Genomic DNA, 72089 nt, shown 5'->3' with positions numbered 1-72089 from the left:
ACCTACTTCGCCTTCACTTTCTGCCATGATTATAAGTTTCCTGAGGCCTCCAAGCCATGCTTCCTGTACAGCCTGCAAAACTGTAAGTCAATTAAAACTCTTTTCTTTTTAAATTACCCAGTCGCAGGTAGTTCTTTATAACAATGCAAGAACAGACTAACACAGTGTCTATTGGCTCTTAACATTTTCTGAAATCCATATCTTGAAAACCTTCTCCTCTCACCTTTTATTTTGGGTGATGGACATATCCACAATCTCTTTTGTGATTTTCTTGATTGGCTCTCTTGTAAATCCTGTGAAGTCAGGCACAGCAACTGAACAGTTTTCTCTAGCAAGAATGTATTGCTTTGGCCTTAATGGCTTTCATGGATTTTCCTGTAACAACAAATGCCTCTTCAATGGTGTAGTCCTTCCAGACATTCATAATACTCTCTCCATCACAGTTTCTTGACAATCTTTTCCATGGGGTACTGTGTGTAATGAGCCTTAAAGGCCCCTATGCTCCCTAATCTAAAGGCAGCATTAGAGACATTGTGTTTGGGTGCAAGTAGACCACTTTAATGTTTTAGGTGTTGAATTCATGGGGTTCTGGGTGGCCAGGGGCATTGATTAATATCAAAAGAACTTCAAAACGCAGTCCCTTACCGGCAAGGTACTTCCTGACTTCAGGGACAAAGCATAGATGCAGCCAATCCAGAAAAAGCGTTCACATTGTCCAGGACTTCTTTTTGTACAACCAAAAGACTGACAGCTGGTGTTTAGCTTTTTCTTTCAAGGCTCAAGGGTTAGCAGCTTTATAGATAGAAGCAGTCTGGATCATAAACAGGACTGGAGGTGGGAGAAGGAGGGAAATGCCTCATTTAGTAGCCTATACCCTACTGGAGTTACTTTACACCCTTTACATTCCTTGTAAAAGCTGTATCTAGAAGACGGGATACATGACACAATGTTCAGATATGGGTACAAAACAGTACTAAAAGAAGTCAAATACTACATTTTCTACTTATAAGAAAGGAGTTGGCTCTGGGAAGCCAATAGGTAACAAGAAGGCATTTTGTTCCAAAGATAAGGCATAGACTACATGTTTGTGTCCTCACAAAATTTTTGGGTTCAAATGATTTTTGGAGATAGGGCCTTAGATCATGAGGGTGGAGCAGTCATGATGTGATTTGTGCTCTTATAAGAGGATCCATGAGAGTGCTTCCTTCATCCCCCCTTCTCTCTCTCTCCATCCCCTCTTCTCTCTCTCTCCTCTCTCACTGTCTCTCTCTCTCCTCTCTCTCTCTCTCTCTCTCCCTCTCTCTCTGCTATATCAGAATACAAGGAGAAGATGGCCTTCTGCAGATCAGGAAGAGAGCCCTCCTCAAACAGTAAATCTGCTGGCACTTTGATCTTGGACTTTTTACCTGGAGAACTGTGAGAAATAAATGTTGTTTAAGCCATTCAGCCTATGGTATTGTGTTATAGCAGCCTGAACTAAGACAGAAGGGGAAGGAGAAACGGAGGATACAGTGAATGGGGTACTCAAAGGAAGATAAAGCTGAAAAATAATATTTTTTAATTTTTTGCACAGGTTCCCTTTTTGAGTGCTTCGTTAACATCTTGGAATTCCATAGTAGCGCACGCATAATCTGCCTTTTATTCCCTTTTAAATTTAGTGCATTAAAAAGCATGAATTATCTGTAAGCCTTCATAGGAAAGAGAATATTTTTTTCACAACACATAAGTGTGAAGATATCTAGCATTTGTGGATGGGGTGTCATTTTTAACTGATAACATTCTGTTTTGTCATAGAGTTCCAACAGGAATGCACTAACTACATTACTTTGCTAATCTTAGCATTTGCTTCATATGGTTTTGTGTCAAAGTTATTACTTTAATGTTCGTTTAGAACATACGACAATATTTACAATAATACGCACTAAGAATAGTTTGTGTCCACAGACTACTGCAAGCCTTTGTGAGAGAGAGTGAGAATGGGGATAAGGGAGGTAAGAGATACCATGCTACATTACAATAGAAATTACCGTCACTTCAGAGATTATTACTAAGTAAAGGAATTACAACAATATTTATTCATGCTTCTTTTTTATATTAAGGAAAAGCAGAATGATTATGAGGAAAGCTTTTATTTATAAAATTTTCACACATTACTTATGAAAATCGCTCTACTTTTTAACGTTAGTTTCTCATATGAATATATGTTCTTTAGTCCATTTGAAATGTTTAATCAAATTAATCCTTCAATCTTTTACTGTTTTACTGAATCCAAATGCAAAAAAAAGCTAATCTTAACATATCTTCTCATGTTGTTTTTTCTATTCGTGATCATTTCCCTATATCACTAAAAACTGTTAAAAAAAGAAAACTTTTGGTAAGCAGCATACCATTTGCATACACAGATATTTGTGCAATTAAGCATTCCCTTTTGTACTATAATGTATGTTACAATTGGAATAGTTTCTGGATAGGGACTTAGTATACAAATGTTTAGGGATGTAGCCTTTAGGGCTACATGGCCACGTTCTCATCTCACCCTCAGTCAGTTCTTAGATACGTGAAGTTGGGCATATTACTTATTTCTTTGTATCTCAGTTTTTTCATCAGTAAAATGGGGATAATAATAGTATATACATTGGAGAATGTTTTGAGGATTATATGATGAGTATATGTAAAGAATTCAGAACATAACTATTTTATCAACATTTGTTCGTATTATTCCCCTAAATACAGGCTAGAGAAGGAAATGTCCTTTGATCTATAGAACCTTAATATCATCTACACTCATGAGTTAATTAATTGGTAAGGTCACATGTTTATACACTTTGAAAGAATTTTTATAGAATAAAAATCGTGGTTCCATGGAAGCTTAAATGGACATTCCAGAAAGACTGTTCTACAAATTACAACTTTCTAGGAAGAAAACCTATTTTTTTTCCAATTTGGTTCATAATCATTTGTCTATCTAGCTCTATTCTTCTTCTTTTTTTTAATCAACAAAAATTGTATATATTTAGAGCATACTTGTCCAATTCATGGCCCATGAGCTGCATGCGGCCCAGGACAGCTTTGAATGTGGCCCAAAACAAATTCCTACATTTCTTAAAACCTGATATTTTTTGGTAACTTTTTTTAAGCTCATCAGCTATCATTAGTGGTTAGTGTTAGTGTATTTTATGTGTGGCCCAAGACAATTCTTCTTCCAGTGTGGCGCAGGGAAGCCAAAAGATTGGAAACCCTTGATTTATGGTGTAAAACATGATGTTTTGATATATATATATACGTTGTGGAATGACTAAACCAAACCATTTAACATGTGGATTATTACCTCACATACTTACCATTTTTCTGTGGTGAGAACAAAAATTGTACTCTCTTAACAATGTTCCAGCATGCCATATATTGCTATTAACTACAGTCATTATGAAGTACAATACATCTCTTGAACTTATTCCTCCTGTCTAAGTAAAACTTTGTGTCCTTTGACCAACATTTCCCAAACCTCTCCACCCTCCAGCCTTTGAATACCACCATTTTACTCTCTGTTTCTATGAGTTCAACTTTTTTTACATTCCACATGTATGTAAGCAGTATTTGTCTTTCTGTGCCTGGCTTATTTCACTTACCATAATGTCTTTCAGTTTCATCCATGTTATCACAAATAACAGGATTTCATTCTGTTTGTGGCTGAGTAACATTCCATTGTGTATATGTACACTACATTTTTTGACTCATTCATCTGTTGATAGACACAGACTGACTCCATATCGTGGCTATTGTGAACAATGCTGCAATGAACATGTGAGTGCAGATAACTCTTTGACATACTGATTTCATATCCTTTGATATATGCCATAGTTAAATTGCTAGATCATAGAGTAATTCTATTTTTAATTTTTTGAGGAACATCCATACTGTTTTCCATAATGGCTGTACTAATTTGCATTCCTACCAACAGTGTGTAAGAGTCCCCTTTTCTCTACATCCTCACCAGAATTTATCTTTTATCTTTTTGATGATACCCACTTTAACAGGTGAGAGGTGATATCTCATCGTGGTTTTAATTTGCATTTTCCTGGTGATTAGTGATAAGCATTTTTTCATTAACTAGATCTATTATTCTTTCTCAGATAACTTTTGGCCATTTAATTTTTCTCCAGAAAATTGTGCACTTCATCAGTGTTTTGGTTTTATAGAAATACTATAATAAAGCATCACAAGCTGAGTGGCTTAAACAACAGAAATGTTTTGACTCCCTGTACTGGAGGCTAGAAGTCTAAAATCAGTATTTTGGCAGGGTTGGTTCTTTCTGAGTGCTGTGAGGGAAGAATTTCTTCAAATTTCTCTCCTCAGCTTATAGATGAGCAATCTTCTCCCTATTCTCTTAACATCATCTTCCCTGTCTGCTTCCCTGTCTTCACATGGTGTTTCATATATAAGGCCAATACCATTAGGGGCCCACCCTACTCTGTATGAACTCATCTTAACCAATTACATTTACAATGATCCTATTTCTAAATAAGATATCATTCTGAGGTTCTGGGAGTTTAGACTTTAACAAAATAATTTTGAGGTGACACAATTCAACCCATAGCAATCAGCACCTAAAAAGTAACAATAGCGGCCGGGCGCGGAGACTCATGCCTGTTAATTCCAGCACTTTTGGAGACAGAGGCGGGCGGATCACGAGATCAGGAGATAGAGACGATCCGGGCTAACACGGTGAAACCCCATCTCTACTAAAAATACAAAAAATTAGCCGGGCTCAGTGGCGGGCGCCTGTAGTCCCAGCTACTCGGGAAGCTGAGGCAGGAGAATGGCGTGAACCCGGGAGGCAGAGGTTGCAGTGAGCCAAGATCGCGCCACTGCACTCCAGCCTGGGCGACAGAGCGAGACTCCGTCTCAAAAAAAAAAAAAAAAGTAACAATAGCTTCTTGTGTCTGGGTATGTGTGTGTGTGTGTGTGTGTGTGGGTGTATACACATACATATGTGCATATATATACATACATTTTTTAATCTCTTCAAATTGACAAATAATTGTACATATTCATGGTGATGTTTCAACACATATAATGTATGTCATTCAGATCAGGTAATTAACATATTCATCATCTCAAACATTTATCATTTTTTGTGTTGGGAACATTCACTATCTTCCTTCTAGCTACTTGACACTATGTATTATTGTTAACTATAGTCATTCTACAGTGGTACAGAGTATTAGAACATATCTTTCTATCTAGCTATAATTTTGTATTCTTTAACAAATTGCTTGCTATCCCTCCTTCCCTCCTACACTTCTCAGCCTCTAGTATCCACTGTTCTACTTTTTGTTTCTATGAGAACAACTTTTTTTAGCTTCCATATATGAATGAGAACATCCAGTGTTTAACTTTTTGTTCCTGGCTTATTTAACTTAACATAATGTCTTCCAGTTCCATCTACGTTGGCGTGAATGACAGGATTTCATTCTCTTTTATGGATGAATAGTATTGCATTGTGTATATATACACCACATTTTCTTTATCTATTCATCTGTTGTTGAACGTCTAGGTTGATTCCATATCTTGGCTATTGTGAATAGTGCTGCAATAAAGGCAGAGGTACAGATGTCTCCCTGAAATACTGATTTCCTATCCCTTGGATATATTCCCAGTAGTGGGACTACTGGATCATATGGTAGTTCTATTTGTAGTCTATTGGGGAAATTCCATATTGTTGTTCTCCATAGTGACTATACTACTTTACATTCCCACCAACAGTGGATAAGAGTTCCCTTTTCTCCGTATTCTCACCAGCAGTTATTTTTTGTCTTTTTGAGAATAGCCATGAGATACAATGATATCTCATGATAGTTTTGATTTGCATTTATCTACTGACTAGTGATTTGGGGCATTTTTTCATATATTTGTTGGCCATTTGTATGTCTTTTTTTTGAGAAATTTCTGTTCAGATAATTGCCCATATTTTAGTTTGATTTTTGTTTGTTTGTTTGTTTGTTTTTTTGCTTATAAGATGTTTGAGTTCCTTATATATGCTGGATATTAGACCCAAGTCAGATGAGTAATTTGCACATATGTTCTCTTATTCTGTGGGCTGTCTTTTCACTCTGTTGATTGTTTCCTGTGCAGAAACTTTTTAGTTTAATATAACCGTATTTGTTGTTGTTGGGTTTTTATTTTTCACTTTTGTTACATGTGCTTTAGAAGTCATTCATAAAATCTTTTCCCATGTCAATGTGCTAAAGCATTTTCCATACATTTTCTTCTAGTAGTTTTATTGTTTCAGGTCTTACATTTACATCTTTGATTAATTTTGAGTTGATTTTTTGTATAGGGTGAGAGGTGGAGGTCTAGTGTCATTTTTCTGCATATAGATACCCAATTTTCACAACACCGTTTTTTAGAGAGACTGTCCTCTCCCCAATGAGTGTTATTGGCACCTTTGTCAAAATGAGTTGGCTGTAAGTGCATGGGTTTGTAGTTGTGTCCTCCATTCGGTTACATTTGTCTATGTGTCTGTTTTTATGCCAATACTATACTGTTTTGCTTACTACAACTGTGTAGTATATTTTGAGGGCTGGTAGTGTGAGGCCTCCAGCTTTATTAATAATTTCTAAAAATCATCAAATATTGAGTCCATTCAAATTTCTTCACATACCTGATAAATGCTTTTTTCCTCCTCCCTCCCTTCTAATTTTTCTTCCTTCCTTCTTTCTTTCCTTCCTTCTTTCTTCTCTTCCTTCCTTTCTTCTTTCCTGAAACTGATGATTACATGCAGAAATTCATTCAAGATTTATAGATATAATCACATTTTTATGAAGTTTACTTTATATGTGGAATACTGATATTAACATTCATTGATAATGTAGAAGATGCTTCTGATTCTGGGGCATCATAGTAGCTTAACCAAGCTCTAATTTTAACCATTGATGCAATGGACAGTTCCATGAGAAATCAAACTCATTGGACCTGACAGCATCTTATGGCAAGCACACTGCCTAAATTTTCACCTGCTGTGAGTCCCTTCCCTGAAGCTATAGGGCAAATGAGCCAGAGGTGCAGAGGGGTTAAACTCCAGAGCTTGGGGTATTGCTATACTTTAAATATACATACCTATACATATATACATATACATATATACACATATATACATGTATATATAAATATACATACATATACATATTTACATATATACATATACATATATATATAATTTTTTTTTTTAGATGGAGTTTCGCTCTTGTTACCCAGGCTGGAGTGCAATGGCGTGATCTCGGCTTACTGCAACCTCCCCCTCCCAGATTCTAGTGATTCTCCAGGCTCAGCCTGCCTACAAACCTCATGTTAAAATTTGATTCCTAGTGTTGGATGTGGGGCCTAAGGGGAGGTGTTTGGCTCAAATGATGGATCCCTCATGAATGGCTTAGTGTCATCCTCATGATAATGAGTGCATTCTTGATTTGTAGGTTCCCACAAGAGCTGGTAATTAAAAAGAGCCTGACATCTCCCTCCTTTCTCTTGCTTGCTCTCTCACCATGTGATCTCTGCACACACCGGCTCCCTTCCCTTTCTGCCGTGAGTGGAAGCAGTCTGAATTTCTCACCATAATCAGATGCTGTCACCATGTTTCTTGTACAGCCTGTAGAATCATGAGCCAAATATTTTTTCCTTATGAATTGCCCATGTTCAGGTTTTCCTTTGTAGCAACACAAAAACTAAGACAATGCCCCAGTTCTCCTGTCTTTTGCTAGTGGGGGCTCATTCAAATTGGTTTTGAGTCCTTTTATTAAACAATTTTATTGCACACAAAAGAATGCTCACACGTTACCTGTCCAGTTTAATGAGCCTGGACAAATGTAAAAATCCATGTAACTACTACCCAAGGCAGGATACGGCACATTCCTACCACCCCATAGACTCCCTCTGCCTCCTTAGAATTAGTCTGTTTTTACTTCAACCCCAAACAACAGTTAATCTAATTTATAACACTAAAAATTATTTTTTCAGTACTAGAAATTCACTTAAGTGGAATTTTGCAGTATGTATTATTTTGTGTCAGTCTTCTTTCATTCAGCATAAAGTTTTGAGATTCATTCATATTCTTTTGTGTAGGTAGTTCATTCTGTATTTATTGCTGAGTATTGTTGCACTGTATAAATATATCAAAGTTGGCTTCGCAGTCACATAGTCTTCCATGATTAGGCATGCTATCTCTACCAGGTCCTAGTTGTACACGAAGGGGTGTTCCCAAAAGGCCTATAATTCAATGCTTCATATCCCATGACCTTGCTACAGGACCCTTATGATCTGAGTTTTAGTTCTCTGATTGGGAAAAGTCATGAACTCCACATCATGTATTTTCCCACCAGTGATAACCTCTAATATCATGACATCTGCAGAGAGGCTTACATCACAGCCTGAAACCTTTTTTTAAATTAACTTTCTATTTTGAGGTAATTGTAAATTAACATGAAATTGTAATAAATAATAGACATAGATCCTGTATACCTTTTGTACAGTTTCCCTCATTGGTGAGCTATTGCAAAATTATGGTAAAATACAAAAATGAGGATATTAACATAGATTCACTCAAGATCAAGAATGTTTCCATCACCACAAGGATCCCTCATGTTGCCCTTTTAAACTCACATCCACTTTACTTCCACCTCCATCTCCTCCTTAACTCTTGTTTTCCTTTTCTGTAATTATGACATTTCAGTAATAATGTGTAAATGGAAACAGATATTATATGTTTGGAATTGGCTTTTTTCACTCCTTGTAATTCTCTGGAGATTTATCCAGGTTGTTGCATGTATTGATAGTCTTTCTTTTTATTGCTGGGTAGTATTCTATGATCTGATTATACCACAGCGTGCTTAATTATGTTGGAGGATATCTGGGTTGTTTCCAGATTTTGCCTATTACAAATAAAGGTGCAATGAGCATTCATATAAAGGTTTTCGTGTCAACATGAGTTTTAATTTCTCTGTGATAAATGCCCAAGAATTCAATTGATAAATCATATGGTAGTTGCATGTTCAGTTCTTTAAGAAACTGCCATACTGTTTTCCAGACTGGCTGTAAAACTTTATATCCCAGTCTCTCTACATAGTTGTCAGCATATGGTGTTGTCACTATTTTTTTATTTTAGCCATTCTGATTGATGTATAGTGATATTTAATTTTGATTTTAATTTGTATTTCCATAATGACTAATGATATTGTGCATCTTTTCCTGTGCTTGTTTGCCATCTGTTTATCCCACTCTGTGAAATATCTGCTCATATCATCTTTTAACATGTCTTGACTATTGTTCCAGTACTTTCTAAAATGTTTGAGTAGTTTCCTTTTCCTAACATGCAGTTACCAAATTAAATGACTGCAGGTCGTTTTAGGAAAAGACTGAGACTGGTGACCATTTATACTTGTCATTATGAGAATTTTCAGGGGTATCAGCCTAGATACACCCATGATGCCTCAAGGTCCCATTGTTTCCCCAAAATGGTCTGAACCTTGAAATAGCATATATTTGCCATAGTTGGGAGTTCAACCTTTGCAGCGAGGCTAATCTGATAATTAAATCTTGACTTTGTCCTGTGTTCACTTCTGGAAGATAAGAGCCTTCTTGTATACCACTAGGAGGCACTAAGGCTTTCACAGTTAGTTTTTTAATTGCTAATTAATCACACTTGCCTATATATTATCTTATTCAGAGTGAGCTTAGTAAAAACCATTCAATTCCACTATTCTTATAATTGCAGTTTCTCTCCGTATTTCTCCAGCAGCTTTACACTGTGCCAGCTAAGGCATTCACATCCTTTGGTATGCCACCCCAGTACTCCACGATTGTTTCAACAACTGTGCTGCCCAGTTGTGAAAGGGATTATCTGTACTGCACTTACAGATTGCCATGTGGTGGGGAGCAAAGCAGCTTCAAATTCCCATCCAAGTATGGCTTTCTTGAGTTACTCCTGGTACTACCTGTGCCAGGTTAGATTCTTAGGAAATCAGAATCTGTGATGGAGATTAGTATGCAGGTGGTTTATTTAGGTTTTGGGGGATCAACACCTCTGGAGCGGAAGGGAAAGAAGCAAGATTTTCCAGAAAGAGAACAAGAACTCGATCCAGTCTCAACAGAAGCCTCAGTTGATCTTCTGGGGAGATGTGAAGATGGATTGACCCTCCAGAGATACTCTGATTGAGGGAAGGGAGACAGGTCTTTCTATGCCACCTTTACCTGGGAAGGAGATATAACCATGGGTGACCTAGTTCTCTTCAGCCACCTGATGGAACAGACACTTGAGGATTATCTGCCAGACTTGCTCTTAGCATTTCATTTAACAAGGTATCTAGGATATTATTTCATAGTATTATATATAGATATTTCCAATTCCATTGCAAAGTTGCATAGTACCCTATAATGTGCATATACCTAAGTTTATACAGTTCTACTCATATATATATGAGTAAGACTAAATAAAGTATCTCTCTGTCTCTCTCTCGCTCTCTCAAGGGTCAAAGGTCATATATGTTTATATGTTTGTATGGGGTGTTGATGACCCTAACTCCTGTGTTAGGAGCATCAACTATGTATCACGGTGTGTGTGTGTGTGTGTGTATATATATACATATATATATATATACACACATATATATATATATATATATGCATCAACTACATATCTACATATACCTGTATTTGACCCTTGAATCACACAGGGGTTAAGGGCGTTGACACCCTATGCAGTTGAAAATTCACCTATAACTTTTGACTCCCCAAAAACATGACTACTAATAGCCTACTGTTGACTAGAAATTTTACAAATAACATAATCTGTCATTTCACACATATTTGTATATTATTTTTATTATACACTATATTCTTAAAGTAAGCTAAAGGAAATATTATTAAAATCATAAAGAAAAGAAAATATATTTACAATTCATTAAATAAAAGTAGACCATCATAAAGGTCTTCACCTTCATCATCTTCACATTGAGTAGACTGAGGAAGAGGAGAAGGGGGAGGAGGAGGAGGAGGGGTTGGTCTTTCTGTCTCAGGAGTGGCAGAGGCAGAAGAGGTGGAGGAAGTGGAAGGGAAAGCAGAAGAGGCAGGCATACTAGGTGTAACTTTTATTGAAAAAAAATTGAGTGTAAGTAGGCCCATGCAGTTTACACCTGTGTTCATAGAAGTGGAATTGCTTGCTCAAAGGGTAAATATATATTCAATTTTGCTGAATATTTCTAATATCTGGTTCAAGGCATTTTACTATTTTACAGTTTGAACAGTGAGTAATGACAGTACGTGTTTATTCATAGTCTCATCAACACACTATATCGTTAAGCTTCTGGTTTTCCAATCTTGTATGTGAGAAACATATCAATGTAGCATTAATTTGCATTTCTCTTATTATGAATGATACTAAGCATATTTTCATATGGGTAGGAGTCATTGGCATTTTCAACCATCTCTTCATTTTTCTAGCTCATTTTTCTATCACATTGTTGGCTCTTTTAATGTTTATTTTTATCATTTGGAAGTTCTTTATACATTGAGATAGTAACACTTTGTACCATTATAAATCTTTTTTTTTTTTTCAGTTTTTCATTGTCCTTTAACTTGGCTCATGGTATATTTTTCTATGTAAAGTTTTATCTTATTTTTGTGTAACCAAATGTGTCTGTCTTTTCTCATATTGCTTCTGGATTTGGGATTATGATTAGAAAATAATTCCTCACTTCTGGCTTATAGGATAATTCACACATGATTGTTTGTGAGTAGTCTGGCTCCATAGCAAAACCTGTGTGTAGGTCGGGTGCGGTGGCTCACACTGGTAATCTCAGCGACTCAGGAGGCTGAGGCAGGAGAATTGCTTGAACCCAGGATGGGGAGGCTGCAGTGAGCTGAGATTACTCCAATGCACTCCAGCCCGTGTGAGCAGAGCAAGATTCCGTCTCAAAAAAACAAAAAACAAAACAAAACAAAAACCTTATGTGTGATATTTTGGTGCAAACATAGACAGTTACATAGCCTTTACCTGGCAGGCCTCATGGGACAAAGCTGCCCCCCAGTCTGAGACTCTCTGCAGTCTGGAAGGAGTTGCAGTTAAGAACTCGGCACTCCTTCCCACCCCAAGGTTCTTAAGATTTCTGTATTTCTAACCCAAATGCCTCCATTTGGAGGTCTCCTTGTTGTGGGAGTGGGTGGGGGAACAGGCTTGGCTAAATGCTTTCTCAGAGGCCTTTGTCACCAACACCGCTTATCAGGAGGGCTTGAAGACACTTCTCTCCACTCTGACTCACCATTCAGTACTTTTCCACTTCTAGACCTTTCTTGTCTCCCTCTCCTGGCTCGCAGGGGTATACAAAGGCAGGAGACTTTTGTTTTGGGCTCCCCGGGCAGTGTGAAGTTTCCCCCCATCTGAACTGATACATCTGATCCTTGCCCTGGGCCACTGCCAGGGAAAAATAAAACACTGGGGAGCTAGTGCTTTTGGTGCTTTTTTCCTGTTTAGCTTCTTGCTTAAAATATCTCGGTGTGTGAATTTGGTTTGTTGTCCTAATTTACCACTCGACACCTGGCAGCTCAGTTCTTTCCAGCTCAGCTCTTGCCAATTTTAGATTAGTTTAATTTTTACATTCCTATCTCTGATCTGTTGGTAATTTAGCCTGGTGGTTGGTGCGAGGAGTGAATCTGATGTTACCTTTTCTTATACAGTTATCTTGTTCTTACACCATCAGTTATTTAAAAGAACGCTTTTTCCTACTGATTTGAAATATAATCTATAAACTAATCATGTTTTGGTGGTTAAATCTTCTGCCTAGGAATCAAGCACATCACTTCCAATCATGATTTATTGGCAAAGGCAAGATATGTAATGGAGCATGATGTCCTACCCTACTCCATATAACCCTAGTATAACCCTATTTATAAACAACAAATAAAATTGATCTCACATTCCTATCCCCTCCTGTCCTGATGCACTGCCCTCCACCCCACACCCCACTCCCCTGTAAGAAATAGCAAATCAGGAAATCATTGTAATTTCTGGTTGTTTTCATGCTTAATCAATGATAAATACTAGTGGTAATAATGGTAACCCTTATTTTGTTACTGAATTTAGAAAAGTTTCTTCTAGTGTTTTTCCAGTAAGCATGATGCTGGATTTGGTATTAAAATAGATACACCTTATTATTCTTTTTTTACTGATTATGTTCAATTTTGCCAATTTCCAAATTTTCAACATCAATGGAAACTAATATATAATTTTTCCTGAGATCTACTAAGAGGACGCATAACATTAAAACATTTCTTAATTATAAACCCTTCTTCTCTTCCTTATGTAATCTCTCACTAGGTGATGATTTATTATGACGTTAATGTGCTTTTCAATACTTGTGAGGAATGAAGAGTATATTTAAATGATTTGACACAGTGTCTGGCATAAAAGTACAAGCAATGCTATATATTAATATTTACCTACATGTTCTGTATTTTTGGATTTCCTTTGCTTTATATACAAATTTTAAATTATCTAGACTTTAATTTAGCTTAATATGTAAAAGATGTCCAATTTCCTGCCCTCCCTTCCTCCCTTTTTTCATTGCCTGTCAACCTGTTAACTGAAGATTTTAGTAAGTTGTACTGACTATTCACACATTTCTCCCTCAATTGGAAATGCTATATTTATCATATATGAATTATTTTGTTCTGTCTCATTGTAGCCTCTTGCCACAGTACCATATCAACTTAGTTTCTCCCAAGATGCTTCCTGTTTTTTCTCTTATTTCAATGCTTTTCCCAGTGCTACAATCCATCTCATTTTGAAGTATACCACCTCTCACCACTCTCTGTCTCTATTGTTGCTGGCATTTGCACAGTCAGTAAGAATATTTTTTAAAAACACTTAAAAAGTTTTGGCAGTCAGCAGGAATAGATAGGGAGTAGCGAAAATGATGAGTACATTCCTGTCTGTCCCTATGCTGTGGTTTGGAGGTTAGCTATTTGAGATTACATTTTCCACATTCCCTGGGCCCTCTGAAGCCAGGATCAGAGAGTCATGTAAGTCAAAGTTTTACTCTACCTTTCTTAAAGCTAAAATTAATCTAGGTGAAAGTGCAGAACACGTGCAATTCAGAAATGTATTTTAAAAATGTGACACAATTAGTGATGTACCTAGATATTTAGGATATGATCTTTTGATATTTTCTGTCCAATTATTGTGGCTCTCAGCGTCTCTCTTTTTATGATTTTTATGGGTATTTTAATTAAAAGTAAGAAGAGGTTGATTCAGGTCTAGCTAGGCTGTGATCATTATAATGTGAAAATTCCATTACTTGTTTATAATGATAGGAATCAGTAGGCTGTTAAGGTTTGCCTAAAGCCCTTTACCAAACTCTACGTTTTATTGGAATCTAAGTTTTTACTCACTTCTCTCAGATATCTATCCATCTAATATCATTTAGATAATACATACTTAAACCTTCAAAACGTGATTGAGTAAACCAGGAGTTACATTTCACTAAAATTTTTTTTTAATTTTTTTTATTTTTTTAAGATGCAGCAGCTAAAATACCGTGAGTTGCAAATATGTGGAATGCTTTGTACATGTTTGTTTTCTAAACAAAACTTTCAATAAAATCTCCCCCCTTTAATGGCATTTGCCAAGTCAACAGATCCCAGAGCAGGAATTCTCTCATTCTAAGGGATTAGTGTGTGGGGGACGAGATGAGCATACTTCACTGGCAATGGTATGCTGAGGAGTGCACCTAACAAAGTTAATATCAGAAGCCATGGCCCTGATCCCGTTTCATGAGTTTTCATTAATAAATAAAATGATCATATAGCAAGGAAATAATTTATACATCTATTAATAGTTGTCTGTTTCAGAAAGGTTTGTCAACTATTCCTTTAGTTTAGAAGTTTCCAGTATTGCTCTGTATAACAAATTCTGAGTGACACAAGGGGAGACTTAGGTGAGAAAGAGGAAATGCGCAGTTACACCTTAGACCCTTTTTTCCCTTTACTGTTTTGGTTTTGAAGCCAGGCCCAATGTCATCATCGCAATGGATTTGTGAGGCTGGTATGTTTCATGGTTCTTGATTCCTTTCATGAATCTTTGCATAAAATGTCATGTATGTTGGGAAGGATTTTATATAATTCATCCTGCTGATAATAACTTTTGCCTTTATATTTTAGTGTTTTTAATGTTGGAAATAATTTTCTATGTCTGAATTTATTTGGGGCTTTGCTATAATATTCAATAAGAAAAACTTTTAAATAAACTTTTGAAGTGATTAAGTTGTCCTCACTCTAGTGAAAGACCATTCAACTATTTTAATTTTCCCCTATATTCAAGGCTTTTTAATGTTTCAAGAAACAATCTTATTTAATGTTACAGAGAAATACTTGTAATAATGACTATGTATGTGAGTCCAACGTCAGTTTAGATATTTGAAGTTATATCCAATGCTTTCATAATATATGTATGTCAACTTAAAGATACAATAGCAGATTGAATTCAGAAAAATATTTACAGTTGCAAAAATGTGATACTGAGACTATAGTTACAAATTGACTTTGGCCATTTGCTCTAGGCTGATGAAAATTCTGACATCTATGGCAAGGTAGGTCTTCTTGAAAATGAGCACAGTTTTCCATTTTGTTTTCCCTATAAAGTCTGATCACGTTAGTCAGATAAATAGGCAGAGATAGAGATTGTCAATTTTGCAGGACTTGGTCTACTATGGTTAAAACTGCAAGCAGATTTATTTATTTTTTCTCATCTTACATATAGTTGTCTTCCTTTGTTTATCACTTTTTTGAAAAATCAACATTAGATCTTCCATGATTAAATTTATGACCAAATAGGGATCCAGAATAGTTTTATTGTAATGAATTGCGTTGAAATTCTTTCATTTCTAACAAGACATTTTAAATAACCAAGAGATCACAAGGTTTCACCCCTTATGCTTTATACTGGTGGTGATTCCATTGGATAGCTGCAAATATGGAGGAAAACTTGTTAAACTAAAATTTAAAATATCCAGTTTATCATACCAATAAGTTTATTCAAATAGAATAAAATCAAATTTTTTGTTTCTTAAATCCTTGTAGAGATTCTCTTTCTACAAATATGTTAAGCTCTCTCTCTTATCTGTCCTCTTGAGTAGCTTAAGTACTATTGATTCGCTATAGCCTTCTCCCTAAGTGGCTGCCAGGTATTAAAATGTAAAGCAAAACAAAAATTCAAATAAATCGGATTCTGAGTACATTCTTCCTTCTTTGGAAAGGGCTAGTGCCTCCTCATTAAATGATTAACACACTTGAAAAAATATATTTAAGTAAATGAGATAATAAACCTAAAGATATTTTTAGTTTCACATTTCCTAGAAATTTATTTCTGGAAATAAATTTATTCCTAGGGGCTCTCTTGGCAACTCAAATTAATTCTAAAATCTCACTTTTCATTTCATCGTACTTCATTTATTCCCCCAATAAACTTCAAGCTACCTAAGATAAGAGACTATGGCTTATTTATGTTTTAATCCATGATGTTTAGCTCAATGCCTGCTCTAAATTAAGGGTTCAATAAATATTTATTGAATTATTAAACCTGTCCCTCCTCCTGGGTTGCCAGCTTAGTCTCTCAGGCTTTGAAGTTCTGTATGATCTCTGTCTCCTAAATTCTATCAGTTCCCAAATTGTATAGACTCCCAAACAAATAACAGCTTTCAAATACAACTTTTTCTATATTCCCACTACTAGTTCACTGGTTTTTCATTGCTTCTGTCTTATACCAAAGCTAATCGTTCCTGTTTCCTCCATTTTCAATCTCTCTGTTTTCCCATCTCTGCTAAATACTGCTGACAGATAAAATATTCCAGAAGCATAGAACTTACAACATCGCTTCCTTAGACGGACATTTTTAAACCTCTTCCATATCTAAAGAATAAACTACAACCTTCTTTGCATTATAGGTACTCTGTAATGTAGTCTTAACCCCTTTTCTGTAAAGGACCTACAGATTGTCTATTATTCTTTCCATTTCTCTGCAATTGTATATAATTCACGTGGCTTGGGGAAGAGGAGAATCAATTTCCTAAGCTTAAGGCTGGCCTTGATATTTTTCTAATACGGCTCAGGTTAATTCCATCCTACCTGGTAACAATTCTTGGTGCATTAGTTCCCGTCTTCTGAGATAAATACATGAGAAGTCATTCATTTACCAAAAAATAAAAATAAAAAATAAAAATACAAAAAGGAGCCAAGTTTCAGGAAGATTGAAAATACGCTGTGTAATATAATCACCTTTGCCTTTGGGTGTCTGCAATTCACTGGATAAACTACTGTAGCTCCATTATGACTTGAAGTCTTTTTATCCAAGTTGTTATAACTTACAGATTTTCATAACTCAAACCATGCTTAACCTGATTTGAAACTCAGTGCCTTTATCAGATCCACTCACTCTCACCTTCTGCAGATCTTCAAAGATGTCCAAGACCTTCTCTGTAGCAATGCAACACTTCATGTTATCCTATGCTATTTATGATTATCAATCCACTGCACAACATCTTTCTCTAGCTTCTTAAATATATCATGTTGTGCTTGAGAAACATGGTGAATATTTATGGAAACAACAACTCTATCCCAATTTTTAAAATTTTCTCACACATAGCAAAATAACACAGACAGCAGATGTGTGTGCCAAGCTTATGTGCTTTATATATTGATTACTTTCAATATTTTTTATCACTTCAAAATTTTCCTCTAAATGTACAGGCTTTTTTAGGTCTTATACACTTATATACTTTCTTTGCAGAATTTGTTTTACTTTCTTGGAAGTCATTTTTACTCAACAATTTGAGGAAGATGATATGATAATGCACAATGTGAAAAGTAATCCTAGCTAGGAGATAATTTAATCACAACTGCTCTATTGTATATGCAAATGTATTATAGCAAGTTTTCTGTTCAATTTGAAAATTCTGAGTAAGATTTGTAAGTTATTGCAGTAAATATTTTCATAGTGATAATTTAGAATGTGCTGACTGAGATTATATTATATTATGTATATACTCTTTGGTCCAGTTATATCAAAGTACTTTTTTGCCATTTATTCACCACGCTTTTTTTTGTTGTTGGACTTTTTATTTTTATTTTTTTCTTCAAGTTTTAGGTTCAGGGGTACATGTGCAGGATGTGCAGGTTTATTACACAGGTAAATGTGTGCCATGGTGGTTTGCCACACAGATCATACCCTCACCTAGGTATTAAATCCAGCATGCATTAGCTATTCTTCTTGATGCTCTCTCTCTTCCCATCCCACCCTCCAATAGGCCCCAGTGTGTGTTGTTCTCCACCATGTGTTCATGTGTTCTCATCATTCAGCTCCCACTTATAAGTGAGAACATGTGGTATTTGGTTTTCTGTTCCCATGTCAGTTTGCTGAAGATAATGGCTTCCAGTTCCATCCATGGCCTTGCAAAGGCATGATCTTATTCCTTTTCAAGTCTGCATAGTATTCCATAGTGTATATGTACCACAGTTTCTTTATCCAGTCTATCATTGATGGGCATTTAGGTTGATTCCATGTCCTTGATATTGTGAATAGTGCTGCAATGAACATATGTGTGCATCTATCTTTATACTAGAATGATTTATATTCCTCTGGGTATATACCCAATAATGGGATTGCTGGGTTGAATGGTGTTTCTTTTTTCAGGTCTTTGAGAAATCATCACACTGATTTCTACATTGGCTGAGGTAATTTACCCTGCAACTAACAGTGTATAAGCTTTCCTTTCTCTCTGCATCCCTGCCAGAATCTGTTATTTTTTGACTTTTAATAATGGCCATTCTGACTGATGTTAGATGGTATCTGATTGCGGTTTTGATTTGCATTTCTCTAATGATTAGTGATACTGAGCTTTTTTTCATATGATTGTTGGCTGCATGTATGTTTTCTTTTGAAAAGGGCCTGCTCAATTCCTTTGTCCACTTTTTAATGGGGTTGTTTGTTTTTTTCTTGTAAATTTGTTTAAGTTCCCTATAGATGCTGGATATTAGACCTTTACTGGATGCATAGTTTGCAAAAATGTTTTCCCATTCTCTAGTTTGTATATTCACTCTATTCATGGTTTCCTTTGCTGTGCAGAATCTCTTTAGTGTAATTATGTCCCATTTGCCAATTTTTGCTTTTGTTGCAATTGCTTTTGGCATTTTCCTCATGAAATCTTTGCCTGTGCCTAAGTCCTGAATGGTATTGCCTAGATTTTCTTTCAAGGTTTTTATAGTTTTCGGTTTCACATTTAAGTCTTTACTCCATCTTGACTTAATTGTTGTATATGGTATTTACCATGTTCTTAACTGTATCCATCACTTGGAATCTCTCTTTCTGAAGTCTCCTCCCTGTTATGTTTCAGATGTTGAAAATGCACTGATTTTGATGATGTAGGTCATGCACCATTTGCAGTGTTGAATTTCGTTTCCTACCAATCAGAAGAGAACACATTTATCTGAATTCCCCTGGCTTCTTCATTCATTAATTCGACAAATATTATCAAGTTTCTATTATGTGCAAACACTAGTCTAGACACTGGCAATAGAATTGTGAAAAAAAATGGACTAAAACATTTTCCCTTATGCCGCTTATATTCTACTAAGAGACATAAGCAGTAGTGTACTGAAGTTAGCTCCCACTCGCTCCCAAGAGTTGATTGTGAGTGTGTCTTTTCAGCTCTGCATTCAGTGACATCATGTTGGTAGCTTGAAACTAGTCATAGCTCGAGTATCTACAACATGGAATTCAGCAAATGCTGTAAATCAACTTTGTCTTTTCCTCTAGAAAGCCAGTTTACAAGCACACCTAAGTCCAAATAAAAGATTATATCTATATCTATGTGTGTGTGTGTATGTATATATATTATATATATTATATATATAATATGTATTATATATAATATATATGATATATGATATATATATTATATATAATATATATATTATATATATTATATATATATTATATATATATATGATGAGAGTTGATATAGTATAATAGATAGTGATACCTACCTAGGAGAAAATTGAAACAGGGAAGAGGATGAGATGTAGGGCAGCAGTTTAAATTTTAGATGAGGTAGTCAGGGAAGGCCTTGCTGAGTAAGATAACAGTCTAATGATATGATGGAGCACGCTGTATGAAGCATTTTTGGGCAGGGGCCTTCATAAGTAGGAGGACTCTGAGATAATAACTTGTCTGCTGTTCTTGGAAGACAGTGAGAAGCACATTAAGATTGGAGCAGAGAGGGAGTAGTTGGAGGGTTAAAGAAAACGTTAGAGACATTAATGGGGCACAGAGGTTCATTCATGTAGGGTCTTGTAGGTCATAGTAGGATAGCAAGAAATTTTCTCTCTTCTCTGAGTGACTTGTGAAACTACTGCAATGATTTTCAGCAGAGAAATGGCATGCTCTGTCTACTGTGTGAAAAACAGATTGACATGAAGCAAAAACAGGAGCAAAAGGACCAGTAAGAAGGGCATTGCAAGTTTCAGGTGAGATACCATGGTTGCTTGGACCAAGCTGGCAGGAGTGCTGATGGAAGAATGGGTCTATTTTAAAATATATTTTGACTGTGAAGTGGAAAAAAAAGAAGAAAAATTATTTCAAAGGTTTGGGGCTGAGCAACTAGAGGGATGAGTTGGAAAAGATTTTAAGAACAACACATATTGCAGGGAGGGTGGAAGTCTCAGCAGTATTGGGAACTCAATTTTGGACATGTTAAGTGCGATATGCAAAAGCCTCATTGGAGTGAGTTCAAGAGAAAATTGGAGGAAAAAATATTGTTGCAGCAAGCACAGTTAATTCTTCTGAGAAATTTTGCTGGAAAGGGAGCAGAAAAGTACAGAGATAGCTACGGGGGATGTGAGTAAAAAAGAGGGCACTTTTCTAAGACAGGAGAAATAAGAACATACTTGGTGCTTATGGAAAAATCCAATAGAAAGGGAAACACTGATGTTACTGGAGAGTCAGGAGGGAATTGCTCAAGAGATATCCTCAGGCAGATAAGAAGGGATGGAAAACTGGGCAAAAATGAAGGGATTGACCATAAATAGGAGCCAAGAGAGTTCATTAATAGTAACAGGAGAAAGGTAGAGTACGGGAGCACTGATACTCGGTGGGTAGATACGAAGGTAATTACTTGAGGGAATTATCTTCCGATTGCTTCTTTTTTCTATCAGAAATAGAAATTATGGTCATGAGCTGAGAATAAAGAGGATGGAAATTGTTCAAGGACAGAGGTAAAAGTCTAAAATAGCCATCTAGGAACGTGAAAGCCCATGTGGTTTATGCACTGTAGTGTTTTCATGGGCAGCAGTGAGGCACCTCTTGGTTTAATGATCATAAATTTGAAGTGAGATCAGTTAGTGAGGCTCTGTTTATCACCATTCCTGTGCAACTGTGTGGATGCGGGCAGAAAGTAGGTGGGTATGGTAACACTGGGGAAAAATTTCCTGTGTGAAAGTTCCAGAATTCAGCATTTCATCTTAAAGCAATAATCAATTTCAGAAAGTCTTTTCAAGAGGGGATATGGTGCATTTAGAGATGGATATGATAAGTAGAGTCTTCTTAAAATAGGGACCAGGGTGAATGTTCTGATCACGCGGAAAAATAATTATGCTGATTACAGGATCTTTTTACAGCAGTTATTTTACCTCTGATGCATTCTAAGCAGTTACTTTGTCCTTCTGCTTTTGGATTTTCACAGATATTTTTTCTTTTTATTTGGCTTTATCTCAATTCATTACTTTTTGCTTATATTTCACAAAACCTGAGGGTGATTTAATATGGCGTAATGTATTTCAATGGTGCTATGATTCAGTGATAGTATTTTGTTCTTATAGCTCTATGTTACATTCCATTGAGATGGGCTTACCTCAAAATAGTGTTTGCACAAACAGAAGGTTGTGACTTTAGGTCTTATTCACCGCCACTCAATAAAAAATTCCATATTTTGTTTATAGAAACAGTACGTATTCAAATACAAAATAGGCATTCATTTAAATTACAAGTCATTTTGAATACAACAATTTTAGCTTTTCAGGGCCTTTTTATATTGTATTATTTAAAATTCAGAAATACCACTTCAAATTAGCACAAGTGACAGGGCATTTAGCTGAGCAACATTTTCAGACAGATCTCCACGTGCAATTATTTAAGACAAACCAACGATCCAATTATTCTTCCTTTAACTCATATGGATGTGCCAAAAATAGTTTGCTCTCAGAAATCAATTTACAATCATCTATTGTTTTTTAAATTAGAACAATTCCTCATTTAACAAATCATAGGTTTTCCTTTATGTAATGATTGCTTACTATCATTACTCAGAAGTAGTCTTCATTCTATGATCTGAATGTTTGTATCCCTCCAATATTCATATGTTGAAAAATCCCTCTTAAATGGAATTAGTATCTTTACAAAAGAGGCCCAAGAGAGCTTATTCATCCCTTCCACAGTGTGGAAGACATTCTCTATGAAGCAGAAAAACCTCTCACCAGACACCAAATCTGCTGGTACCTTGTTGGCTTTCCCAGCCTGCAGAACTGTGAGCAATAACTTTCTGTTACTGATAAATTACCTAGTGTAAGGTATTTTGTTACGGCAGCCTAAATGAACCAAAACACCCCTGAGACTTGAATCATCAAGAAAATCTTTAGAGGTTAAAAATGTTCTGCTTTGTTGTTTTCTATATATTTCTGCAATATTTAGAACCTAGTATGTTCAAATATCTGAAATATGGGACATAAAAATTAGACCGATGTCAAAATACATCAAAATTTTATGGGAGAGAGATGCACTCCCAGAAACAACCGAGGAGAATAAACCAAGAGACCAAGGGAGCGAAATGCAGACTGTAGATGAGTTTTAGAATTGGAATGTTGGTGTCCAGTGAGGGAGGATGTTTAAAATTCTGTCATGTAAGCAAAATTATCTCAGCACTTATTCCAAGCTCAATGGAAATCCTCTCTGTATCTAGTCTCAATGTTATATATTTTTGTTCCATTATTAATTAGAGTATTTTGGACCCTATGTAATTTAATTTCAACAAACCCTAAACAGACAAAATAGCCCTAGGAGAAAAAAATATAATAAAGTCTAAGGAACTCACCTAAGTCCACGTGTCTTTCAGTTGACAAATTTAAATTGGAATATTCTCAATACATTCGTATCATTGGAAATTGGAATCTTTTCTGGATGAAATTTATGTAAACATTACTCTCCATACTGATCCCAGTGCTCTTGGCCTTTCACTATTTCAGTCCAACACCCGATGCAAAAGTGATTTTCTTTAAGTGCAAATCTGATTTTGTCACTTTCGACTCAAAATTCTGTAACAAATTCCTTAGGAAACTTCCAAGTTTGTTAAAATAATATCAAAAGACCCTTAAATGAGGTGCCTTTTTAAACTTCCCAGCCTCATTTCTTGTATGCTTCTTGCATAATTCATGCGTAATTCATGCCGTCTTCCATCTGTGGCCTTTTGCATTTGGCACCACCTCTCCATCATTCCACAACAGAATATTTTTTGCCCAATCTTACCCCACCATCATTACTACTGCTACTACTACTACCACTACCACACACACACACACACACACACACACACACACACAGAGTCAGGATAACTTCTCATTTTATTAATGACTTAACATCTCTCAGAAACCTTTCCTGACCTCCTAATTTGGGTTTGACTCCACACTCCAAATGTGTTCTCATTGTGTCTATTCATCCGCTTTTTCACTATACGATACTAGTAATGCCATTTTATGCATCTTTTTTCTTTACTAGATTTCAACTTAATGATTATCATGGTCACGTAGTGTTGCTTGTCCATTGTTGTTTTCCCAGTGTTTATCACAGTACCTGAAAAAAAAACAGGCATTTTACTGATTGAATTAAAGAATGAGTATTTTCTGTACCACATTTCAGACACTATAATGATAAGTTTAAAAATAAATCAGACTCCAGATATTCATTCAAGAATCCTATTGTCCATTAAGAGAGATAAAACTTGTACATGAATATTAGTAACATAAGATAGAAGGAAGGGTCACAAGGGGAGACCTCTACTATACCGTTAGCAGTGGTCAAGGTCATGCCCATGTGCTTGGAAACGATTTTCCCTCAAGGAGCATACAGGGCTTTTTCAGCAGAAGTGCAGAGTGAACTGATATGCTTAGGGTAGAATCACCTCTTTTCAGACTTCGTTTGTGGATGTCTAGAGAATGCCTGATGGCAGGAGCAAGATTCCTCTTCTGCAGCCATGATTTCTCCATCTGCAAAAGTCATATGTGAGTCTCAGAGTTCTGTGTGGCCCTGGAAACACCCGAATCCCTTTACCTCAGTATTCACAGCCTTTCCAAAACTATCTTCCTTAGACCATTGTAATCATCTGTAATAGGATAATTTACCACTATCTCTAATGAGACAACTGTCTTCCTTAGACCATCTGTATTATTTCAAATACCCTCTGTTCCTCCATATTTTACACACCGCAAACAGCCAGAACTACTATTATCCTTCATTCCCAGGCTTTGATTCCCACTTAGCTCTATACTTTTTTTTTCTGACTTTATATTTTATACTCTCCATTCTCTGAAAACTTTCCATTGAGCCTTCTATAACTTTTGCAAGTCAGCAGCCAAATCTCCTATTTTGAGCACTTTTATCTGATTGATCCCTTCACCTTCTTGATACAAGGAAAACTTGACGCTTCTCAATGTTTTCTTTCCCTGAGTTCAATTGAAAGGATTTGATGAGCACCACATCCTCCTTTATACCATGACAGTTTCCTTCCTGCCAGAAAGCTAAACTTTAAGCTAAGATTACATACTTTACTTTTAAGACTAACAGTGCACATTTTAAAGTAACAATTTCTGCATTACTTAGGATAGGTTAGAATGTGCTGCAGCAACAGACAATTCCCAAACACTAGTGGCTTTATATAACAATGGTTTATTTCTCGCCTGTTCTTCGTATCTATTGAGAGTCAGCTGGAGGCTCTGCTCTGCTATCCTTACTCAGGAATGAAGGATGATGGAGAATCAACTATCTGAATGTTACTAATTGCTAAAGAAGTGGGAAGTGAACATAGTGGATCGCATGCTGGCACCTAAAATCTTCATCCTTGATAGTGACACAAAACAATTCCACACATAAATCATTGGCTACAGCAACTCACAAGGCTATATTTAACTTCACAAGGGCGGGTACATGAAATTCTGTCATGTCCCAGAAAGAGAGGAACAAAGAATAACCTCGAGAAGTCTGAGAAGCACCAATAGCCACCATAATACATATATTACAGTACACGGGTAACTAAATGGAAGTTAACTGTACTATATGTTTCATTTCAATTTCTACCTGAGATTCCTTTTGAAAAATATTATGATGATGAATTCTATCCCCAAAATTCTTTATAAAACCAAAACATAAATAAAAAGGAAGAACAGCCATTTGACCCTAGTGGTCTATAAAGCATTCAAGTTTGCCACCTAAGAGCATGGTTTTATGTTTAAGAATGATATTTGACCATTAACAAAGGTTAATTATCTGTTTCTTTGAAAGGAAATAACTTGAATTCATATGTCATTTCCAGAAAATGAATTTTCCAGTTTCTATTTTTTAAAAATTTTCATTTGGTCCTCTTTCCTCTCTCCTGAAGAAATTTTATTACTTTTATGCTTATATCCAGTATGTCATATGTACCTAAAAGGCAGCTTCCTGTGTTTCCATTTTCATATTTAGATAAAAATCTCAAGCTATTTATATGTTAACTTTATTTATACATGATACATGTTTGGAATATATATTAAGCAATTCGTTATAGTTCTCCTTTCTTATTTATGCATTTTGTTTTTTGGAATTAGTCAATTTAAGTAATTTTCTTCTAGTTATATATGAATGTTGCAAAAAAAGTCACCATGTTCTTGAATAAAAACCTTTCAAAGATGGCATGATAAAGATATAAACAGGCATTAGAGTTTGCATTTCCATCTAAATATAAGTAACTGCAATAAATTTTGACATGAATGTAAATTATTTCCTTTAACTTTGATTTAATGCATTTTCTTTCCAAAAATAAACTGGAGAAAATAGGTACTCTAAGTTTGTTGTTAAAGATTCCTTACATAATCATTATTCATATAATGTCTCTGGAAGAACAAAAATTTACTAAAAGCACACCAAGGCTTTTCATCAAATATGAGAATATTATTCAACATAATGAATATTATTCATCCCACACATCATACTTATTGACACATCAAGCACATATTGACTCTCAACTATTTGGGGCCTTGTGGCCTGTATTGGTCTATTTGGATACCATAACAAAATAGGTTTCAGTTTCTGGTGAGGGCTCTTCCCTGGCTTGCAGACAGCTACCTTGTATCCTCATAAGGCCTTTCCCCTGTGCCTGTTCATGGAGGGAGGGAGAGAGAGAGGAAGGGGGAAAAGAGTAGAAAGGAGGAGGGGGAGGGGGAGAAGAGCAGAGGAGAAGGGGAAGAAGGAGAGGGAAGAGGAAGTTCTTTAACCTCTTATAAATTCAATAATCCAATCATAAGGGCCCCACCCTCATGACCTAATCTAACCAGAATTTCCTCCCAAAAGCCGTCTCCAAATACCATCCATTGGGAATTAGGGCATATTAATTTTGGGGGGTTGCAAAGACTCAGTCCATAATATAGCCACAAAATTTAAAAAAGAGGGAAATGGGCTTGCTCAATTATATCTTTGTTTATCCACTCTATGAAAACATTCATTCATTCTACAAATATATCCCTCTGATACATTCTATAATTGGTGAGGGAGTCAACAGAATAAGAAATGCAAATGAGTAAATGTTATGGTATATTAGAAGGTGATACATGCTATAGAAATAAATAAGTCTAAGAGAGGGAGTTAGGCAAGGCAATAGGAGGGTCATCTTGAATGGAGGGTCTGCAATCCATAGGTAATTGACTCATCTCTAAGTTTGTTGTTAAAGATTCCTTACATAATCATTATTCACGTAATGTCTCTCACAGAACAAAAATTTACTAAGAGCTCACCAAGGCTTTTCATCAAATATGAGAATATTATTCAACATAATATTATTCATCCCACACATCACACATATTGTATTATTTTACTCCTAACCTGCATTATATCTATATTTAAAATAAATATTGTATTCTTCCACTCTCAACCTGCATTGTATCTATATTTAAGCCATCATGAGATTTTTCTTTTTGAAATGCCTTGGTTCACAGTAAAGTCTTACTTTAGAGGAAAACTATATCATAAAGGAAAAGGAAAACACTAGCATTAATTTTTCAGTAGTCAAAAAAAATTATTTATAACAAACTTACATAGTAAACTGCTGGTATTGTTTTAGTTGCTAAACGACTATGCTCAGGCTTGTAATCTACATAGCAAAATGGGAAATAATAACGTCAGGTTCTGTAGGGGAAGAACATAAAAAACTTTTACTTAAATCATGAAATGCCTAATATGGTGACAGAGGGTAGGACTTTGATAAATTATAAATGGGTAACATCTTATTGAAAACAGAATTTAAGCAGTTCTTATATCCTAACTACCAGACCCATATTCTCCTTTTACATCTGTGAGCCGCTCCTTTTTTTACTTCCCTTCTTGATAATTATATTGTGAATAGAGTTTAAGCAAATAGAGTTGAGGTACCACCATACTCCACAGGTCACAGATGAATTTCAAATTTGGTCTTCGGGAAAATACAACCAGAAGAGACCTGTTCCAAAATTATTTTGAATAAGAACTTTATCATATAATATACATATATGTATGTGTGTGTGTATATAATATACTAATCTGTCACTGCACATATTCTCTGTCACATCCTTTCACTCTCTTTCCCTTTTTCCATTCAAAAAATTTGAGCTTGGATCTGCTGACTTCATCAACAACCTTTTTTACAATTTCATTTTTTTTACGGTAAAGATTCTGTAAGCTTCAGAAATGACAGCTATTAAATTACAGCTCCTTAATTCAATCCACCCTTTGCTCTTTCCTTACAATGTATCTTCATTGATGAGTCACACTCTCCTATTCCTTTCAACCCATTAATCATTACATCATTTCTATTATGTCGTTGTGTGTGCTTCCTTCATTTAGTTGCTGGAAGAAGCATCATATAAAGTTAGTGAATTTCTGTTGGAAATAGTAACTTGGATTATATCTATTTTTAATATAATTTTGGGATATTTTATCTTATTATGCTATTACACCCAATGAGAATGCATAAACTATTTTAACCCATCACCCAAAATAACTATAATCTTGAAAACTTTTATTTACACAGCATCTCTTGGCTAAGCATTCACACAAACTTCAGAATTAGACTTTAAACACAATATACAGAAAAGATAACACTGCAATAGTAATGAGAAAAAATATATATTTTGTTGGGCTGAATTAATTTTTTTGTGAGATTGTTTTAAATAACATGTCAAGTTTTTCACTAAAGAGAAAATGGATTTTTTAAAGTTAGTGCTCAAGGAAGCTGGATAATAGACATTGGCATATGCTGTTGTTGGGAAAAAAAATCTGGTGTGTTTTCAGCTTCAGTTCAGATTAGATGGAAAAAGTAAACAATATCAATAAATCGTTTTCATTTCTTCCAAATAGATTATGTTCTTGATTGTGGCAATATCAAGAAATTGTTTTTATTTCTTCCAAATAGATGATATTCTTCATTGTAGGTCCACTAACTAATGTGTCTTCTTTGTGCCTGTATCTTGTCCCTATATTTTGTTGAAATATCCTCTAATTCAATTTGCTTTGTAAATTAATTCTTGGTTAACAGAAAATCAATTAAAGTAGAAGTATGTTGTCTTTGCTTTAAAGTAACATTCTTTTCATTTTTTATAAATACAAAGATAAGGGCATTCAATAAACTTGGCAATAAAAATTTTGATGGTATGGGAAACTTCAAGGTAAGATGTGGTGATTAGATAGGTTACTTTGTCTTCCTTGTTGATAAATATTTGGACAATGAGCCTGGCCTTCTGGATGAGGGGATTAAAACTAGATAGGGCTGAAGAAGAAAAAAACCTTAGCTTTAGTTATTTAATGTTTGCCTTGTGGTAAACTGGTTTGAAACGTAGGATTGGGAATCAAAGTTTTCATTGATTAAAATTATGGTTCTGGCCGGGCATGGTGGCTCACGTCTGTAATCCCAGCACTTTGGGAGGCCAAGGCAGGCAGATCACGAAGTCAGGAGATCGAGACCATCCTGGCTAACATGGTGAAACCCGTCTCTACTAAAAATACAAAAAATAAAATAAAATTAAATAAATAAATAAATTAGCTGGGCGTGGTGGCGGGTGCCTGTAGTCCCAGCTACTCAGAAGGCTGAGGCAGGAGAATGGTGTGAACTCGGGAAGCAGAGATTGCGGTGAGCCGAGATCACACCACTGCACTCCAGCCTGGGCGACAGAGCAAGACTCTGTCTCAAAAATAAATAAATAAGTAAATAAATAAATTAATTAATTAAATAAAATTATGGTTCAACCAGTAAAATGTAAGGTGGCTTGGGCAATGTATCTAACCTGCTGGTACTTCAATATCCTTATCTGTGAAGTGGTAATTCTAATGCATAACTTACACAGCTTAAATGGAGTATAGCATACTGTGGATATTTTAGGGAAAGATAGAACTGTAGCATGTAGGTAAGTTAAGTACAAGGCAGAGACTGGAGATGTATGTGAGATGGGAATAATAAAGTATCTCGTTTACCAAGGTGGAAATATGGGTTTTATCTGATTTTTTTTTTACCACCCATTGATATATATTATTAATAGGAGTATTATGATCATTTGACATTTTAGGAAATGTCCTTTAAAATTTGATGGCAGTGATCTAGAGGACCAATAATCTGGAATTGAATCTCATGGCAATGAAAATAGAGAAAAAGATGGAATTATAAAATATACAATACAAGAAGTGATTTGGGGTAGAACTTGCGCATGCAGCTTTTGTAATTAAATATGCTAGATTGTTTTCCAGTTTGGCCATCTAATACCTGTTGGTCATTGGGTGTCTCTCTTTTCAATCCCATTTTCCTTGTGTGTATAATATAGATATTAATAACATTTTCTTCATAGGAATAGGGTAACCATGAAATGAGATTATGCATTTGTAATGCTTTACACAATGTCTGGCACTTATAATTGTGCACTAAAGTGTGAATTAATTATTGCTATTGTTAGATAGAATTGCTAGCACTGTATCTTCTGTAGGAGGTAAGAGAGGGAGGAGGTTAGGAAAACATATTTATGACATCAACAGTTATGTTGAGGATGCCAAAACATAGCAACCATTTATCTTGTTTACTCATAATTTCCATATTTCTCTAACAGTTGTGTGTGACACTATGAATAACAAACATTTATTCCATATATTTTATTAGCATAATAGGCACTAGAAACCATGCTATGACTATGTACAGTGTACATTGGATACAAAACCAAGTAGACACTGCCTCTGTTCTGAAGGAGCAGATGCGCGAAAAGCAAATAGGTGTTATTCTTGTCATACCTGCAATATGAGAGGAGAAGACGCTTGGATTTTTTTTCCTATGAAAGTAGCCATAGTTAAATTTAAGTAGTGAAAGTTCTATTGTTTAATGAGTATATCCATTTTTCACTGGCTAGGATAAGGGATTAATATGACAGTATAAATTATCCCTATGATTGAAAATAAAAATGCCAATTCCTTCCACAAGAATTGACCATTAGGTTAAATCTTAATAACAAGCCATAAGCTCATACAGTACTGATTTTAAAAAAAATCTAGAGCAATGAACTCAGTACAGATGCAATAACCCTATCCATCTAAGTCCTTAAGAGAATTTCAGAATGAAGAGAAATTCACATTCCTTCTGCAACCACACTACCTAGGAAAACTGTTTCACAATAAATGATCTCACAAGAATTTCATAATGATGAACATATGATGGGTCTTTTAAAATTCTATAGGCTATTCAGTGTTTAACATTAGAACGAGAGAAAAATCCCAGGAGCAAACAAAAATGTAGAGAATGCCTATCCTTTCTGATCACAGAAAGAAGAAAATGGGAAATGTCCACCCTCTGAAAACACATGAAGAATAACTTTTTTGTGTATATTTCTAATTATTTCCATGGGACAAATGCTGCGAGTTGGATTTTAAAGGTACATTTATGACTTACAATCTTTAGAAATATTTTGCTAAATTATACCCCCCAGCAGTTTCTCTTCCCACACTCAAAAATTCTGGTCATCTTTCTTTTAATGTTTGCATACGAGGAAATAATGATGTTTCACCGGCATTTGATGAGGTGCACAGAGCTGAGGTCCAAAACACAGCACTAATGGTGAGCTCTTGGGTCCAGGCATGTGATGGCCCTAGTACCTAAGGTGCTGGCACCTGCTGCAGTGTTAGTCATATGATGGAAGGCACAGATCCTTAGGAAGGCCTGGCTCTCTACAGGGCTGAGGTGGTACCCAGGGCACGGGCCACACAGTGAGTACTTGGCTCTGGGGCCCCACGTGCAATGGTTCTGATGTCTAAGACGGCAGCAGGCCCAGTGCTACCACACAGCCTGGGTCTGTACTGTGGTTACTTAGAGCAGCTGGGACTCCTGACACGTAAGAGGTTGGGAGAGGTGGTAGCTCCTTTCTCAAAGCAGGTCAACAGCAGCTGGTCCTGGAGCATGAGGGGTGTGCAGTCAAGTTTTCCTCTCAGGTTCCCTGGTGGGAATGGCTGTTGGTTACCTCAGTGGCAAGAGATGCCACTCTACTGAGCAGACTGCTGGGAACATGGTGGCTGCTGCCATGTGGCTGGTACTGATAGCCTCGCCTTTCTCCATTGCTCCTGGTGTCTCAGTTATGTCAATCTTATCAGCAATCCTTTCCATGTGGAAATTCTCTTTTTAAAAAAAAAATTTTTTCACTGTGTTGTTGTAGATTCTTTAATCAGCCCTTGAGCCCACTCCACGCTATTTTGGTTTGTGAATAGCTGTCTATGTGTATGTGTATACATACATATGCATGTGTCTATGTATATGTATATGTGTGGGGGGGAGGATAAAGGGATAAAGACTGGTATCTCCTACTCTGCTATCTTGCATTCATATTTCTAAATACAGTCATGTACTGGGGATATGTTCCGAAGAAATGAGTCATTGGCCGGGCGCGGTGGCTCATGCCTGTAATCCCAGCACTTTTGGAGGCCGAGGCGGGCAGATCATGGGGTCAGGAGATCGAGAACAACCTGGCTAACATGGTGAAACCCCGTCTCTACTAAAAAATACAAAAAAAAATTAGCCAGGCATGATGGTGGGCGCCTGCAGTCCCAGCTACTCGGGAGGCTGAGGCAGGAGAATGGCATGAACCCGGGAGGCGGAGCTTGCAGTGAGCCGAGTTCGCACCACTGCACTCCAGCCTGGAGGACAGAGTGAGACTCAGTCACACACACACACACACACACACACACAAAAAGAAATGAGTCATTAAGCAACTCCCTCCTTGTCCAAACACTATAGACAGCACTTACGCAAACCTAGATGGTATAGGCTACTACACACCTATTCTATATGCTATATGGTATAGTCTATTGCTCCTAGGCTACAGACCTGTACAGCATGCTACCATACTGAATTCTGTAGACAATTGTAATACAATGGTATGTATTTGTGTATTTAAACATTGCTAAACATAGAAAAGGTACAGCAAAAATATGATATAAAAGATAAAAAATGTGCACCTGTGTAGGGCACTTACCGTGAGTGGAGCCTGCAGGATGGGAAGTTGCACTGGGAGAATCAATGAATGAGTGGTGAGAGCATGTGAAAGCCTAGGACTACTGACCTGCACTACTGTAGATTTTATAAACACTGTATACTTGAGCTATGCTAAATTCATTTTTTAGAAATTTATTTCTTTAATAATAAATTAACCTTAGCTTATTGTAAGTTTTTTACTTCATAAACTTTTTAATATTTAAAAAAATTTAACTTATTGTAATAACACTTAGCTTAAAACACATACACATTGTACAGCTGTAAATTTTTTTCTTTATGTTCTTATTCTATAAGTATTTTATATTTTTTAAGTTTTTAAAAAAACATTTTTGTTAAAAAGCAAGATATTCACTCATTAGCCTAGGCCTACACAGGGTCAGGATGATCAATATCACTGTCTTCCACCCCATATCTTGTCCCACTGGAGGATCTTCAGGGGCAATAACATGCATAGATCTGTCATTTCCTATGATAACAATGCCTTCCTCTAGAATACCTCCTGAAGAACCAGCCTGTGGCTGATTTACAGTTAACTTTGTTTTTTGTAAGTATAAAGAATACACTCTAAAAATAATGATAAAAATATAGTAAATGCATAAACTAGTAACATAGTGGTTAATTATCATTATCAAGTAATATGTACTGTACTGTAATTGTGTGTGGTATACTTTTGTAGGATTAACAGTGCGGTACATGAGTAATGCGTTGTGCTAAAAACTTAAAAAAGCTATGACACCAGGGAATTTGAATTTTTCAGCTCCATTATAATCTTATGAGAACACCATGATATATGTGGTCCATCATTGACTGAAATATTGTTATGCAAAGCATGACTGTATTAGGCATTATATATATATGTATATATATAAATATATAAAAAAACATACTTCACATTCTGGGATACGTGCGCAGAACATGCAGGTTTGTTACATAGGTACACATGCCATGGTGGTTTGCTGCACCCATCAACCCGTCATCTACATTGGGTATTTCTCCTAATGCTATCTTTCCCTGAGCCCCCCACACCCTGGGCTCCAGTGTGTGATGTTCCCCTTTCTGTGTCCATGTGTTCTTTTTGTTCAATTCCCACTTATGAGTGAGAACATCCAGTGTTTGGTTTTCTGTTCTTGTGTTAGTTTGCTGAGAATGATGTTTTCCAGCTTCATCCATGTCGCTGTAAAGGACATGAACTCATCCTTTTTCTATGGCTGTGTATTCCATGGTGTATATGTGCCACATTTTCTTTATCTGTCTGTCATTGATCGGCATTTGGATTGGTTCCAAGTCTTTGCTATTGTGAACAGTGCCGCAATAAACATATGTGTGCATGTGTCTTTATAGTAGAATGATTTATAATCCTTTAGGTATATACCCAGTAATGGGATTGCTGGCTCAAATGGTATTTCTGGTTCTAGATCTTTGAGGAATTGCTACACTGCCTTCCACAATGGTTGAACTAATTTACACTCCCACCAACAATGTAAAAGCGTTCCTACTTTTCCATATCATTGCCAGCATCTGTTGTTTCCTGACTTTTTAATGATCACCATTCTAACTGGCGTGAGATGGTATCTCATTGTGGTTTTGAGTTGCATTTCTCTAATGACCAGTGATGATGAGCTTCTTTTCATATGTTTGTTGGCCACATAAATGTCTTCTTTTGAGAAGTGTCTGTTCATATCCTTCTCCCACTTTTTGATGAGGTTGTTTTTTTTTAAATTTTTTTTTCCTGTAAATATGTTTAAGTTATTTGTAGATTCTGGATATTAGCCCTTTGTCAGATGGCTAGATTGCAAAAAATTTCCCCCATTCTGTAGGTTGCCTGTTCACTCTCATGGTAGTTTATTTTGCTGTGCAAAAGCTCTTTAGTTTAATTAGATCCTATTTGTCAATTTTGCTTTTTGTTGCCATTGCTTTTGGTGTTTTAGTCATGAAGTCTTTGTCGATGCCTATGTCCTGAATCGTATTGTATTAGGCTATTTTAATGGTGCTTTTTTTTTTTTTTAATGTGTGCTGGCTCTCTGATATGGTAGCTGAGGATCTGGCATTCTTTTACCACACTCTTATTTCTGCTTCTTCCATCTTTCTGTTATAATTACATTATAATGTTTGGTTAAATCAAAAGTCGATGTTTATATTGCTATGAGACTATAAGTATTATTCACCATTAAATGATGTAAAATAATTGTATTTCCTTTCTCACGGAACTTTTTTTCCTGATGATAATTTCTTAAGATTTTTCTTCTCTTAGCTTTTCCATGTAGTAGTATCACTCTTTCCCCTCATATATCCCAACATGACTGGAAAATGCTCAAGCACATCAGCCTTTGGTTTTCCCTCCCTCTCACTCCCTCCATCCCTCCCTCCTCTTCTTCCTTCTCTCTTTCTTCCTTTCTTTTTCCTCTTCCTCCCTGTCACTTTTCCTCCTTCTTCCTCTTTCTTTTACTTCTCAGAGCACTTCCTTATGCTAGTTCCAATTGGAATTTCTTACTCTTCAGGACTTGAAAACGTATTTTTTCCTTTGACCTCTCTTTGTTTAACTGATGCACACCTTCCAGTAGGTTCCTAAGAAAAGTCATCATGGTAGATAAATTGTTTTACCTTGAACGTCTGAAACCACTTTTTCCTGCTCTCACAGTTGATTAGTAATTTGGAAATCATTTTCCTTCCACCTCTCAAAAGCTTTAGCTCACTGGTCCTGGGCTCCAATAAATTGCTGTTGAAAAGTGTAAACCTCACTCCTGCCTGAATAGTTTCTGCTATGTGCCTCTCGGGATTTCTGTATTTCAAACTCCCTCACTTTTAATCAGAATTTCCACTCTGCTTGAAAATAGCTCTATTTTCCCTCCAGCTAAGGTATTTACCAGTCTTCCAACTATTTTCTGTTTGAAAAAGTTGTTGAAATATGTCTTCTGTAATGAGAAATCTGACTCCATTGTTCTACGTCTGCTGGTAGCTTTTGAGCCTCATCCCCTCTTCTTTCCCTGCTGTCTACACACAGGCAAGCTGCTAAATAGGCCTGGGTGCTCCCTTCTCAGGTGCTATCAGGAGATATAAACCACAGAGTCCCTGCCCATATGTGTGGGAATCCTCAACCTGTTACCTCACCTTAACCACGACAAAAACTCAGGCCTGACTTCCTTCTTTGTTCTCTCAAACCACTTCAGACCTGCTTGAGAGGCCTGTCCTGCTTTCCCTAGAGACCTCAATTATGTAAGTCATAAACTTTTCCTACCCTCTTGGTGTCAGCATGTGGTGTGATTAGTCTCAATATCCAAACCAAAACTGGAGTGGGGCTCCCTCCCACTTTTGCAGAGTGACCATAACATTTACTACTCTGTCCTATTCCCTTTGTCTTTATAAGTTATTAACTTTTTAATGCTCTGTTGCATTTTCGTGGGATGTGTGGAGAGAAAGTGAATAAAAGACTATTATATTTATCCAGAAATCTTACCATCATTTCCTTTAGCATCTCAAACTCTAATCATTAGTCATACTGGATTTTCATGTCTCCTTTTTCTCTGTACCCAAGCTTTGTTGATTTTTTTCTTTCTTAATGTCTCTCTGCTCTTATTTCTGCACAGATACTTTAAATATTCCAATTTGCTTGTTTATTAACACAATTTAAAAATGGAATTCTTTCTGCTTCAGCTTCAGCTGAGGTCCAAGGCCAAAAACAAAACAATAGGTGGTTTCTTCTATATTCTTACGTGAGTGGTTAGAATAATTATGTAGGGATTTCCGAGGGGGTGGTTCAAAAACTGGTTTTATACTATGAAAGTATGTAAAAGGGTTGATTTTGAAGAGGTGGTCTGTTGTCATTTAAAAATGGACCCCATCCAACTGGGCTTCATGTGGCAACCTTGAGAGCTGAATGGAAGGATGCCTGCAGAGTGCTGTCGGGTGCAGAGCTGAGGGGGGCAGGTAAGCAGCTGGAGGGTGGGTTGGCTTTGCCCTCATTTAGGTAGTCACAGTTAGTAGTTCTCAGTGGGAGGGTCTCTGAGAAACCTATGAAAGCACAACATGATAAAAGCATTCAGCATTTGGACACCTGCCAGGGTACACTAGCATCAGAATATAACTGCTAGCAAGTAAAACTGTCTCTACCCCTTATGTCTCTTCCAGCTGGCCAGTTTTATTATGTATCCAGCATTTTGTGGGGCCTTTTAAAATGGCTCCTATGCTGGCTCCCTCCCACAGTGTCCACATCCAATCCAGAGGAAACACATACCTCTGGGGAGCTTGTGGGGGCAGGAGGGTAGGCGGGGAGCAGTTTGATGTAACAGTGGTCACCTCTGTGAACCCTCCTGCCTGGCATATAATCCAGTCAGAGCCTTTCACTCTCACTCTCCTTCAATATTAAGTCAAAACCAGCCTTTTCGCCCCATCAAGCTTCTTGGGACACATATCAAGCAGTCAGAATCATGTCCTAAAGCCCCTCTCACTCAGCGTGAAGTTTCGGGGAAGATTTCCCGCTCTGTGATCAAGGAGAGAAAGATGCTTAAGCAATCCAAATTATTTCTCAAAATAACTCCCTCCCTTGGTGCCTAAAATGCCTTTCTCCTGACTTCACCTGGTCTGTGATAGGAAGCCTGCCTTTATGGGGCAGATTTTTAAGTGATTGTTAGTCCAGTTTTTGACCTCAAGCATTTGATACTATTGAGATAGGTTAATGATCACAAAACTGATTTTTGAGACACCACTTTGGTAGTGTTTGCATAATGGTATACTATATTATATCTCATTTCAAAACATGGGGGTACTTGCTACTTATTTTATTCTCAGCACTTAGGACTTTATTAGAATTAATCCAGAAAAAGTCTAATTTTATCAGTGTTACGTTGGTTCATTGATTTATCTATGTCTATCTTACAGCTTAGAGGCAACTTGGAGTTCATATGAGTTAAAAGTAGGCAAGAAAGAGGGGGGAAAACTCAGTAGAGATAGAACACTTGAGCAACAAATGAAGGTAATACCAAAATATATCCTATAAAAACCTATATAGTACTATGGATGAGCTAGACATAGCTCTGAGAATTATCGCTATCAAGGTCATAGAATTTATTTTACTTATTCATTTAATTATCTGTCTCCCTTAACTAATTGTAAGCTCCTTAAGGACAGTCTTTTTGTTATTGATGTTTTGTTTCATGTTTTTGCTTTGTATTTTTGTTTTCCACTGACATAGCTCCAGCATCTGAAGCTTTGCATGATGGATGACTTATGCTAAAAAGCTATTTGTTGAATAAAATGATGAATAAATAAATGTATTTTTATGAGTTTTGTTTTTGTTTTTGAAGTTGAAACACAAATACCTCTCTGGGGATATATACTATAACCATGTTCTCTCTGGTCTTTGTTTTTCAACATTAGGAATCTTTGCTGTCATAGGAAAATTTTTTTTTTAATTCAACTGTATTGAGGTAATATTTACATAAAATAAAATTCAACAATTTTAAGTGGACAGTTTGATGGGTTTTGATAATTGTTATATAATTGTGTAGTCACCACCACAATTGTGATATTTCCATCACCCAAAGAAGGTGCTCTTGTCCCTATTTGCAGTGAATCTCCTAACCCTACCCCACGCCTGAATTTGGTTCTTGTAGTTTTCCAATAACTTTAATCATAGAACATGGTAGTGTGAGAGATTCCCTAAGGAATTCCTTGTATTCTGAAGATATTTTTTCTTGTTTCCGTTGAGTCGTAGCAGCCCAATTTTCCCCTCCATAATTAAGATCAATCATGCAAGCTAGTACAATAACTCACTTCTTTTCCTGTTGATTCAAAGTCATGAGGAGCCCAGAGTGGCTTGGTGGCAGTCATGACTTCCAATTCAATGGAATCATTGTTGTGTCTCCTGGTGGAAGCATTTCTCCTTTGAAAGCAACACCCTAGATCAGCAAAGCCTAAGGTCATGGGAACAGGAAGCACAATTTTGCTAATTAATTACCAGGGGTAATGAGTGGTGCCACTGCCATTTTCACCCCTTGATTCCTACATCCGTGAACCTTTGTTTTGGTAAGGATAGCGCCATACTGAATGCTGATTTAGAGCACATACAATATTCAGCCCCACAAGGCATTGCCACTTAACTAGCACTGTAATTGACTCTACAAAAGACCAATGTATCATTCCGTAAAGCCAACTGCTCCAGGATATTGGGTAACATGGAAAGACTGGTGAATTCCATGAGCATGGTCCTTTTTTGCTATGAAGTGAGTTCCTTGATCAGAAACAATGTTGTATAGAATACAATGATGATGGATAAGGTAGTCTGTAGGTCCACAGATGGCAGTTTTGGGAGAAGCATTGCATGCAGGGAAATAAGACCATATTTGTAGTGCCTCTTCTGGTAGGAACAAAGCACTACCCCTCCCATGATGGAAGCTGCCCAATATAATCAACCTACCACCAGGTAGTTGGCTGATCAGCCCATATTAGGGCACTCAGTATTTGCCCAATTTGTTCATGAGTTCACTGGGAAAGGAAAGGAGTGTCTTTAAAAGAGGATGGCACTCAGTATTGGTCTCTGATACTGACAGATCGGGCATTCAGTAGTGGCTATTGACAAGCTAGTGGCAGGCTGGACTTGGTACGTAAAAGTCCGTGTTGCTTAACACTTGGATAGCCTCCATTGCAGCCAAAAGGACAGTTTGTTCATGGACTCATTGGAAAATGAAAGGAGTGGCTTAGAAAGAAGATGACTGGTATCCAAAAAACTGGTCATCCTATCCACATGATTATTAAAATCCTCCACTCCTGTGACCATCCTCTACCAACATTCATCTTCCCCAGACCACCTTGTCACCAATTTTCCAATCATATTCCTTCTAAGTCCCTTAACATACAGCCAAACTAGTGGCCACAGCTTGTGAATCATTGTAGACTCTTAGGGCTGACTACTTTTCCTTCCAAGCAAAATGAATAACCAGATGAAACGCTCAAAGTTCAGCCCTCTACATGGATTTCCCTTCACAATGGTCTTTTATGCATCTCCCATAAAAGGAATTTAGTGCTACAACTGTCCACTTTAAGGCCATGTCTGCATATTGTGCAGAACTATCTGTTAACCAAGCCTGAATGTTTTCTTCCTTAGTCAACTAGTTATAAGAAACACACCATGAGGAATATTCTCTGTTTAACAGTTTGTAAATGTAAATAGAAAATTTCTTTCTTTTTTTTTTTTGTTTTTTTTTTTTTTGTTTTTTGAGATGGAGTCTTGCTCTGTCACCCAGGCTGGAGTACAATGTCATTGTCTTGGCTCACTGCAACCTCCGCCTCCCGGGTTCAAGTGATTCTCCTGCCACAGCCTCCCAAGTAGCTGGGATTACAGATGGCCGCCACCACGCCTGGCTAATTTTTGTATTTTTAGTAGAGACAGGATTTCACCATGTTGGCCAGGCTTGTCTTGAACTGCTGACCTTGTGATCTGCCCACCTTGGCCTCCCAAAGTGCTGGGATTACAGGCATGAGCCACTGCGCCCAGACTGTAAATAGAAAACTTCTTATCACAGAGAAATGGTTTCTTTGTATTTAACTATGTAGTGAGTTTTTAATTTCAAGTGTATTTCAAGGCAAATTTAATTATATCATTGATAAATAATGTACTTCAATATTAAATAAGTTTAACTAGAACAGGGTTGCTCAGTGGCAGAACTACTGATCTTTGGTGTCAGTTTTTGCAGTTGGAGAATAACCTGTGCATTGTAGGTTTAACATCATCTCTGGTTTCTACCTCCCAGATGTCTGTAACATTCCTTTCAGTTGTGACAACCAAAAATGTGTGGGCAAAATATCCCATGTGGGCAGAATCATCCCAATTGAGAACCACAGAACTAGGGCTATGTGCTGCCTTACTATTATGCACAGTATTAAATATTGGATATGCATTTCTTTTTTTCTTTTTTATTTTTTTTCTTTTTTTGAGATGGAGTCTCGCTCTGTCGCCAGGGTGGAGTGCAGTGGTGTGATCTCGGCTCACTGAAATCTCCACCTCCCAGGTTCAAGCGATTCTCCTACCTCAGCCTCCCGAGTAGCTGGGATTACAGGCACGCACCACCACGCCCAGCTAATTTTCGTATTTTTATTAGAGATGGGGTTTCACCATGTCGGCCAGTATGGTTTCGATTTCCTGACTTTGTGATCTGCCCACCTCGGCCTCCCAAAGTGCTGGGATTACAGGCGTGAGCCACCGCACCCAGCCAGATATGCATTTCTTAATGACTTAAATGTGTAACTGAAAAAATTGAAAGACTAAGCAAAATCCTAGATTTTGCAATGCCTCTCTGTTTTGTAAAATACACAATTCATTTTTTCTTCTCAGTGATTCAAGTAAGTTTGCCTGGTATGATAGAAAAACACACCTGTAATCATATACTTAAAATTCTGTTATAAAACTAGAATTCATTACAGTAAGTTATGTCTTTTAGCACTTGCCATGTATCATTAATTTATTAATTAAGGGTTGTTATCTTTTGACTCAGAGATTTAGAGGATATAATGATGACATAAATCATATACCACATTGAGAATACTTATTTGCCTATTTATGTTCATTGGTGTGAAAACTTCTTGGGGGGTCCCCAAAATTTATTCTTTACTTAGCTTTCTTCTTTGGATTAAAATATGCCCTATTTGTAACCAATATTAAATGTTCAGTAAGTTATCATAAATGAATCAGCCAAGAAACTGAGAGAATAAATAAATTTTAATATACTTACTATTTTTACTTTCACACTAGATGAGCAGAGCACAGTAAAAATTACTGTGGTGAGACTGATTTAGTCACTTTCATAGTTACTTTACATAAGGAACCCTTATCATACATAGGAGCTAGGTTAGGCTTTAGTCTATTTGAAAAGCATGCCAGATTATTGTTCATCTCTATACCAATTTTAAATAGTTTGTGATTGTGAAGTGTTTTTTTCATAATTTTCATGTTACATGATTTTGTAGCACGAACTAGAGCAGTCCTTCCTAGACTTTAGTGAGCACAACTATAACCTGGAGAGTTACAATGAGGTATTGTTTGATATTTTGTCTTGCGGAAACTTAAGCAAATTTGCAAAGTAGGCGTCTATTGCCAAGATTCGATGCCTTTTCTCCCACTCCTTGCTGTAATGATCTTTGTCCCATTTGTCAATATTATCATATTTTTTTTTTGTTTGCTGAACTCTTTCCTCCCCTGTTCTTCCATTTGTATGACCATTCCCATGGTTGTTTCATCCTCCATTAGCATTACCCAAATTTTGAAATGTTATCTGTCTTTTAGTCCAGTGGCTTACAAATGTCTATAAACCCAGTCTTGGAGGAAAATATAAGTGGAGATATTCTAGTTGAAGTCTTGAGACACCTTCTGGAACTTCCAAGGCCCCATGAAGGAGCATTTGAAAATTACTTCTTTGAGATTCCAAAATTTAACAGTTTTTGACTAGTTGACACTTAAGAAAGAGTGGAGCAATGTCATTTACATTAGGTTCGCATACATGATAAGTCATATGTATTTTTTTTCTTGTGATACACACTTTTGAATAGAAAATACATTTCAAATTAGGCACTACATTGAATAATTACTAGTAGAATTTAAGACATCAATGAAAGTCTTTTAATATGGTGGACAGAGATTTGGCTAGGAGCCTTTAGAGTTTCTTAACATACTTCACAAGCTAACATCATTTGACTTTTTCTGAAGATCAGTCTTGGTCATATGTAAATTACAGAAAATAATATTAGAAAAACTATTCACTTGATATTAAAAAAGAGGAAGTTTGATAAGAGCAACTGACCTATTACATACTGTTTTAAATTTGTTTCTAATCTCCAGCTTGGACCTTCATAGTATATATCACTTACCAATATCAACTTCTTTTTATATATCTAAAATTATTGTTCCACTGAACAAAAGGAAAACTAATGAAAAATAGAAATAATTCCCAAGTCACAAGATTAAAGGCCAGAGAGATATTAACTGAATATGTTGCAGTGAGTGAATGGAGTATTAAAAAAAAATAAGGAATTTTGCAGTGCTTATTGGAAAAATGACATAGTAGCAAGCAAAAGGGAATACTTTTAAGCATAACTGATGTATCATAAACTTACAAAGTGAAAATTTTAATTTTTTCATATAAAAAACATTGGCAACTTTAACTTTTGTTAACTATCAGGATATCAATTATGAAACATTAATATATTCTGATAAAATGGCTAGATTATGATGTAATTAATCTGTGTAATTCTACAAATAGGAAATGTTCTTTATATGTGTACATATGCATATTCCTACAATCATCATATGCACATAATAAGCAGTAAACCCTATCATTCTGTGGTTTAATGTGGCAAACATTAAACACAGTAAATGCTGTATTTCACATAAGTATCCCAAAGAAGTACATATTAAAACATATTTTCAGAGTAGATGAATAGAATTTTAGAAATAGGAAAAACATCCAATTCCACTTTGTATCTTATTGTACAGCAGATGACATTAAGATCCAGAGACGTAAAATGATTACTGAAAATCAAATAACTAGCTAATTGAAGAGCTGGAATGAAAACTGCCAGGTCCACAAATTCTCAGCCCTCAGGTGGCTCCTTATCTCCACATACCAACTAAAATGTGATTGGTTATATCTAGATTATATCTACATTTGAATAGATTTTAGGTTGTTTCTCAATTGAAAAGAGACTTCTTAGTTAAGCTTCTTGATATAATTTGGGGTACATAAATGCTTGCTGTGAATTTGGATGCATTCCTGGCTTCAGACAAATCTACAAACCTGATGAAACCAGAGCTTTAATCAAGAGAATAGAAGGAACCTTTGAAATGCTAAACAATGAACTGAACTGAAGGAAATTCACCGATTTCTTTTTCTTTTCCTTTTTTCTTTTTCTCTTTACCATATAACTTTGAACCTATTTGAAATCCCCTGGAGTGCTAACTTCAGCTGAAGGGTTCAGGAGGATGTAAACTCCCAAATTTCACAGAAATGTGAAATGGAGAACTTTTCCACTTTCAAAAGTATTTTGATTTGTATCTTTTAAAGCTCATGCGGCCTTTGTCTGTCCATGACATTTTTATTTGTAGGTATGGTTTTAATTTTGTATACTAAGGCAAATGCATAAGCAAATATGAAAAGAACAAAAAGGGTCTACTGAAAAGGCAGGCAGAGAAATCCTATCTTTTACTGTTTCAGAGGATGATAAAATGGGTTGTCTTTTATTCTCTTTTTCAGTAGTGTAAGAATCTCTATGGTGAGTTACAAGCAGGATTTTAGAGTTCCCATTTCTAACCAAGAATTTCATTTCAGGCCTTTTCTATGTGAATTTACAATGGCAAATTTTTTTTTAAATAGTAGGCAAATAGACTATGCAAAAGAAAACATGATTAACTTGACCTATGAGAGATTTTTGTTCTGCTAATATTGTAATATGAAGAAATAGTCAGTATAAGGCTACAACAATGTATCAATAATTAAGGGGTTAAGTGAGATATCTATTTTGAAGGAAGCATAGGGAAGATCTCTGTAAATTGCTCATGGAAATCACTTTAGGTTTGTTGTGTAAGTTAGAGATAACTTGGCAAATTAAAGTGTATCTCTAAAACTTAAGACTGAATGAACATTTTTAGAAAACTACATTTCAACACAAAAAAGGAACATACTTCACTTCGTATCATAGTATTTACATTTTGCAATGGATACCCTGAAGTAAGAAGAAAAGGGAAAGCACACAGAGGAACAACTTCAAAAGAATAAATCAGAGTAATGATTCATATATATTTAACGTTCCATGTGTTTGAGTGTTGAGCTTTTAGTCCCTTATGGTGCATTTTTATTAAGTGAGGTACAAGAAAGAAAGAAAAGGAATTCAGAAAATGAGGTGGAAGAATAGGAAATATTCTTGAATTCACTACTGCTAGAGTATAATATTGCCAGACAATCCTTTTCACTTAACTCCTTTTGACTTACTACCTTGTCCCTAATTCTGCTGTTCTCCTACTTTCCTTCACATGCTCATCTGAACTCTGATCCTTGGTCTTAGCATAGCATTACTGCTATCTCTGGAGAATGTCACAGCTGCTTGCTGAAGGCCCTCTGAGTGTCCTGTCTGCACCTAGGAATCTCTTTACTTTCTGTCTCTATGTTGTTGTTGTTACTATTATTATTATTATTATTATTATTATTATTATTATTTATCTCTAAGAAAGAGTATTCCTCCTTGATATAGTTTGGCTCTGTGTCCCCATCCAAATCTTATCTTGAATTGTAATCCCCACATGTAGAGGGAGTGACCTGGTGGGAGGTGACGGGATCATGGGAGCAGTTTCCCCATGCTGCTCTCATGATAGTGAGTGAGTTGTCATGAGATCTGATGATTTAAAAGTGTGGCACTTCCCCTGCTCTCTCTCTAGCTCTCACTCCTGCCACCATGTAAGAAGTACCTTGCTTCCCATTTGCTTTCCACCATGATTGTAAGTTTCCTGAAGCCTCCACAGCTATAGAGAACTGTGAGTCAATTAAACCTCTTTCCTTTATGAATTACGCAGTCTCAAGTATGTCTTTATAGCAGTGGAAAAAGAGACCAATACACTCCTTTCAAAGGTAATTTATCACCTGCTTCCTTAAGGCATCTCCTGCACTAATTATCTACTCCTGTACCTTCCTGTCCAATATCTTTGCTTTAGATTTTCCCCTGAGTAAACAAACTTAGTAATGCTTCAAGCTATTATTCTATTTCTCTATTTTCTATCACCATCAAAATGAGTTTTTAAAAATATTCTAGTTACTCTTTATTCTCTCACTTCCTACTCACTTGTTATTCCTTTATATTTTGCATAATCCCCCTGATTTTTCTCATACACTTTTGTTCGGATAAATTCTACCTCTACTTCTCTAGAGTTAGTCTCTGGTTCTTGTTTGCAAGGGGCAGGTACCAACTGTGCTCCAGTAAAGTAGAAAAGCAATTTAATGAAAGAGTATCAGACCATACAAAGAACAGATGGGAAGACTATGCAAACGGTTCAAAAATTAAGCAAGAAAGAACTTATAATTGAGCAATAAAAAGACAACCCAATTTTTACAAAGGTAAGGCCAAACCACAAAGAAACCTTTTTATACCCACTAGGATGGCTACAATAAAAAGACACATAATAAGAAGTATTGGCAAAGATACGGAGAAATTGGAATGATCATAGATTGCTGGCGAGAATGTAAAATGGTGAAAATACTTCAGAAAACAGTTTGACAGTTCCTCAAGATGTTATCACTCTGTCCATTGATGAGTGAATGGATAAATAAAATGTGGAGTAAAGATACAAGAGAATACATTTCAGTATTTAAGAAGTTACTTTTGTCATTTGCAATGACACAGATTAGCCTGGAGGTCATTATGCTAAGTGAAATAAGCTAGGCAAAGAAAGACAAATACTGCATAATTTCACTTATTATCTGGAATCTAAAAAAGTTGAATTCATAGAAGCAGAGATTAGAATGTTGGCTGCCCAGGCCTGGGGGTGGGAGAAAGGTAGAGGGAAATGCTGGTTAAAAGGACAAAGTTTTATTTAGACAGGATAAACAACTTTTGGAGATCTATTGTACATCATAGTGACTACAGTTAATATATGGTCTACTTGACAATTGCTAAAAGATTAGATCTTAAATGTCATCACACCAAAATAATAAGTATGTGAGGTGATGGGTATGTTAGTTATCTTGATTTAATCATTTCACAGTGTGTGTGTGTGTATACTGAAACAGCACATTGTAAATCCACAAATATATACGATTTTTATTTGTCAATTATACTTTAATAGAGTTATCAGTGAAAATCGTCTGTTAAAACAGAAGGGCAGAAAAAGTTAAACATGGTGTTGTTGTATGGCCCAGCAATTCCATTTCTACATAGCCAAGAGAAATGAAAATATGTGTGTCCACATCAAAATGTACACACAAATGTTCATAACAACATTATTCGTAATAGCTAAAAGGTGAAAACAACATGCATGTCTGCTAGCTGATGAATGGAAAAATAAAATGTAATATATCCATATAATCATTTGGCAATTAAAATGTGTGAAGTACTGATACAGACAACAACCTGGAACTTTGAAAACATTATGCTAAGTGAAATAAGCCACTCACAAAATATTGCACATTGTAAGATTTCTTTTAATGACTGTCCAAAGTGGAAATATCCATAGAGATGGAAGGGAGAATATTATTAATATTTGTTTGGAGGGAGGTGAAGGTTGACAGTTAATGGGCACAGGGTTTCTTCTGGATGATGAAAGTGTTCTAAAATTAGATCATAGTGATGGTTGCAAACTCTGTTAATATACTAAAAGCTACTAAATTATAAATTTTAAATGCGTGAATTTTGTGTTGTGTGAATTATGTCTCAATGAAGCTATTTTTATTAAAGTCAATCAGGGACCAAGGAAGGTCATTCATAATAAGGCATATCTAGCTCTGGCCACAAGACCAGTCAGATTTCCATGCTGCCAACGGTCCTGTTACACCTGAATACATGCTGCCTCTGCCACCAGTGGGCAAAGATATTGAGTGTTGGTGGTGACATGAGGACTTTTCTCTTCTCTCTTCTCTGTGTCAGCCACCTCAGACTCATGCCCTGAGAGGGAACATCTGATTGTCCAAGTTTAAGACAAGTCTCTGAGGTCTAAGGTCAAGGAGTGTGGGGGAACAAGTACCTGATCTTTTATATAAAACAAAAGCAATGTTCTACTCTCTAACTATAGACAAGGGAGTTCAAACACTAGGCAGCTATAAAATGAAAACTGTTACCTAGGGTCTCTACAGGAAGATTTGGATTTGTTTTCCCTATGGTCAGTTGTACTATCTAACTAAATGACCTGCCTAAACTTGAACATTAGAATCCTCAAGATTGGAGCTAGGAGAAGACTCTGGCTTTAAAAAATGTGGTACATGTATGCCATGGAATACTACGCAGCCACGAAAAACTACAAAATCATGTGCTTTGCAGCAACATGGATGCAGCTAAAGGCTATTATTATCCTAAGCAAATTATTGCAGGAACAGAAGCCTGAATACCTTATGTTCTCACTTATAAATGAGAGCTAAACATTGAATACACATGGACATAAAGATGGGAACAATAGACACTGGGACTACTAGAGTTGGGAGAGAGGGGTGGAGAAAGGGCTGAAGAACTACCTACTGGGTACTATGCTCACTCCCTGGGTGATGAGACCATCCATACCCCAAGCCAATATACCCATGTAACAAAACTGCACATGTACCTCCAAATCAAACAAAAAAGAGTGCTCAAGACAACCCCTTCAACCATTATTGGATACTGAATTACTGCATTCTCTCCTTTAATGGAAACTCTATTCATCCTGACACTGAAACAAATGTTAGAGTTCTTTTTGATTTCTCACTTCTCATTACTCCCTACCACCAACAAGTGGCAAAGTCTTAAACTCGGTTATTATCCACCTACTCACTTTAAAAATAAGTTATTAGCACTGCTAGTTTTAATTAGTTTAAGCCTCTGTAATTTTCCATTCAATTTATTTCAATTAAATTGTAACAGGATTTCCTTCTCTCCTAAGTTCAAACCACTTCATATGCCACTGCCTAGAACAAACTTCTCAAGGCATAGCTTGATAAGCTACTGCCCTGTTCAAAACCTTCCACGATAGAACATGAATTGCATGTTAAACCAAAGTGTGATTGATATTCAAGGTCCTTAAAATTTTACCCAGTCTCCCTTTCCATAATACTTTCCCAATTTTCTCATTTAGGTAAACATGTATTGACAAATAAGTTTTGCTTTTCACTTAAAGTATATAATTCAGTGATTTTTAGTATATTCAACGACAATTTTGAAAAATTGTTTCAAAAATAGATAAAATTAAAATCCACAGGAATAGACAAATTTGTGTCATTCATCACTACAAATCTAATAATTTCTTACTAGAAAATCTGTCATTTAAATAGGTTTAAATTTAGATAAATTAGTTAAAATCTCCTAAAAATGGTAAAAGATATTTCCCTGATCCCTTAAAAAATCTGAATAAGCATACAATTATTCAAGAAGTGGCAAACTTTATTAGTGGCTATCAGATATCAGTTATAGGTAAAATGACATAAAATAAATAAGCTTTTGGCCACTTACAACAGACATGTCTTTTTCAATTATAAATACCTACCCTAAAGTGTATCTAATTTTAACTGAAAAGTTTTTTTCTTTTTTTGCCTTTTTTGACTTCATGGAAGTATAACTGAAGTCCACTAAACTTCACATATTTAAAGTATACAATGTGATAACTTTTGGCATATGCATGCACACCTGGGACATGATAACCACTGTCAGGATAACAAATATTTCAATTTCTCTGAAAGTTTCTTTGGACCCATTTCTAATCTATCCCTCATGTGCCCATATATTTGTTCTGCTTTTTGTCACTATAAACTAGTTTATTGCCATGGTCTGAATGTTTGTGTCCCCCCAAAATTCACGTGTTAAAATCTTAAGCCCTAAGTGATGGTATTAGGCTGTGGGTCCTTTTGGGAGGTGATTCGGTCATGCAGGCAGAGACCTCATGAATGTAATAAGTGTGAAGGGAGCTAATTGGCTCATTCTACCATGTGAGAACACAGCAAGCAGGTGCTATATATAAATCAGGAAACAGCTCACCAGACACTGAATCTGCTGGAAACTTGATCTTGGACATCCAGCCTCTAGAACTGGGAGAAATAAGTTTCTATTGTTTATAAGCCACCTAGTTTATGGTATTTTGTTATAGCAGTCTAAATGAACTAAGATATTGGTTCCCTAGAATCTTATATGAATGGATTTATAAGATGTGTTTATTTTCCCCCTTTTTGCTTTTAATTTTTGGCCTGGCTTTGTCCACTTAGCATAATCATTTTGAGATCCAACCATGTTATAGCATGAATTAATAGTTTCTTTCCATTGCTAAGTAGTGTGTTATTAAATGCATATATCACAATATGTTAACTCATCATGTGCTGGACATTTGAGTTGCTTAGAGTTTTTGTCTATTTCAAATCAAGTCATTATGAATATTTGTGACCTGGTCTTTGTGCAGTCACACATTTTGGTTTCTCCCCGGTAAATACCTAGGAAAGGAATATCTCAAGTGTCTGATAAGTATATATTTAAGTTTACAATAAACTTTCCAACTCTTTTCCAAAGTGATTATACCATTTTACATTCCCACTGGCTATGTAGGACAGTCCCAGTTGCCCCATATCTTTTCTGCTTCCGTTCTAATTTTTTAAATTGTTATTTTGCCCATTCTTCTGCATGGGTTGTGATGAATTTGCATCCCCAAACACTAGTGATGTTTTATACCATTTCTATAGGTCATCTGGGTACTTTCTCTTTCAAGATAACTATTAAACTCTTTTGCTCATTTAAAAAAATGCTGAATTGTTTATTGTTCTATTATTGAGTTGTAAGCACTTTACCATTGACAATGTGACAGTTTGTTTTTATCAAGAAACTTTAGTAGTAAGTTTTTTAAAATAATGTATTGGTTTTATAATACATCAAGATGACAATCCATGAAAGGACATATATAAACAAAGATAATTAAAATGTGAAATAATATCTAAATTAGAAGACCATAATTCAAATTGCTAATAATAATCTTTGTGCAGAAGCAGCTGTAATTTATGAAATTCACCTACCTTCTCATGAAGACTATGAAGCCTTACCACAAATTCAATTATTTAATTATAGTAATCACGCTGTGTTTTTTGTGCTTAAATAAGCATGCATGATCACAGACAGCACAAAACCTATTTACAGGAATTTTTAGTTTTCTTTAAAATGTATTCCAAGCATCCTTTAAAGTGTATTCCAAGCATCCTTTAAAGTGTATTCCAAGCATCCTTTAAAGTGACAACGGGCTATGTCCTTAAAGAAAAAGCCTTCTTTCTAAAAGAAGTATGCAATAGCTATTCAGTACTGCAGTAGTGGTTATATAACTAAGTGATGGAAATGAGCAGTACTCTGCTAACTCTGTTTTAGCGTAGCAACCTTCTCTTTAGTCGCGGAGTTCTTATGTCTTATGCTAGCAGCCAACACATATTGCTTTAGATACAAGACTTTCATTGTTTTTAGGTGTTTCTCTGTTAGAAATGATAGAAGCTCTGTATGCTGTAGCAAGAGGTCTCAGGGTAGAAATTCTAGAAGTATTACCAGGTTGTATTGGTTTATCTAAGGTTTTGACTGGTGATGTAAAGGCTGAAGATGGAGATGATAAAGTACATCTGTCACTGTTTTCTGTAACACTTGCATCAAAACATGGTTGTATACCAATCATGATGAATTCTCTAAAAATTCTCCTGTCTTTGCTTAAGGCTTTCTAGGCCTACAGTTTAGATTAATAACAAATATGCAATTTCCTGTGTGTTAGACCTAACGTATTTTAAGATATTCCCATATTATGCAAATTATAATATGTAAAAAGCAGGTGCTTGAGGAAACCCAAACACAACCACTCAAGTGTCATTGAGGTGATCTTCTGAAGTCAGAGGATCTCCTTGAGTATAAAAGGATCCAAGTGGGCGGGAGATAATGCTGTCTTTCATGGCTGACTGATATGTGCTAGACTAAACACACTTTGCCCGGTTGCAGGAGTAGTTGTCTTAACTCCAACAAGAGGACTCTGCACTCTGCATTAATAAAATGTTTGACTCTCTTCTTGAAACTAAAAGTGTTGATCCAAGCCCTGGTCTAAAAATGTCATTTTATATATACTTCTAACTGGTGGAGCTCCACTTTTATCTTTATGAGCTGGTGTAACGGACTATGGCCGTGATGAGCCACCTGCAAGTAAACGTGATCTCATTTCCATTACTCCTACTAGGACCACTAATTGATTGAACTTATAGAGTCACTGGAAAATCCATCATTAAAAAGACAGGTAAGAACTGGACATTATCTCCTGGCTTTGGAGATGTGGATGGATGAACTCACCATCACTGGCTCAGATCCCAGCGTGGGCACGTATGGTTCCATAGCAAAGGCTGCCGTTGTGGCAGGAACTACACTAATCCTGGGACATTGAGAGTTGTAAACATTCTTTATATCTTTTTCTAATTTATGTGTTTTGAATATTTTCTCTTAGGTTATAGCTTGCCATTTCATTCCTCCACTATATCTTTAGAATAATATGTTTTAAATTTTAAATAAGTCCAATTTGTATTTTTTTTTTAATTTATGGTTCATTGCTGTTGTTTCCTATGTAAGAAAACTTTGATCACCAGGAGGTTGCAAAGATTTTCTCTTATTTTTTTCCTCCAGGAATATTATAGCTTTTGATTTTATATTTAGGTCTATGATTCACTTTGGGTATATTTTTATGTGCAATGTATGATAAGAGTTGCCACTCATTTATTTTTCCATATGGGTATCCAGTTGATACCACATTTCTTGGATTGCCTAGAAGGCAATGTTCTGTTGATCTATATGTTACTTTTCTCAAGGTCCATAGTCTTGATTACTGTACTTTTAGAATGTCTTGAAATCATGTATAGTAAGACCTTCTCTACTTTGTTCTTTTTTTGAAAAAAATGCTTTAACTATATTAGTTTTTTTGTGTTTTCATATAAATTTTAAAATTCCTTTGTTAAATTCTACAAAGAAGGCTGCTGCAATTTTAATTGTCTCCTCATTTGTTCAATTGCCAAAAAATTATGCCCCTATTATTATTTACTTTATCTTATAATCTTCTGGGAATTGATATTTGCTGATTGAATACTTCGGGAAAGAGCAGCCCACCTGCCACGGGTATACCATGTCGCATTGTACCAGATACAACCTTTTTGTTCCTGACACAAAGCACTAAATTCGGTGGTAAGTGGTTGTGATAATACTGACAATATTTATATGCTTAGAAAATAGAGGAAGCAGTCATGATTTGACATCATTGAAACCTCTGCTGGGTGACCAGTATTGAGTTGCCCTCTGAAACTGGATTTTGGCAAAGCTAGTGGAGACTCTACATGTTCTGCCTCTAATTTAGTTTTCTTGCTTTATATATTGATATTTGATATATATCATATATTTGTATGTGTATATACACGCACAAACACACATATGTTTATGTGTGTCTGTTTTCTATCCTTATGTCTGTATTCTATCCTTAATCCTATTTTGGAATAAATAGTTTCTGACAGGATGATGTTCAGCCTTGAGTCACGTAATATGTTATACTGCATATTCCATTGAAACAAAATCTCTAGGTTTATTTGTACTTTCTAGAAAGTTACTAATAGAGTTATACTGATAGAGTGCATCTGGCAGAAATTTACAATAAAACATATTGAGTGAGAATTATTTTTGAGAATTTATAAATATTTTAATTATTCATTGTAATTGTTTGCTTTTCCAAGAAGCAAACACAGCATCAAATGATGAACTTCTATAGGTTTATTAATTTCTGCTTATTCAGCCCCATAATTCTTACAGATGAATTTTTATCACAGTCTTCACAATTTCATGGTATATATTAATTTCCTTTAGAATTTTGGTTTTGTTGGGTTAGTCTGAGATTCTATGATGATTAAAAACTGTATACTTGTTCACTAAAGAGCCCTAGCGTAAGAATACTTTTTTGTTGTTTGTTTGTTTGTTTGTTTGTTTGTTTTTTGAGACAGAGTTTCGCTCTTATCACCCAGGGTGGAGTGCAATGGCACGATCTCGGCTCACTGCAACCTCCGCCTCCCAGGTTCAAGCGATTCTTCTGCCTCGGCCTCCCAAGTAGCTGGGATTACAGGCATGCCCCACCACGCCGGCTAATTTTGTATTTTCAGTGGAGATGGGGTTTCTCCATGTTGGTCAGGCTGGTCTCGAACTCCTGACCTCAGGTGATCCACCCACCTTGGCCTCCCAAAGTGCTGGGATTACAAGGCGTGAGCCACGGCGCCCAGCTAAGTGCACCTTTTTCTAACACTTTTTTTAAGGGAACCAAATGTATCTAATATACTTATAAATTTTATGTGATTTTGTATACAAGGAACTACACTAGTGTATATACAAGTGCAATCACTGGTGTATATACAAGTGCAATATTTTTAGAGGAGAGATGGGCTCACGCTTATGTTCATCTTAGCTGCCTGGCCCACTGCCTTCTGGTTTCATATTAGCTACATTTTATTTATGTTTTCTCTTTTTATCAGTGTTGTTTACAATCTACAAAATATCAGAAAGAAATTCAAGGGCATTTATTATACCATATATTTCATTATGTTACATAACCAACGTAACAATAAGTCCAAAATCAAAACTAGAAAACATATTCTAGAGGTAGAATGCAGGTAAAATATCTTATAAGTATTATTGGAAATAAAGGGATATCTTCCACCAAAAGAATCATTTTTTGGGGGGGGGGGGTGTTGAGGAAATTAAGACTATAGCATTGGAAAGAATATAGTAAGATAAGTTATTGGGCAATTTGACAGTTTTGTTTAATACATATAGCAAACCAGAATATATCACCTATCTCACCTACTTTTACTGTCTGCGATGATATTTTTCACTGTGATGCAGTACTTAGATAAAAGACATTTTATGGTAAACACATTTTTTGGGCCTCTATCTAATATGGCTTCAGTGATGGTGCACGACTTCATTACCATGTCAAGAAAATATATGTGAGAGGGCATTTCAATAATTACATATGCTCAGTGTGAATTCTTAATATGTAGCAGGAAGAGAGAACTATAATTTTTTTTTCTTAATGTTGAACCCTGTATTGCCTCAGTTATTTGTCATCTGGGAGAACTGAGAATGAGTTCACATAAGGGAGTTTGAAGTTAACATAAAAGGAAATAATTGATAGTCATGTAACATACATACAACCATTTATTTTTTAGTAATTATTATCTTTCCTTAACTGTGGTATTTATTTTTTGTGTATGAGCTTGAAAACACTTAGCTGATACTAACTGTAGAAAGTCAGTTGCCAAAGAACAATCTATTATGAGAAGGTATATACTCAATTATTTTCTTTTGTAAATCATGATTGAAGGGGAAAAAGAAATGGAAACAATATCTCTTGAAAGTCATTGCAAAAACAAATTTATACAACTTCTACTTCCAGCCAAGATAGACTAATAGAAACATGAGGAATACCCTCTTGCCCCAAGGAGATTAAAACTAGAAAAAAAAATGATGCTCTATGTTACAACTTACCAAATTGTGCACTTTAAATGAATGCAGGATTTATTTTTAGATTTATCTGTCAAGAAAACTATTTGTAAAAATACCTCAGGTTCTAAATCTCTAAATCTGTACTATGTGTATTTTAGCCATGAATACTTAGCCCACTGAAGTCTGGATTAAGCAAGAGTTTCATGGTCTTGTCTGGGATACAACTATTGTTATTCCAAAACATCTTTTTAATTTTGGATGTTTCCTACACAAAGAAATGATAAATGTTTGAGGGGATGGATATGCTAATTACCCTTAATTGATCATTACACATTGTATACATGTATCAAAATATCACTCTGTATATACCCCTATAAATGTGTACAATTATTACATGTCAACTTTTTATTTTTTTAATTTATTTTTATTGTTTTGAGACGGAATCCAGGCTGTCATCAAGGCTGGAATGCAGTCATGCAATCTCAGCTTACTGCAGCTTCACCTATGTGGCTTAAGTGATTCTCCTGCCTCAGCCTCCCGAGTAGCTGGGATTACAGGCGCCCACCACCATACGTGGCTAATTTTTGTGTTTTTAGTGGAGACAGGGTTTCACTATGTTGGCCAGGCTGGCCTGGAACTCCTGACCTCAAGTGATCCACCCACCTCAGCCTCCCAAAGTGCTGGGATTACAGCCATGAGCCATTGTGCCCGGCCCTACATGACAATTTTAAAAGATAAATAATTAATTTTAAAATGAGTTTCAGGCATTAGATCATGTGAACATATTAATTATGTAAACTACTTTTGCCCAACTTTTGTATGAATCATCATTGCTTTAAATTATGTTGTCACAAGCATGCAAGATACTCATTGCTATTGAGTGAATTGCATCACCCTCCAAAGTCATCTGTTGATGCACTATACCCCAATGTGTTAATATTTGGAGATAGACCTTTGGTGGTAATTACGTTTAGATGAGATCATGAGGGTGGAGTCTGCATGATGGGATTGGTGCTCATATAAGAAGAGACGTCAGAGAGGTTCCTCTTCCTCCATCCTGTTAGAAGGCAGCCATCTGCAAGCTAGGAAGAGAGCCTTCACCAGAGCCCAACCATGCTGGCAGCCTGATCTTAAGCTTCAAGCCTTCAGATCTATGAGAAACTTTCTGTTGCTTAAGCCAAAAAATAAAAAGTATTTTCAGCTCTTCACTTTGCCAATAACAGCACACATCATTTTACTCTCAATATAAATGGCTGAAATGAAATTATTGCTCAATTCATAAAGAGGTTATAAAATTCACTATTAAAATACTATTAAAAGGTATTTATGTGTTTATCAATTCTCAGGATTTTATTCTTATGACTTACGTGTTAACTCCCTGGGGGTTCAGACACAAATAAATTCAGTTCAGATAAATCCTGGAGTGGCTTCAGTCACGTGCATTCATACTATTCAATTATTATTGGCAGAAAATTAGGCTACAGCTAATTAAATGATTTGGTAATTACTTGCATTAGTCCTTTCTCCCTTTTATATATTGTCTGCATTTAGGAGTGAAATGTATTACTGCATCATCATAGTTAACAAACAGCCAAAGTAGTAATAGTTGTTTATATGCTAATCAACTAAATTACTCTCTTGTTTTGTTTTCTGAGATTGAGAAGTTAGTAAAATTTTATGAGTATTTAAATATGCAAGCACTTTGGCAGCTTCTTCTGAGTAATAAATTAGACAATAGCGAAGAGCATAATGTAATCTCGTTTTCTTGACACTGTGCATTAGAACAAAAAGATTTGAAATTTGCAAATTATAGAATTTTGGTATATTCTTAGATTAAAATTATTTCATTTGTTTAACTCCTGATGGTTCTGTATTTGTAGTAATTAGTAACTAATTCAATACCTTATTTTTTTTGAAATTATATCTTGTTTTCTTTGTGTTAGATTCTAATACTTTCAGAATGAGTAAGATAGTCCCTACCCTCAAAGATTGCCTGTATGGTGGGGGAACTATGTAAGCCAAATACTGTAAGATAAGTACTATGGTACAGAGAAGCATGCAGGGAGACACTATTTAGCTGGTGGGCTTGGCAAAATTTTAATTTAAAAAAATGCTTATTTATTTTTTATTAATTAATGATTAATTTTTAATGATTAAAATGTAATACCAAATTCAAACAATATCTGCTTCCTCATCTGTTCTCTACCATGTTGACTTCACAGAAGCAATAACTTTTGTCTGTTTTTACATCTTTTGACAATTACAGTTAGATCCTTATTATCAATATGGTGGGGGTTTTTTTGTCTCTTAGACATTATTTAGTTTCTGATAGAATACTTATTTAGATTATTTATCACCTTCTTTCCCTTCTTTTCCCAGTAACTATTCTCACTTAAATATAATTCTCCTTTTTAATTTCAAGTGGAATACTTAAAACTCTAGTTTTTATTCCATTAACCATAGGCTTTATCTTTGGACTCCTCATTTATAAAATGGAAATATTAGCCCTTGCACCATTAGCATCTCTACTCTCCCAGCATCCCACCTCCTAACTTTGATCAGCTATACTTTTAGTGTAATGTGGTCAATGTCCATACCATTTAATCCTCTTATAAGCCTCCATGCTCCTGAGCTGGAAATAATCACTCTGAACAATCTATGGGACAATGCATGTAAAAGGATTTAGAATAGTACCTGGCACATGGGAAATGTTCCATCAGTGGAAAGATTTTCTTTGCAATTATAAAAAGCTAAGTAACTAGTACAGAGAATGACACATGTTTAGTTTTAATAACTTAGTTTCCTCCATAATTCTCATCTCTTTCTCCTGTTTAAAGATAGCAAAATACAAATTATCTCAGATGTGATATTTAATATTCTTTTTATGTACAAATTAAGATTTAAGAGTTTGACTATTAAAGTTTATGTAACCGTTATTCACTAATTTATTTTTAAAACAAATTTATATAATATTTTATACTTGCAATATTTTATAAGCTATACATAAATCATATTGGAATTCACTAGTAACCTAATTTTTATGCTATGCTAATCTGTTATTTCAATATTCTTAACATTGTAGAGTGGTAGTGACACTTTCCTTTTCCAATTCAAATAAATGTTATAAAAGTTAAAAATTAAAAATATACTACATCAGTAATCAATTACATTAAATTTCCATTTAAAAATATTTTATCTTATATACTTAAATTGAGTTTTTAAATTTTGGTTTTATCATCATTTATGTGAAAATATACTATATTAACTGCCATTCTAAGATTTAAGTGGATATATAGTTGTGTTTAAAATTAAATCTCTTTGAAATTTGAGCACTACAACTTTATTTTAATATACACATTTAATTTTCAATGTATTTGACCTGGCTAGGTCCAGTCTAACACATGTTCATATAGGCACATTTGTATTTATTTATTCATCGTTTAATTTACAATTTGTAGCAAAAATGACATTTTACAATCTGAAAATATAGTAAGGGCATAGTTTATATTTTATAACTGGAAATATCTTAGAATTGCAATGTAGTATTCTGAGGTCCAAGAAATAGAGAACTTCCATACTATCATGGGTTAATGGATGGTATTGGTTTAAATGAAATATGATAGCTTTGATTTACCTTTAACTTGTATAAGTTATTTTCTAAAACTAGTTTTATGATAATTATAAAGGCAATCCATGTACCATATGAAATATAAAATTAATACTGACATGTATGAGAACATAAATTATAGTTTCATTACTCAAAGAGAAACACCATTAATATTCATAAATATTATCTTCCTTTTGTTTTCCCTAAGAAAGACATATCTTAAGGTAAATGAAATATCATATATAATATTTTATGGCTTACTTTTCAATTAAAGTTATGGGCCACATATCTCCCCACAATAAAAATTGTTTTTGGGTTCCACTTTCAGGCATAATAGTCTACACTATGATTGCACATTAATGTGTTTAACCATTTCCTTGATTTTGGATATTTAGGTTGTTCCCAGAGTACCCTTTGAAAAAATAGTGTTATGATTATTTTTTCTATTAATGTTTTTAGAATAAATTCCCAGAAGTAGGATTATAGGATCCAAAATTATTTGACTTTTAAAATTTCTTTGAAGTTTGTCTAAATTTCCTAAAATGTTTTATCAGTTTTTACACACATTAACAGTGTTTGTCAAAGTTCATTTTACTTATCTCTCTGCAACATTGGTTAATTTATTTTTACCGTTTTAACACTTGAAATATAAACATACACATCTCATTGCTCTGATGTATATTTAGTTGTTCACTAATATGGCAGAATAAAAAAATATATATATATGCAGCTGACATTACTATTTTCACCAAAATTCATTTGCCCTCTACTTTTAGAAATATGAAAGGGTTATAGTTTCTTATCCTGTGGAAGTTATAGGTGGCCATATGTCCTGCCAACTGAAATATACTTTATTAATCTGCCTACCTGTTATATTTTAGTTACTTTAATTCCATAATTTATTTTCTATCTAAGAGATATAGTCCCCCATCAATCTCACTATTTCCTTTTCAAAATTTTCTAAGCCTGTCTTCCATGTTTATTTTTTCATTTTTATGTTAATATTATTTTAAAACTTTGTAAAATTAAATGCATACTTTTGCTTAAAATTATATTGGCAAGAATAATTTTTTTTAATTAAAAATAAAAATTATGCTGAAATTGCACTTTGATTTGAAAAGAACAGCTATTTCAATAATGTTGTCATTGTATGTCAGCACTTAATATAGATCCTCCAGTTTCAAAGTAGAATATTTTTGTAGGTGTTTTATAGTGCAATATATCCTTCATTAATATCTTCCAATAATTTTTTGTTTTGTTCATCATTATGAACAGTAGATTATGTTTTCCAACAGATTCTTTATCAATATTATTAGATTATTATTAATTTTTGTATCCATAATTTATAAAGTACTGTTAATTTCTAGTGATTTTCAATAAATTATTTTGAATTTTCTAGCAATGTAATTATTTTGTCTGTGATAATAAAATTTGGATGCTCTCTAACATTCATTTTTATTATTTCTGGCTCAAATTTTATTGCAATGGCTTAAACTTTTAGAAGATGTGTTAAGTAAATTGTTGACATAAATCAAAGTTGCTTACTTCTTAATTTTCTTAGAAATGTATCAAGTACTTCCATTTTAATTCATGTATTGTTGGCAGCTTTAAGATATACAGAGAGGCATTTTAGCATAATAATTATACTTACGGATTCTGGAGGCAGTGTGCTGAAATTTAAGTCATGATCAACTTACTTAAACTCTCTGTCCTATTTTTCTCTAATAGAGGAGTGTTAATAAATGAGAAAAACTAAGAATAATAGATAAAAAAGACAAAGTATAGTGCCTGGGTCATATTAATAATGCAATATATATTAACTATTTTTATTATAATGGTTTCCCAAAGTCTTTGTTTTTGTAGGCACCCCTTTCTCCTGTATTACAAATCTTTTGTAGAATCTCTTATCTCAGAAAAAAAAAACACATTTTTCACCTCAGATTCCCCTCTAAATACTGTCCCATATGAATGTTATTCAATCTTCCTAAAATAATTATCTGCAATTCCTTTCTCAGAACTCCTCACATCCCTTTTACTCTTCAACCCACTGCTATCACCACTTCTTAAAAGCAACTGTTCTTGTAAATATAGAAGTCTTTCCTTCTCTGCAGAGAATATGTTCCAATACCCCCAGTGGATGACTGAAACTACAGATAGTACCAAGCCCTCTGTATACAGTGTCATGTTTTTTCCTGTACATGCCTATGATAAAATTGAGTTTATAAATAAGGCACAATAAGAGATGAACAACAATAAATAAAATAGAACAATTAAAACAATATGCCAATATCACTACTTTTGTGCTTTCAGGCCATTATTAAGGAAGATAAGGGTTACCTGAACACAACACAGAGATACCACAATAGTCAATCCATGACTGAGATAGCTACTAAAAGACTTATGGCCTAGTAGTGTGTGCAAGGTGAATACCATGGGCGAAAGAATGATTCATGTCCTGGGCATGAGGGTGTGATACAGCAAGGGATTTCATCATGCTACTCAGAAAGCTGCCATGCAATTTAAAACTTATAAATGGTTTATTTCTGGAATTTTCCATTTAATATTTCTAGACTCTGTTGACCTTGGGTAACTGAAACCGTGGAAAGTGAAACTGCAGATAAGAGAGGACTACCGTATTGCTAATGATCTCCATCAATCCAAATCCAATGGCTATCTTTATCCTCATTTCACTTGGTAGTTCCAAAGGATTCAGTACAGTTGACAACTCCTGCCTTCTTGCATCTTCTTTCTCTTTTACTTTCATACGTTCCGGGGTTTCTAGATGTTTTCCTAGTCATTCTTTCTCAATCGTGTGTGTGTCTGTGTGTGTGTGCATGTTTGATGTCTTAATATTCAAATTCTGTGAGCTCATCCTGGATAGCTTTTTCTTCTTAAGTCTCTCTTTAGTTGGCCTTATTCAGTCCCATTGACTAATATTTTATCTATTTTCTTTGTCAAAGACAAAAACTACATAGGTAAGGAGTCTGATTTTATTTAGGCTATTGCAGTAGATGCAAAGATCCAGACTGTCTCAATTGGGTAGTTTTGTCTTAGACTTTCACTGGAAGGAGCAGACAAGTTTCAGTTGAGATTGGTTTGCAATAAGGGAAAGTCTCAGTTGGTTAGCTGAATAGGACGTGTGAATCTCTGTGTCTAGATAGTTACATTCTAATCTTAGCTAATCACTGGGAAGATACGGAATAGAGAGATGGCTAGAGGTGAAAGAGAAAGGATCTGTGTTTGGCTTTTTCAGTAGGTTCAGGCAGAAGAGGGAAGATATCTGTGCTTAGTCTTGTCACAGAGGAGTGATTTGTGCATCTTTGGGGAGTTAAGAGAATGAGAGGATAGGGAGGTTTTTGTTTTGTTTTGTTTTTTGTTTTTGTTTTTGAGACAGAGGCTCGTTCTGTCACCCAGGCTGGAGTGCAGTGGCGCTATCTCGGCTCACTGCCAACCTCCACTGCCCGAGTTCAAGCGATTCTCTTGCCTCAGCCTCCCGAGTAGCTGGGACTACAGGCACCCGCCACCACGTTCCGCTATTTTTTTTTTTTTTTTTTTTTTTTTTGTATTTTTACTAGAGATGGGGTTTCGCCACGTTGGCCAGGCTTTACTCAAACTCCTGACCTCAAGTGATCCGCCCTCTTTGGCCTCGCAAAGTGCTGGGATTACAGGCGTGAGCCACCGCCCCCGGCCAGGGAGTATTTTTTCTAAAATATATGAGGAATAATATTCTTTGAGGTAAGTCATTTACTGGAACATAAAAGAGTGGGGGGATTTCTTATCCATTTCTGTTTTGGGGAGCACAGGTCTCAGTTAAAGTTCAACATTGTCAGCTGATAACTCCAAAACCACATCCTGGCTTTCTCATCTCTTTTTAGCTTTACTATCACTTCCAAGTTTATGACAGCCATATTTATTGTAATAGTCTTATAACTGATGTTTCCTGTTTTATTTTGGATTCCTTAAAATACCTTGTCTGTATATCAGTTAAAATTTTGTTTTTAGTAAAATAAACTTTTCCATCAAGAATCTCAATCAGAACTATTTTGTTGATGTACGCATTTATCATCATCTTCCTCCACAGAATGGAAGCTGAGGTTGTGCCAGTGTTCCTTTCCCTAAGTAAATGGGGACTTAAATGCAGCCCCTTGTCTGATGGCAAAACAAGTGCCCTGGAGTGGGCATGAGTCAGTCCAGAGGATGGAATCCCTCTTTTTATCTGAGGACCGGACCGTAGAAAGGGAGAATTTGTATGTATGAGAGGCGGTCCTGGTAGCAGGCATTTTGTCAATTTTATTCGCAGATGTATATGCAGGCGTAAAATGATGTCTGACTCATAGGCAGCAAATGTTTGTTTAATACAGGAATCAAATTTGATATTTTACTATATATTTGGATATTTTGAAACAAATTTTATCAAATAAATTATCAGCTCCTTAAAATTTTGAAAGAATTTAGGCATAAGCTTCACTATGCTGATAAAACATTTAAGAAGCAACGGTTTCATGTAGCATTCATTTTTTTATACGGTTTTCTGTAATCTTTTCAGACTTGTACCCCATAAATGTTGCTAGTTAAAACATATCCAAAAATTATCTGTTACCTGGATAAAGCTATAAGTGTTTCTGTGTCTCCATATTTTCTCCCTTATTACTATGGTTGAATTTTTGTTAATTTAGTCAATGTTAATTTGTGGTCAAAATATTAGCCCTCGGATTTCTTTTTACAAACTTTACCTAGTTAGCATTTTTAATTTTATTAAATTCTATTTACATTACTATTGTTTTGGCCTTCTCACCTTTCTAAAATTTTCTTGACAATTTTATTTTTAATAAATTTTATTGGCATTATAGATTCTTTCATACGTAAAAACTAATGATTGATTTTCATCTCTGAGTATATTTTTGGCCATTTTCCATGCCATTGTATTATTTTCCTAAATTTTCTTTTTGATAACATGGATATTTTGACAGTGTTTTTAAAAACATTGTAGTTGGTTGAAATACCTTTTGTTATTAACTATACAACTATGGGTAGAAAATAAATAGGACCTCTCTTATTTCCTCTATTTAGATTTACTTGTGTGCTTGGATGCGTGTATGTGTGCAGGTTATTATATAACAAAGTTGTAATATTTATCTGTGCACTTAAAAAGAGAGTGCTTTTTAGTTTTCTTCATGCTTTTAATTAATTTATGTATTTATTTATTTATTTTGAGACGAAGTATTGCCCTGTCACTCTCTTGCCCAGGCTGAAGTGCAGTGGAGCAATCTCCGCTAACTGCAAACTTTGGCTCTCAGGTTTTCCTGCCTCAGTCTCCCAAGTAGCTGGGATTACAGGTGCATGCCACCACGCCCAGCTAATTTTTTTGGTATTTCTAGAAGAGATGAGGTTTCACCATATTGGCCAGGCTGGTCTTGAGCTCCTGATCTTAGGTGATCTGCCTACCTCAGCCTCCCAAAGTGCTGGGATTACAGACGTGAGCCACCTCGCCCTGCCTTCTTCGTGCTTTTTAAATATGCAACTGTTATTTTTTTACATTGGATAAGTCTGTTGAAAATTAATTCATTTAAAAATTTATCCAGTTTACCATAGATTAAACATTGTGCCTTTAATTTTTGTACCATTTGTGTGTGTGTGTGTGTGTGTGTGTGTGTGTGTGTGTGTGTGGCTTTCTTGTTTCTATTCTTTAGGTGGGCAGGAGGGACTGTGGCTCTTTGGCATTGTTTTAGCACATTACCATTCATGGCCTTATGTATTTATTTTATGTTGTGCCCTTGAGTATAGAACTTGTAGGCAGAGCATGAAACAAAGCCACTAGGTTCTCATTAGTGGAGGATACACAGAGGTAGGGGCTCTTTCCTTGTTGCTAGCTGCTGTAGACCTAGTCATGGGAGTTGAAGGACACTCTCTCCCTAGGAGGTGGGGAGAGTAGGAGCCAGAGGGCAAAGGAGGCAACTTTTGTGTTCAAAGACATCCTGAACATCCCATGCATGTCCTAAAACATCTCTGACAGGGGCATGCAATATGTGGGGCAGATGAGCACACGACTCTTGGGGCGAAGTGAGCTGTGGAAAGCTATGGTGGGGACTGGGAATCACTGTTTCAGGTATTGCCTCAGGCCTGGCATAAATAAAACCATCCACAGACTGTAGGCTTCTCCTGCCCCGAGAGAATGAGAAGGCGGCACAGGGCCAAAGCTAGAGTGCAGTGTCTGGGATCCAAAGATTCTGTGCAGCATACAATGCACAAGCCAACATTTTAGGAGACTTTAATTCAAACAAACAAAAAACTAGGCAGATTCTAAAAAAGAAATTACCATTTTATAAGATTTTAAGAGATTATTCACAATAAATTGAACCAAAATCCAGGGAATGACACAAAAGTGAAATGGCTCAATTTTGTGATCTGAATTTGCTCTGCTCTTTCAACAGGACTGTGTAATAGCCTGGTGTGGTATATAAGGGTAAGAACAAAATTCCTTGATCTGAGATGGACACTTCAGGTTTTCTGTAGGATGTTTGTACTCTCATACTTGAACTGAGTGGGATTTTAGACAACAATTGTTAAGTACTCTGACCTGACTTTGAGAATAGCTATTTTTCATGGGTTAGATCCTGGTTTCTAGGTTCCCTATATTGCATGTATTATTTAATTTTTTTGTTTTATTTATATTTTTCTTTATCTTACTTCAGAATATTTATTTACTATTGTCTTATTGCGGCAACTCAATTGCCTTTCATTTGGATTTTGTTTCAGTTGATGCATCTTTCAAAAATATATTTCCAATATGTTGTATTTTGTTCTTCTTTTTAATTAATTAATTTGGATCTTATATTCTCCATGTAATATTGTTTTTGTCTTATCTGGAATTTTTCTTATTATCTTACAACCTTGTCTCTATATTGTCATATTTTCAACACACATTTTATAATTGCAGCAGTGACCCACAGATCTCACTTTTTGATTATTGTTTTAAAATCAACTAGAATCACATAGAATAATTTATAGGGTTTTTTGTTTGTTTTTGTTGCTTTTGTTTTTGTATTTTGAGACAGAGGCTCACTCTGTGTCCCAGACTGGAGTGCAGTGGCGTGATCTCAGCTCACTGTAACCTCTGCCTCCTCGGCTCAAGAGATTCTTGTGCCTCAACCTCCTGAGTAGCTGGAACCACAGGCATGCACCACCATACCTGGCTAATTTTTGTATTTTTAGTAGAGACAGGGTCTCAGTACATTGACCGGGCTGGTCTTGAACTCCTGAACTCAAGTGATTCACCTGCCTCAGCCTCCCAAAGTGCTGGGTTTACAGGTTTGAGCCACCATGCCCAGCCGGGATAGTTTATACTTTGTCATTGGAACACAGATGCCCAACCTCAGCTTCCCAGATCTGTTATTTCCTCCATTTCAACCTTTCTAGATCAATTTTTCTCCTACCCCGTCTGGCACAAGGTTGTTTGTCCCAAAGCAAGCAAGTCATGCTGCCTCCCAAGAAGCGGTTCTTGAAGTTCCCCATAGCAGGAAAGGTCAAAACAAAATGAAAACCCTTTTGGTTGAAGCTCAAAGTTTTGACTCCTCCGTACTCTGCCTGATTTTATTTACAACTTAGTATCCTCTGGCAATTGTTTTTGAACTTTGTCCAGTATATCAGCTGTAGGGTTGCTCTGTAGGGGCTTACATACCTACACTGACAGCAGAACTCTCTCCTGACATGACATCCAGGTACTGAACCATTGGGTAGGTTGGCTAGGTTGCTGGTTGAGAAAGTTTACATATTTTTTTCTTTCTTAGGTATGTAGCTTTATTTAAACCAGAACTCTAGGTAGATATGATGGCAACATCTTTCACCATTTATTCAGGAGAATGAGTGGGAGGGCCCTCTGGCCCAGATCCTGCTCTCATGCATTGAGCCTGGTTAATTTATTCTGTTGCCTATGGAGTAATTTTATTATCTGTTATAGAGAGAAGAGACTTTCCAGTCATCTCTACTAGCTTCTACCTAGTTTAGTAGGCTCATAATATAAGCTAACATAGTGGTTTTGTGTTTATTTGTGGAGGTCTTTCCCTTTTTTTTAGTCTTATTATTTATGTTTGGCTTATTTATTTTTATATTTTATCTGTCACTGCTATGTACCTGAAGCAAAGGTGGGGCTCCTTAAAACCTAAACCTACAAAGCCATCTTGACAATAACAAAGTACAACTTAACATCATAGATTCCCATGCAGGGTTTAGCATTGTACTTTATAAAACAAAAAATGCTTACTAAAGCATCAGAAAAGGACTCCCACATGACTTTCACATTTACTAAAAAGTATAAAGAAGTCATTCTGATTAGAAATGTTTCCTTGTTTTTCAATGGATTCACAGAAGCATAGTTCTCTATTGCAAATTCCTTAAAACTAATTCAAATGAGATTCAATTTGCATAGTTTCAACTCACAGACAACATTGTAGAGTGAAATACACCATCATTCCTATGTAATCTAACTTTCACTCCATGGGTACCAAGAAAAACGTCTACTTTAACTTGATAAGGCATAGCTAGAAGACCGAAACTGTCACCCTCAATCAATTCAGTGTGCTTTTTAGTCACCTCTGATATTCACTGATTGTTATTCTTTCCAGATTTGTCAGGATATCTGACCTTTCTCAAACTATAAAACTTATTGCATTCAAGTGTTGTGATTGATCCCTGTCTTCTCTTCTCATTTGGCTCTTTCTTGTTGTAGCTTCTCCCTCTTTTTCAGTTAGTTTTGGGGCTTGAACACATTCTGTGAGTTCCTGAATTCCTTGCCATGACCTCTCCCCTGTTCTTTCATTCCTTTCTTTCTTGAGTCCTCTATTTCTTTATTCTCCAGCAACTTTCTAACAGAATTGCATTAATCCTGTTGGCCTTTCAAAATTTGAAGGAGAGCGAGTTGGTCTGAAATTTTCAGTGCTGTGTCATCACCTCTTAGCATAGTATCCAATATATAGTAACCTCCCACTAATATGTCTTGAATTAAATATTAGTTTCTGAGGCTATCTCCTAAATGCCCAGTTGACACTTCATCTCCTCCATCATGACCCTCTTTGTTGATGCCAGAAGGTGTGGACCCTACTGCTTCATTACCACATTGTAATGTAATTACTTGTTTTGTGTCTTTCCCCCCATCAAGCTTCTGCAATCCTAGCAAATAGGAGTTGTGCTATAAATGATAATTGCACTGATCTGTTGAATTATTTGTTAATGTTTTGAAATCAGTCAGATCCAAAAATTGAAGAAGAGATGATGAACATGACAGCCTGTGACAGTTATATGGTATAAAAATGTAGAAGATGACAATTTCTTTGAAGGCAGAAACCATAGCTTTAAAATTTTATTTTCATGGGGCCTAAGAACTGCTAGTCAGAACATAAACTGGCAAATAGCTAAATTCAATAAAGTGATAATAATCAAGAGTTGAACAAGTATAGGTGAAGGTAGGACAAGTTGACTTTGAATACTTTTTAATTATCAAATTGAAAAGTTAGAGTTAATCTATTGGTTTTTAAAATTAACTGATCTCCTTGAATGCCATTGCTCTTTTACTTGACACTATAGTCCCAGATATTCTTCTTTTAGATATTTTTTGAATCTCAATTTCATTTTTATGCTAATTACTTTCTTATCCTTTCAAGGTTTTTTCAGATTAAATTTCCCCTTTCATGAAGCTTTATTTGACAATTCAGTAAATATTCTCTATCTCTTCCATTAATTTTAATAGCCTTTACTATTTATGCATTAGAGTAGAAGGTCATGTACTTTGTTATTAAAGCACTTAAGAGCCAAATATTGGAGCCAGATTGCCTGGGTTAGAATCCAATATGTACCACTTACTGGCTATGTCACTTTGGGCAAGTTTTTCAAATTTCCTGTGATTCAGTTTTATTTTCTATAAAATGGAGATAATAAATAATTCCAGCCTCATCAGATTGTTATTTTGTTATTAAGTTAATATATGTAAACTACCTAGAATAGTGCCTAACACATATTAAGTGCTAAGTGTTAATATTTTTCCATTTATTGCATTTCAAAATTTTTTTCATAACTCTTTAAGTTTCATATACCTTATCTTAAAAATTGGAATGAAAAGATCTACTTCTTGGATTGATTATAAGGCTGAAATAACTGCAGCATGAGAAATAGTGTGAGGCAATGGCTGAGAGTACAATTGCTGGATTCAGACTGCCTGAGTCCAAATGACAGCTCTGTCACTTATTGACTATATCATCTATAACAAGTTACTTAAAACCACTTGACCACTCATACCCTCAATATTCTCCCCTGTAAGCTGTGTATAATATCGCACTCATAAAATAGACTTATGTAGAGAATAAAATGAGTTATTATATGTAAGATGGCTAGAAAAGTGAATGGCACATAGTTACTATTCAAAGCACTAGCTATTTTTACTATTAAATCACCCAGCCTAATAAATTATCACATATTTCAATATATTAGTTTTAATGAAAGTTTCATTTCTCCCCTATATTAAAACTCTTAGTGAATGGAAATACTTTTCTTTCTAATTTGTTTTACTCAAACATCCTAATTTGAGTAAAGGCTATAACCCTTATTCTGTGAGTAAACTTGTTCAAGTACTGCTGAATGTCAGTTTACTCATCAATTAAATAATATTCTTGTGTCACTATATTATTTGTTGATTGTTTTTGGCTGTATGTACCATAAAACTATTACCCTAAAGTGAGGATTAAATAAATTTGAGTGTATTTTATTACCGTGCAAAAAGATGCCAAGAAGTAGGAAACCACTGGCCTTGATTTGTTATCTGATAGATTTCAGGGCCAAAGTATTGTGATGTTGTGAACCTTTTCTTTATTTTTTATTTTTATTTTATTTTAAGTTCCAGGATATATGTGCAGAATGTGCAGGTTTGTTACATAGGTATATGTGTGCCATTGTGGTTTGCTGCACCCATCAACCCATCATCTAGGTTTTAAGCCCCGCATGCATTAAGGTATTTGTCTTGATGCTCCTCCTCCCCTCACCCCTCCACCCCTGAAGGACCCTGGTGTGTGATGTTCCCCTCCCTGTGTCCATGTGTTCTCATTGTTCAACTCCCACTTATGAGTGAGAACATACAGTGTTTGGTTTTCTGTTCCTGTGATCCTTTTCTTTATAGTTCTAACATTACTGCTTTGGAATCTCCAACCTTTATTGCTGCATCCCAGACAGGAAGCCAAAGTAATGGAGGAGGAAGAGGAAGAACTTGGATCAAAAAACACTTTTCTGAAATCCCAGAGACTTCTGTATATTTGCCTTAACTAGAATTGTGTCACATATCCTTTACTTGATGTAAGGAAATCTAAAAAGATACTACCTTCTTAGTATAAGTAGCCTTAAAATATAAGAAATAAGGGAAAACGGAGCCAGAAGGAATGTTGATTGAGTCACTTACCATATTAGTAGACTTACATCCTAAGATCTTTATGATCAAATAAGTTAATGGATGTAAACTTCCTTTTTAAAATTAATAAAAATACATATGCAAAAATAGAAAGTCATTGGATTTCCCAGAACATATAATTCCCAATATGTTAAACAGTAATTCACCTAAAAGAAAATAGGTAATTTACAACATTTGATAGTTGATTTTCTATTTACAAAGTAAAATGATTTTATTTACCTTAAAGCACTGTGATAATTTGAATTCACTTTGTAAAAATTAAATTATTTCATATTCTCATCTACTATTTTAAATGTAAATATTTGTTGTCTTTCAAATAATAGAAAAAGACATAGACTTGACTTCAGTCACTCATTCATGCAATATAATAAAACCCTGCTGTAATGCAGTAATTGAGATCCAAAAAATCCAGTCTCACAAATGGAGAATAGGTATGTATCCTACCTTAAATATCTATTGAATTAATTTTCACTGGAGTAGAACATCTGGAGCAGTAATAATGATTTTCATAATCTTGTGGTGACATAGTGCCCATTATTTTGGTCGGTCTGAGGAGAACAGGCTGGGAGACATCGTGAGAAGATCGAGAGACTTCTTTTGTGAGATAAGGCTGCCTGTTGATTTCCCATGGCTAGTCTTACATCTTACCCTTGCTTCCATTTCTACTCACCCCTCCAAAGGTCAGAACTTAGCTTCATCTCTTTTGGTAATAAGGGCTGGGTGAGTATATCTTACTGGGTGGTTTTAAGATAGACAGGCTGGCTGGTTTATGTTTTGATGTAGTTTATAGAAAGAGAGCAAAAGGCCCTTACTCAAGCTGTAGCTTACCTAACTTCCAGCCAGTCAGCAACAAAAGATCCAAGAAGCTATTAACCACATGTCCCTGCTTTAGGGGTCTAGGGACTTCCCCAGGGACCTATACATGCAGTTAGACTTAAATTTCAACTTATAATGACTCCTTACTCATTTTAATATGAAAAAGCACACCCAGGGGTAGAAATTTAAAATGCTAATGTTACATGTAATGTATGAAAAAGCATGTAAAGCCACTGTGCCAGTGCTAGCGAAACCCCTCCTATACAACCCCTCCTATCGCTTTTGTGATGCTGACTTCCTTGCGCACAAGCTAAAGCTTTTTCTTTCTCTTTGCTGCTATGTCTGGTAATCTTTCTTGATTTCTATCCTGGGAGATTTAAATAACCCAGGGGCACCAGTAGCAGTTTTACTATAATGACTTATTTAGTGGCTATTTATATAAAGGAAACAATTTGGAACCAGGGACTATTGGTAAATAAATAAATAAATAAATAAATAAATAAATAAATAAATAATTCTAATTTGAATAATTGCTGTGACAAAAATTAAATGAAGCCTATGAAAGAAAAAACAATGGTGTCAACAGAGTGGTTGGGAAAGAACTTGGTAAGAAATGTACATTTAAGCTAAGAAGTAATAAAAGGCTATATCAAATTCCTTGCAGCAAAATATGGTACAATCCAAATGGTTAAATGAGAAAAATTTTTCAAATTTTTATTTCATATTTATTTTGTTTTTCATTTAAATATTTTTTAAATAAAGGAACAATTTAAGAAAAATGGGCATATGTGGTAAAACCACATTTAAAGAAAAACATAAGACAAAATAAATTTAACAGTTTATTTGTGCGAATGAAGATTTGCAAATCTGGGAGCCATCAGAACCAGAAGAGGTTCAAAGAGTTCCACTTCAGCAGTGGGGGCAGTAAGCTTTTAAGTGGAAGGAACTAAAAAAAATGTACTGGACTGGCATAAAGTGGAAAGACTTGAGTCTACACTAGAGTGGAAAAGGCTAGGGGCTATTTGACAGTTTCTGATTGGTAAAGTCTCTAGTTTCATTTTACTCTTCTTGGCTCTGGTCCATTTATGGAGAACCTAAAACATTGAGGCTGTCTCAGTTTAAGGATAATACTATTGGGATGTTTTTTAAACAACTATAAGAGATAGTATAATAC

The 72089-nt window shown here is 35.5% G+C and overlaps 1 pseudogene; it reads right to left on the bottom strand.

The window, feature by feature from the left end:
• Nucleotides 1-51318: 51318 nt before the first annotated feature.
• On the bottom strand, nucleotides 51319-52691 carry LOC101154218 (nucleoporin NUP35-like; annotated as a pseudogene).
• Nucleotides 52692-72089: the final 19398 nt, after the last annotated feature.

This window comes from Gorilla gorilla, chromosome 6 (genome assembly GCF_029281585.2).
Source record: "Gorilla gorilla gorilla isolate KB3781 chromosome 6, NHGRI_mGorGor1-v2.1_pri, whole genome shotgun sequence".
NCBI classification, from domain to species: Eukaryota; Metazoa; Chordata; class Mammalia; order Primates; family Hominidae; genus Gorilla; species Gorilla gorilla.
This window is presented reverse-complemented; position numbering and strand designations above follow the sequence as displayed.